The 72,089-nt window shown below is 40.0% G+C and overlaps 2 protein-coding genes and 3 long non-coding RNA genes across 5 annotated transcripts; 3 read left to right on the top strand and 2 right to left on the bottom strand.

Annotated features, from left to right (window-relative positions):
- Positions 1–295: 295 nt before the first annotated feature.
- LOC109157079 lies at positions 296–5,341 on the bottom strand. Its single transcript, XR_002050168.1, has 3 exons — positions 5,309–5,341; positions 859–888; positions 296–338 (listed from the first exon to the last, which is right to left on the bottom strand). It is a non-coding gene; the product is annotated as an uncharacterized LOC109157079 (long non-coding RNA).
- A 5,183-nt stretch (positions 5,342–10,524) lies between these two features.
- Positions 10,525–11,601, bottom strand: LOC109157067. Its single transcript, XR_002050157.1, has 3 exons — positions 11,516–11,601; positions 10,877–10,948; positions 10,525–10,581 (listed from the first exon to the last, which is right to left on the bottom strand). It is a non-coding gene; the product is annotated as an uncharacterized LOC109157067 (long non-coding RNA).
- Positions 11,602–34,069: 22,468 nt separating this feature from the next.
- On the top strand, positions 34,070–35,215 carry LOC109157300. Its single transcript, XM_019305201.1, has one exon. The coding sequence runs from the start codon at positions 34,070–34,072 to the stop codon at positions 35,213–35,215; it is 1,146 nt and encodes a 381-aa protein (XP_019160746.1).
- A 1,028-nt stretch (positions 35,216–36,243) lies between these two features.
- On the top strand, positions 36,244–39,093 carry LOC109157290. The gene has a single exon (XM_019305192.1). The coding sequence runs from the start codon at positions 36,244–36,246 to the stop codon at positions 39,091–39,093; it is 2,850 nt and encodes a 949-aa protein (XP_019160737.1).
- A 1,492-nt stretch (positions 39,094–40,585) lies between these two features.
- Positions 40,586–45,422, top strand: LOC109157073. The gene is made up of 3 exons (XR_002050163.1): positions 40,586–40,597; positions 41,003–41,005; positions 45,194–45,422. It is a non-coding gene; the product is annotated as an uncharacterized LOC109157073 (long non-coding RNA).
- The last annotated feature ends 26,667 nt before the right edge of the window (positions 45,423–72,089 follow it).

Here is a 72,089-nt window from a genome sequence, read left to right as displayed (position 1 = left end):
TTATTAAACACCAATCCACTTCGAATTAAAACTTTAAAACTGGTATTGTTTGGGCTTCAAGTAATAGAAAGTAGTAACAATAATCTCTATTAGATTTACAATGATACATTTGGATTGAAGACGTGAACAAAAGCAAAAAAGAGCTTAATTTTGATGTGAATGGAAATTAGTCTGAGTATAATACATGCACAAAGTATTTCTTATAAGCTATAATTAGACCTTACTCGGACATTTCATTATCTAACAACAACCGAACTTAATATTACTTGGTGGTAAATCTCACACACAGTGTCACCTTTCTCATTGCACCACCTTTGCACACATGCTCTATGTGCGTACTGAAACCGCCCAAAACAAATACAAGCTAATTAAGAATAATGTGTCGAATAATCAATATATATATATATATATATATATATATATATATATATATATATTGATTATTTTATGGCTACTTGAAAAACCAGATCCTTATGAAAGCTAATTAAGCACTTAGAGATAAATTAGTAGTCCAAATTCCAAATTCTTCTCCTATTTGAATACATTAAAACAGTAGACTATGATAAGTTGGTGTTAGGATCAAAAGCTATTTTTAATAGTGAATATAAAGCTTTATTTCTTTATACCGTCACACCTTTTCAAGATTCAGGGTGTTGGACTTAATCTTTTATCAGCCTACGTCCAATAATTCATGACTAGTCACATGGGGTTGGAGTTAGCCATTAGTCGCCTCAGCCCAACAGTTGGGGAAAATAAATTAAACACGTTCAAGAAAGGTTCATAGAGCACATGATATAGTCGGGTGAAATTGAAAATTTTAGATTTTATTAAAAAAAAAATGAAAAGAAGCTCACAAACCTTCAAGGTACCACGGCAAGAGCAAGGAGTCTCCATATTCTGCATTCTACCATCTTGCTTGAAGCCATATCTGCAGTTTTCGATTCCTTGGAGAAAGCAGAAAGACCAAAGAATGAAGCAAACCCAGGGGCCAAAGAATGATCTTTAGAATGAAAATTAAGTTATAAGTCCATATCAAACAAAGAATTAACTCAATGAAGAATGGAATTTATTAGAATATACACAGAAGAACTAGAAAGAAATTAAGACTTACAAAGACTCCCTTCTCTTCTTCAGAAAAATCGCTGTTTGGGAACGAATCAAAAGAATCCATCACTGCTATTATACCAGTACTCCAGATTTCATGTATAAAATACAGATTATATATATACACAGTTGGTTCATGTAGGTTACAGTTCGTTTCGGCAATTGACCACCCCCACCCCTTCAAATGTGTCCAAATTATTAAAATATACTCCGCAATAAATTCAATCCGTCACAAGTTACATGTAACATTATTTACTTCAATCTTAAGAAATTACATTTAAAGATTACAAAAAAAAAATATTTGAAAATTAAAAATGAGACTATCCCATAAAGCAAATTCTTTGATTACATGTAGTATTATACCTCTTTTAATTTCTCACAAGTGAATGAAGTGGTAGTTATAACTATGTGTATTTGAGGGAAATTTCAATTTTGGTCCTATGACTATAGGGGTGTCGTTAATTTCAGTCCCCGACTTTTAACAGTGTCAATTTAGTACCTTGACTATGCAATTTTTGTCAATTTTGGTCACTCTGGTTAAATTTTGCCGAAAAACTTTTGTAGTTAAAATAATGAGGGTATTTTGGTCTTTTTAAATCTATTTTATTTCTCCCCCATTTCGCCATCTTCTCCGACGAGAGCGGGGTGTGTGCTCTGTTGTCGACAGTTGACAAAGCACCAAACTCCAGACCATCGAAGAAATCGGAATCAACGGAAACGCTGTGGAAATGGGTCGCCGACTTATGGTCAAGTTGGCCGGCTGCATGGCAGTGTCGATGAGGGCATAGTGGTTGAAGTGTCCTACGACGTCGTCGAGCATGATATCATCGTCCAAGTCCGCAAATTCTGGAAGAAGGTCTCGGACTGGGTCCAACGGTGGCCTGGTCACGATTGGACCCTCTAGAAACCGACGTCGGTGAATGTTTTCTCCGCCGAAATTTACAGTAGATCCGGTGAAAAAATGGGGGTGAAAGAAATGAGAGGCAAAAAGACTAAAATACCCTCATTATTTTAACTATAAAAGTTTTCCGACAAAATTTGGCCGGCAATTTGGTCTGAGTGACCAAAATTGACAAAATTGCATAGTCAAGGTACTAAATTGACACTTTTGAAAGTCAGGGACTGAAATTAACAAGACCCCTATAGTCATAGGACCAAAATTGAAATTTCCTCATGTGTATTTATATATAGATACAATTTTCTCGATCGGAAATTATACTATAGTGTTTAATAATACCATAAAAAGTTTTTAAAATCGTAAAATTCTTATGAAATTGTGTTATGTGAGAGACGTAATATTTTTAAAAAAGATTTTATAAAATATTATATTATCACTAAAAAGTATTACCTGTTTAATCTAGATTCACAATTCAAAAACTAATATACATGTTTTTAAATTTTGTGTTTTAATAAATGTCACAAGATTTTATTTTATTTTATTTTTGATATCCAATTTGATTTTATTTTTATTATACTTATATTGAAGTTCAAGGATATTGTTTGATCACCATGTTCTTAATTAGGTGCACTGATGAAAAACAATAAACAATATCCAATATTTTGGGTCAAAGATTAACAAAATTTATATCAAAATTTGTAATCTTCTTTAATAAAAGATTGAAAAATCACACTTATTTTAAATTATTTTCAATTTTAAAATGTGCTAGTCCTTCGATTCTTATGGAAACAAATATGATTTGTTAAATTTTTGCTCAAGTTGTCAATTTGATTAAATTGTCAATTATTATAGCATGAATTATGGTTCATCTTGTAAGGTGAATCACTAATATACGGAATAATGTGTGTATATATATATATATATATATATATATATATATATATATATTCAAGAATTAGATGATGAATCATTCCCATTTTGCTGCTCTCTTATCCACGCGGTAAACGGAATTGGCCAATTATTCGAGTGTCTCCTTTGAACTATCGTACCTCCCCTCATAGATATAAACAACAAATTAAATTCATAAATACGAGTATACAATATATATGATATTAAAGAAGCTTGGCGTGTATATATATATATATATATATATATATATATATATATATATATATATATATATATATATATATATATATATACACACACTGAAGATGAGATGTTGATTGTAGTAAATTTGCAAACAAATAAATACCCTGAGTACGGGTAGTTGATCCACAGGAAATTGGGGTACTAAGAACTAGCTACTAGACTATTCACGTAAAGCTAGTCCTAACAAAACAGATGATTTTGGCAACTGTAAGCGAGAAAATAACTAACTAAGCAGATTGATGAAGACAGAAGAGCAAAATAGAATTTCTGGGATCTAAGTGTTTAATCCCCTAGTGTCAATCAAAGATGTAATATTTAATTCAGATTTAGACCTGTGTGAGAATGCAGATGTGAAATTGAATTACTCTCGTAATCTCAATCCCTGGTGATTATCCACTCCCGTGCGACAAACACTCAATAAGAACAAGAAACGACATTCGTTAATTCCTAATTACTACCATCTCTCGAACTAACAATAATTATTAATTAAATTCCCTAACAAAATTGCCCTTTCTCAAGGCGCAACAGTCAAGTGCAAATGAGTGTGCCCTAATTTATGCCTAACTCCCGTTCAGACATGAATATGGCTATGAAGCAAGCAATTTAGGCCTTCAATTACTAGCAACAACATTCAGATACGCGGTTGCCACACACGTATAGTAATAAAAACTGTCATAAATATATTAAAGAAATTAAGCTCTTGGCACATAGGTTCATAAACACATTCACCCAGAAATCCCCAAGGTGTTTTAGCAACTCATGGTCATAATAACATTCAAATCAAAATCAAGAATAAACAAAACAACGATTGAAGTAAAAGAAATAGGGAAAGAATTCTCCCGAATCTTCCTAGCGATTTCTCCACTCCAAGCCCTATTGTAGATCTTGATCTTGTTCCTCTTGAATTTGCTATGTTCTTGTCTCCAAAATCGCGGTCTGGTCTCTTGGGTTGATAGAAAGGTTATAGTAGAAGCTGAATTGGGGGCAATTTGGGAAGTCTTCGCGGCTTTGGAAAGATCTGGAATTCGCGACCTCGACGCGTCGAGCCTTCGATGCTTTCTTCAATGTGCGTACTGAAAATTATGAAATTTCCGACCACCTGAAAATGATCTTAAATCAAGTCGAAAGCCTTATTCTGATCACTTTTGGTATCCGGAAAAATCTTTGTTGCTATTTCCGACCACTTTTTGCTTTCGACTTGATTTAAGATTACTTTTAGGTGGTGGGAAATTTTATAATTTCCAGTAGTGAATTCTCGACGCGTCGAATCGCCGTTGACTTCCTTCCTACTTCATTTTGACTCCGCTTTTGCTTGGACAACCTTCCTTGCTTTTGCATTAGTCCTAAAATGACTTAAAAACACTACCAAACACCGTAAAACATTCAAAGCAAGTGTATAACCATATTTTAATGAGAAAACAAGGGAAAAGGCGTTGGACATGCCAATCCATTGAATTTAAGCTTCCAAAATGAACCAAATAACCAATAAAAATATGTGTAATTGAGATTACATCAGATGTAAAGTGGGAAACCTAATTGATCACCTTAAGAGGCTAGGAAGGCTCCCATAGCGACGAATGAGGGGGGGGGGGGGGGGGGGGGAGGTGCTGTATAATTAGGCTGGAAAGGCTACATTACAGTTAAAGAAAGTCAAGAAAAAAAATTAAAATAAATAAAAGAATGAGAAAATAAGATTTAAACATGAATCCACTCCAATCAGCTTAAAACCATAAACTCATATTGTTTGGGCTTCATGTAAGTAATAGAATGTGTTAACAATAATCTCCATTAGATTTACAATGATACATTTAGATTTAGAGTACAACCTATAATTAAGATCTACTTAGGACATTTCGTAGTCTAACAAATAAAAAAAATGCTTAATTACCTGGTGACAAATTTCACACACAGTGTCACCTTTCTGATTGCACCAGCTTTGGACACATCCCCTATGTGCGTACTGAAACCGTCCAAAACAAATTAATATGATTAAGCTCCAAATAAATTTGATTTGCACTTATGTAAGTAAAATTAAAAACAATAGATTATATATGAGAAGTTGGGCGAGGGAATTAAAATAAGCTAGCTAGCTTAGCAATTAGTTCCACGTACAAATCTACCTACCTTTAAGATACCCCGGCAAGAGCATGGAACCTCCCTATTTGAATCCAAATCTTCACCATGGCATATCCTGCACTGTACTCTCATCGTTGAAGAAGACATATCGATCTGCACTACTCTTCCTTAATTAGCTTGTCAAAGAATAATCTTATCCATCTTTAAAATCACTTATCCAAAAGCTATAGTTAGTCACACATTTTTTAGAGTCAGACTTGACCCTTACTGGCCTCCGCCCAACAAATTCCATAACAAACGAAAATTCAACAAAGAATGAGAATGTATGTATTAGAATATATATACACAGAAGAAAAGGAAACAACGACTAACAAGAACTCCGTGCTCTTCTTGAGAGAAATGGCTAGCTGCTGTTTGGGATTGAACGAAGCAAAAGGATGAAGATCACTTCTATTTATACTTACGAGCATATTTCATGAATAAATACAGATTATATATATATAATATATTATTGTTGGTTACGTTCCTGTACGTTAAAGTATATATTATTAGAGGAAGAGGGACAAAAGGGAATTTTGGCAAGCTCAAGATTCGTTGCAACTGATTGTAACTGAACTGCCATCCATGTATATAAGGTGGCAGTTTCCCTCTCTGTAAAAACAGATTTTATCATCCTTCTTTTTCTGATGAATGTTACGCAGTTCTCCTCCCTTTGTTTTCTACGCTTCTCGCAATATATATGTTAAGCAATTGACCACCACAGCCCCTTCAAATGTGTGCCCAAAATGATTACATTACAATAACTTAATATTCCATCTGTTACATTTGATATGTTGTAATATTTATTATTTACTGATCAAACCAACTGTTGAAGTATATAAATGAACAACAAATAGGTGGCAGTACACAATAGAAGCAAGGGCATTCCTAGCAAGGGCAGCCACCTATTTGTTGTTCATTTATATACTTCAACACCAACAATTTCATTTTACTTATTTTTGTTTAGTTTTTCTTTTTTTTTTGTGTGTGTTTAATAATACTTTTAATACCTTTCAAAAAAATAATACTTTTAATATTGTTTTTAAATATAAAAATTTTATATATTAATGATAACTTTAATATTATAAAAAATTAAATTATGAATAACTTTAGTCGTCTATACTGAACTAGATATAAACAATAGGGAAGTATAATAATGCTTAGTGCCTGATGCTCCATTTTTACAAAAAATATTGTATATATTTAAGCCATAAGCTATAAAATAAGCTTTACAAAGTAGAGCCTTAATGCATTTATTTAATCATACATTTCTCTTCTTTTTTTTTTCTCATAATAAATATTATGTAAATTGTTTTTTCATATTAAATGAAATAAATGAAAGAAAGACAATTTATTTTAGAACATATAGTTTTAATTTTTTGTTATGAGACTAATCGTTAAAGATCAATTATTGTTGTGTGGATCCGATCCACACAATAATTTATCGCAATAGAGCAAAACAATTATATAATCAACCCTCATGACTTTAAGAAGTTTGATCATGAATTCCTTAGATGTACTAATAAAAAAAAAATTAAACAATATCTAATATTTTGTGTCAAAGGTTAACAAAATTTATATCAAAATTATTAAACTTCTTTAATAAAAGATAGAAAAATCACACTTTGATTGTGTTAATTATTTTCATTTCGAATGTAGTTCCTCCGACTCTTAAGTAAACAAAATTCGTTTTATAATTTTCAGTGAAGTTGCCAATTTTGTCCATCAATTCTATTAGATTGAAGGGAAAAATTGACAACTTCAACAAATATTGAAGGATCACATTTGCTTACTTAAAAATTAAGAAATTACAGTTCAAGATACGAAATAATTTAACGATTAAAAATGTGATTATCTCATAAAGAAAATTTCTTTAATTACATTTATTATACTCTTTTATATTCTCACAAGTGATAGGTATAACTATGTGTATTTATATATTGCTGTCTGTATTTTACTCGAATAGGAAATTATGATATTTAATAATACCATAAAAACTGTCAAAAATCATAATGTTTTTTGTGAAACTGTATTATGTGAGGCTTTGAAAATCATAAAATACCATGAAAACTTTATAAAAGTCTAGGCTTAGGCCTTAAGTTTTTATAGCAGACTTATACCTACTTTTATAAAGTCCGGCTCGACTTGGCCAATTTTCATCAATTGGCTTAGATTTCAATTTGATGAATACCAAACATATTTTAATAGTTAGGTCCCAAAATTCTTTTATTTTTCTAGACTAAGGCATTTTTTAATTGTAAATCCGAAAGGTTCACTAAGATGATGGACTTTACTTATTTTTGTATAGTTTTTTTAATTTTTTTTTTTTGTGTGTGTCTAATAATACTTTTAATGTAGTTTTAAAATTTTATATATTAATGATAAACTTAATATTATAAAAAAATAATTTATGATTAACTTTAGTCGTCTAGACCGAACAAGATATATACAATAGGAAAGTACAATATAATGCTTAGTGCCTAATACTCCATCTTTACGATAATATGTATATTTAAGCTATAAGCTTGAAAATAAACTTTATCAAACATGGCCTTAAATGTAGTTATTTATTATTATTATTTTGGATGTTACTGGCCCTATTACATTGTAGTATGTGTTCATATACTTTCTCAACCTACTGAAACACAAAGAACCAATAACGCCTCCACTGAGGCTCGAACTCGTAATCTTCCAAATGGAAGTCCAACCTGGGTACCATTAGACCACATAGTCTTGGCGCTTTAAATGTATTTATTGTGTAATAAATAAATATTGTGTAAGTTTTTTTTTTTTTTAAATGAAATATATGAAAGAAGACAATTTGTTTTAGAACATATAGTTTTAATTTTTTTTTTCTTTCAAAATCAACAGTTAATATAAACTTGAATACTGTTATGAGACTAATCGTTAATAGAGCAATCATTACGGTCCACACAACTGTGTGAATTACAGTTCACATAATAATCTATATCTATACTATATATAAAAATAAAATTATTAGTTTTAACTTCCCGCCCAAAATATTCCTATACTATTGTAAAATAGTGTAATACAATTCCTAATAGAATATATTATTTTATACTTTTCTATTCGTATTACAATTCTACATTAAAATTCCTATTCTAACATTATAAAATAGTGTAATACAATTTTTAATAGAATATATTGTTTCATACTTTCCCATTCGTACTACAATTCTACATTAAAATTCCTATTCGTAATAGGATACAACAATATTAAAATTTATATTTCTATTCGACAATATTATATTATTCTTTTTCCCGTTAAAAATTATATATTCTTCATTATTAGTTTTATAATTCTCCGTTATTCTCTGTTAAATTAACTAAATTACAAACTCTCATTCAAATTCAACTGTATGGCTGAATTATTAAGATTTAAATAAAAAAATCCTTAACTCAATCTCTCAACTCCATATTTACTCAAACACTCCTAAATCACCTATAAAACAGCCCAAAACTCAGTATTCCATCACCAAGACTGAAATAGAAGATTGAGGAAGAGCAATTTGGAGCTTGGCTTTTCAATTTGGAGCATTTCATTCTATTAACATTAGTTTCTATAGGTGAAGTAAGGATTACAAGTTCATTTTTGGTGATTATGCAGTTTATGTTTTTTTAATGTTGCAGTATAAAATGTTATATTCATGTTTTAGTTTCCTTTTATATTTATTTATTAACTGTTTTCTATTATAATTGTTCTCTTGAATTTCCACATATTGCAGAAAGTATTACAGCTAGGCATTGGTGATCATCATTCTCAATTTTATTGGGTAATAACAAATTAACAGTTTCAATCTTTTTTAAAAATCTTATTTCTAACTAATTTCTTTTATTATTAGGTTGATGTTGAGGAATAGTGCTGGATTGAAGAATAAAGTGATGACTTATAAGGGCTCAAGTATTGTGTAGCTTTTTCCTCTTTTATATGTATCACATTTTACAATAGGTTTCAAGTATTATGTAATATGCAAATATGTTTTTTTTTAAGTGGATGTATTAAGATTGATTCTATTATTTTGAACAATAATAATATTTAGGGAATTGTGTTCTTCAATCTCCAGTACACTAAAAATTTTATTCTATCGGGCTCAAATAACTTAATAACTTAATGTATCACTAGATTGGCAATGGTGAAGTTGTGGGTGGTAGTTCAGTGGTAAAGAGACGCCTTCTGAATGAGTTCTCATCAACCCAAACATCAAAGAAGAAAGTGCCTCTTAGTGTTACGCTTGAAGGAAACTCATTGATTATAATTTGTGTGGTTGAAGTGTCTATTCTGTATGGACAAAGATGCATGTCCTTGTAATGAACCTCAACACCTAGGTTTGTCTCTACTATTTCGTAATTTCCGACGAAGATCGCAGCTTCTAAATCTCCACCAAAGATCACCACTTCTTAATCTCCGGCGAAGATCCCTAATTTATCATCCGGAATCGGAGGAGCTGATGTGTTGAGTCCGATCGCCTCCAGTATCTCATCTCTCGAGCTGGACATCCTAAACTCCATCTTAGCCATGATTCTCTCCACCAAATCTTTAGTAGCCTGGAATCGCTTATCAATTTTGACGCTTGCTTTAGTCATCTGAGCTTCTAATTTACTCAATTGAGCTTCCATGGTGAAGGGAGATAGGGCTCTGATACCAATAGTAATGAACCTTAGATCAAAGTAGGGGAGAAAGGGAAGAGCAGAACAGTATTACAAGAGGGAGAAGAAGAAAACATAATCTGGGGAAGGAAGAAGAAGAAATGCAGAGGGGCGACTGGGCGAGAGAGAGAATAAAGAGGGAATTGAGAGAAAAGAGAAAATAGTTGATAAATTCCAAGCATAATCCTCCAGTCAAATCTATCCCCTACTTATACAAGGGAAATATCTAGTAACAACTAACAAATCAACAACAACTAACAGCCCAAGGGGTAAAACGATGTCATCCTGGTGTGTGTTCCGGTTGGCTTTGCTTTTTCTTTCATTCTGATGTCTTGGGGTGTTACACAATACAACTTTGATTACTTTCTACATACATAATATCTGGTAATTTATTTACCGTCATTAATATTCAAGAATTAGATGAATCATTCCCATTCTGCTCTCTTAACCATGCTGCAAACGGACGAGATCTACTCACGTCTAACCTTGTAAGTACGCTACTTCTCCTGATATAATAAACACCAAATTAAATGTATATTAAAGAAGCTTGACATGCTAAAGATGTAAAGTATGAAACCTAATTGATCACCTTAAGCTCCCATAGCGACGAACACTGGGAGGTGCTGTATAATCAGGCTTGAATGGCTGCAGTGAAACAAATAAAAGCAAGTAAATAAATAAAAGAGAAAAATTTAAGCACCAATCCACTTCGAGTTAAAACTTTAAAACTGGTACTGTTTGGGTTTCAAGTAATAGAAAGTGTTAACAATAATCTCCCTTAGATTTATAATGATACATTCGGACGGAATACGCGAACAATTAATTGTAATGTGAATGGAAATTAATCTGAGTATAATACATGCTCAAAGTATTTTCTATAAGTTATAATTAGGCCTTAAGCGAAACATCTCATTATCTAACCAAAACAGAACTTAATTACCTGGTGGCAAATCTCACATACAGTGTCACCTTTCTCATTGCACCACCTTTGCACACATACCCTATGTGCGTACTGAAACCGGCAAAAACAAATACAAGCTAATTAAGAATGATCAAATTCAAAATTTTATATACACACACATACACACACACAATATATATATATATATATATATATATATATATATATATATATATATATATATAATATAAATTGATTATTTTATGGGTACTTGAAAAACCAGATCCTTATGAAAGCTAATTAAGCACTCAGAGATAAAGTAGTAGTCCAAAATCTACTCGATCCTATTTGAATACATTAAAACAGTAGACAGTGATAAGTTGGTGTTAGGATCAAAAGCTATTTTAATTTTTATAGGGAATGTACAACTTCATTTCTTTATATCACCACACATTTCCAAGAGTTAGGGTGTTCGATTTGATCTTTTATTAGCCTCAGTCCAATAATCCATGGCTAGTCACATGGTGTTGGAGTTGGCCCGTGGTGGCCTCAGTCCAACAGTTGGGGAAAATAAATTAAACACGCTCAAGAAAGGTTCATAGAGTACATGATATAGTCGGGTGAAATTGAAAATTTTGAATTTTATTTTAAAAAAAAAATGAAAAGAAGCCCACAAACCTTCAAGGTACCACGGCAAGAGCAAGGAGTCTCCATACTTGAATCCAAATCTTCATCATGGCATATCCTGCACTCTACCATCTTGCTTGAAGCCATATCTGCAGTTTTCAATTCCTTGGAGAAAGCAGAAAGAGCAGGGTAAAATTAAAGGAAATGAAGCAAACCCAGCCAGGGGCCAAAGAATGATCATTAGAATCAATTCAATGAAGAATAGGAATTTATTAATTAGAATATACACAGAAGAACTGGAAACTTATTAAGACTTACAAGGACTCCCTTCTCTTCTTCAGAGAAATCTCTGTTGTGGAACCAGTAAAAAGAATCCATCAGGTATATATATACACCGTTCGTGTAGGTTACAGTTTAATTTGTTCCAGCAATTGACCACCCCAGCCTCTTCAAATGTGTCCAAATTATTAAAATATACTCCGTAATAAATTCAATCAATCACCTGTTACATGTAACATTATTTACTTAAAACTTAAGAAATTACATTTAAAGATAAAAAATAAAAGATTTGAAAATTAAAAATGAGACTATCTCATAAAGGAAATTCTTTGATTACATGTATTATTATACCTCTTTTAATTTCTCACAAGTGAATGAAGTGGTAGCTATAACTATGTGTATTTATATATAGTTTCAATTTTCTCGAACGAAAATTATATTATAATGTTAAATAATACCATAAAAAGTTTTTAAAATCATAAAATTCTTATGAAATTGTGTTATGTGAGAGACGTAATATATTTCTTAGTAAAAATGTAATACTTTTTTAAAAAGATTTCATAAAATATGATATTATCACTAAAAAATATTACGTGCTTAATCAAGACTCACAATTCAAAAGCTAATATACATGTTTTTTAATTTTTTGTTTTAGTAAATGTCACAAGATTTTATTTTATTTTATTTTTGATATCCAATTCGTTTTTATTTTTATTATACTTATATTGAAGTTCAAGGATTGTTTGATCACCATGTCCTTAATTAGGTGTACTGATGAAAAACAATAAACAATATCCATTATTTTGGGTCAAAGATTAACAAAATTTATATCAAAATTTGTAATCTTCTTTAATTAAAGAAGGAAAAATCACACTTATTTAGTTATATTAAATTACTTTCAATTTTAAAATCTGCTAGTCCTTCGATTCTTATGGAAACAAATATGATTTGTTAAATTTTTGCTCAAATTGTCAATTTGATTACATTGTCAATTATTATAGAATGGGTTATGGTACATCTTGTAAGATGAATCACTAATATAAGGAACATTTTTATTATACTGAAAGTATATTTTTAATACACTAAAATTTTATTCTTTTAAATGTACATTATTTGTGACAGAATAGTGGTGCTGGCACCCGACCCGGATCATATGCAGCATCTGACCCGACACCACATGGAAACCCAACGGGCAAAACTCCTACGGGCAGAATTCCAACGGCTGTCACCTTTACTGCCATTGAAGCCACCATTGATGCCACCATTGATGAGTGAGAATTAAAGGCTTAGCTCCCCATTTATGCTTCATGTTGTTACCGTTAGCAGCTTTTCTATAAGTAGGGGCTCCCCTCAGCTTGGAGGGCGACGTTCAATACTCTGGACACACGGTACTTTCGATACTAAGACAAAAGGCAATACAACTATTGTTACTTTCTTATTCGTTACTCTTATATTATATTTCCGGTAACATATTTACCGTCATTGGTGCTTTCATTGAGAGCCTGAGTCCAATACTCAAGCAGGCTACGACACACACAACTCATTCCTCTTTAAACAGAAAGTTTGAAAGAATGGTGTCCCGCAGCTCCCATGGTTCCCACAACGTGAACAATGGCAATGCCTTAGGTGCCTCCGGGACCAACTCACCAACAATCGCGGAGGGGACCTCCGAGAACAGCTCAACAACGGGAGGCCCGGGGACCTTCGAGACCAACTCAACAATGGAGGAGACCTCCGAGACCAACTCCACAATGGAGGGGCGAACCAAGTATTGAACCTCCAGGCGGTCATTCAACAAGCAGTGACGGCGGCACTAAACCAAGTGGCGGTGGGACTACAAGGCCAAGTGGCCCCGCCGCGGCCTCAGGAAATAGAGGTAGAATCCCCACGGAGGGTGGATGCCCAGGATGCGACCCGTGCCGCGAGGGACGCAGGGCGTCGCACTAGGACCGGGGGTCCGGGAGAGGGCACCCAAAGAAGCGGACCGGCCGGACGGCAGCCCAGGCCCTCCCGCTCTGCCTTAGAACGGTTGGGACACGGGGCGCCCACTCGGCAAAGAACGGAGTCGCGTGTCGAGGGGTCCTCCGCTAGAGGCCCTCGCCGACACAAGGAAAGAGAAGCGGAGAGATCGCCCACAGAAAGGATGGGCGAGTCTCGTGGGCCGGCCCCGTGCCGGCACGGTGACGAGTCGGCCCTGCGTCGACACTCGGAAGAGCGACGCTTCGATGAACCGGCCCCGCGTCGGCACTCGGCGGAGCGACGCGTCGATGAGCCGGCTCCGCGTCGGCACTCAGCGGGCGAACGACACGTTGGTGAGCGGGTTCCACATCGACACTTGGATGGACGAAACGTCGAGGAACCAGCTCCGCGTCGACACTCAGATGGACGACACGTCGATGAACTAGCCCCACACATGGAGGAGCGGCAGCCGGCCCCGCGCCGGCACCCTGACAAATCAGCCCTGGTCGAAAGGCTGCAGAGAAGGATCGAGGAGTTAGCAAGAAGGGTGGAGGCACGGGAGCAGTCGCCGGAACCCGAGGTACGAATGGCAGCACCGTTCTCCCCAAGCATCATGGACGTACCTCTGCCGAGGGACTTCAGGTTACCCGCCATCAAGGTATACACGGGAGCCACTGACCCACGTGTCCACATGACTAGGTACAAGGCTGCTATGGTGATGATTGGGGCAGGGGACACCATCATGTGCCGAGCGTTCTTGTCCACCCTGGATGGAACGACCCAAGATTGGTTCAACACCATCCCGGACGGGTCGATCCAAAATTTTGGAGAGTTGTCCAAAAGCTTCCTGACATACTTCTCTGGTAGCATACAGCGTAAGAAACCGTTCTCTCACCTCTGTGTAGTAAAGCAAGATAGAGGCGAGAGCCTCAAAGACTTCCTGATCAAGTGGAAAAAGGAAGTCAATAATGTCTACGACTTCGACTCCAAGGCAGCGATCCCGATATTCATCCACGCCTTGAGATCGGGGTATTTTCACAAGCAGCTGAACGCCCACCACCCCCGTTCTTACAAAAATTTGATGAGGACGGCTAGCCGCTATGCCGAAGCAGAGGACGTCGACAGGAAAAAGAAAGATGAGGAGGACGGCAGGAAAAACGGGAAACCTGGGAAAGCTGGTCCGTCCAGCCAGGCACCACGTTCGAACCACCTGGCCGCAGGGAAGGGCCGGGACCATGAACGGCCTCGCCTGGTTCCCCTGCGTAACCTAACTCCTCTTACCCATCCCGTCAGCGTCATCCTAAAACAGGATGAGGAGATGGGAATAGTCGAGTTCCCACCAAAGTGCATGAAGGTCTCCCCAAAAGGAGACAGAGCAAAGTACTGCAGGTTTCATAGGCAAACCAGCCACGATACGGATGAGTGTCACGTTTTGAAGAGACAAATAGAAGAACTCATCCAGCAGGGCTACTTCCGACATTTCGTCAAGCAATCCAAGCAGCAGCAACAGCCGCAACACAATCCACCAAAAAATGTCTGGAGGAATGAGGATGGCACCGAGCCGTCCACCTCGAACGCCAAAAAAAGAGAACACGACCAAATATCTGAGCAGAATGATAGCGAGAAAGAAATCGAGGTGGCGCCCAGACGACAAAAGAAGCACACCATACACTTTATCTATGGTGGATCCGCAGGGGGTGACACTCCTGCGGAAAGAAAGAAGTGGCGCCGGCAGCTATACGTGGGAGAAGTGGTGAGTCTTCCTAGAGAAGAGAAACAGAGACAGGAGGCCATCACCTTCTCTAATGACGACCCCCAGAGGGCCCGTTACCCCATCATGACGCCCTGGTGATTGAGATGGACGTCAACAATCTCATTGTCAGCCGCATCATAGTCGACACGGGAAGCTCAGTCAATGTGATGTATTACGATGCCTTCACCAAGTTAGGGATACCTAGGAACCAGCTCAAAGAAGTACGTACCCCACTCTCTGGATTTACGGGTGATTCAGTGGAGACGGAGGGGTTAGTGGTCTTACCAGTGGAGATAGGCACGAGCCCTAACATTCGCAAACTTGACGTGGAATTCATCGTTGTAAGACTCACTTGTGTGCACAACATCATTTTGGGGAGACCGGCACTGGAGGACCTCAAGGCCATAGTGTCGGCGGAACACTTGTGTATGAAGTTCCCTACTCCGAGTGGGATAGGAGTCGTCAGAGGAGACCAGCGAGCAGCACGCAGTTGTTACGTAAAAGCATGCAAAAAGATTGACGGAAATGACCTACAAGTCCACACCATCTGCAAGGATGATCGATCGGGTATGGAACTCAGAACATTTAATTAGATATTATAAGAAATATTTTGTAGTCGTGGTCCGCCCAGATCTGTAAACAATATTTTGTAATCATGGTCTGCCCAGGTTACTTTGCTCAAATAAAAGGTTCTCAGCACCACCTTCGATCAACCAAAAGCCGGCCGACGCCGCATTCTAGAAAAAACAAAAACAAAAAAAAAAAAAACAAAAAAAAAAAACAAAAAAACAAAAACCAAGCGCCTCGGCCCAAGGCACGACTGAGGCGGCGCCTCAAGCCGAGCCGCAAAAAGGCCTGAGGCGCGCGCCTCGGTCACTGGCTGAGGCACGCGTCTCGGCCAACGCCCACGGCTGAGGCGATGCCTCGGCCAAACCCGGCTAAGGCGACGCCTCAGCCAAAAAAAAAAACGAAAAAAACAAAAACCAAGGCCGAGGCGCACGCCTCGCCCCAGTGCGGGCTGAGGTGACGCCTCGGCCCAAGGCACGTCTAAGGCAGCGCCTCAAGCCGAGCCGCAAAAAGGCCTGAGGCGCGCACCTCGGTCATTGGCCGAGGCACGCGTCTCGGCCAGCGCCCACGGCTGAGGCGACGCCTCGGCCAAACCCGGCTAAGGCGACGCCTCAGCCTGAAAAAAAAAAAAAAAAAAAAAAAAAAAAAAAAAAAAAAAAAAAAAAAAAAAAGGTCGCCAGGCGCACGCCTCGGCCAGGCCGAGGCACACGTCTCGGCCATTGGCTGAGGCGCACGCCTCTGCCACCGGCTGAGGCAGCGCCTCGGCCAGGCCGAGGCACGCGTCTCGGCCATTGGCCGAGGAGGCGCCTCAGCCTGTCCGTAAAAAAAAAAAAAAAAAAAAAAAAAAAAGGGTCGGAGCTCGCCTCGGCCACGATCTGTCGCGGCGACGCCTCGGCCTCGACCACTGTCGATCGAGGCGACGCCTCAACCACGATCGGACAAGGCGATGCCTTGGCTACGATCGACCGAAGCGCAAGCCTCGGCCACGAGCGGTCGAGACGACGCCTCGGCCACGAACGATCGGCCGGGGTGCACGCCTCGGCCACGGTCGGTCGAGGCGACGCCTCGACCTCGGTCGGAGGCACGCACCTCGGCCAGCTTAAGCCGCAGCCCATCTCGGCCAGCATAAAAAAAAAAAATTCATGTGTGATTTGGAAAATAAAATCACATACTCGGGATCAACCGGGATTCTGCACGATGTCAAGCAAATTCAGTCTTACTCACTAGTCAACTCAAACACATCCGTAGACTCAGGAGTCGGGGGGACTGGTGACAGGATAGTGGTGCTGGCACCCGACCCGGATCATATGCAGCATCTGACCCGACACCACATGGAAACCCAACGGGCAAAACTCCTACGGGCAGAATTCCAACGGCTGTCACCTTTACTGCCATTGAAGCCACCATTGATGTCACCATTGATGAGTGAGAATTAAAGGCTTAGCTCCCCATTTATGCTTCATGTTGTTACCGTTAGCAGCTTTTCTATAAGTAGGGGCTCCCCTCAGCTTGGAGGGCGACGTTCAATACTCTGGACACACGGTACTTTCGATACTAAGACAAAAGGCAATACAACTATTGTTACTTTCTTATTCGTTACTCTTATATTATATTTCCGGTAACATATTTACCGTCAATTTGTTATACTACAAAATAATGAACCTTAAGTATACAAATTATTTATATTTAATATATTAAAAATGTACATTTATTCATGATCCACAAATGTGATAATCGTTATATTGTGCACCAGGGTGCATAATGCATTGTGCGCCTTGGCCAAAAACGACGTTGTTTTTATAAGTTGTGTTGGGAGTTGACGTGATGGACACCGTTCCATCCGTCCAATCCTATTATAGTTTTTTTTTTTTTTTTAACAATTGTGTTTATGTGTATAACTAGGGGTGTCAAAGTGGGTCAAAACCCGCGGGTTGGCCGGCACCCACCCCGCGATGGGGCGGGTTAGGGTTGTAGGAAAATTGGTCCGCGAAAATGCGGGCCTAACGGGCCTGGCCCGCGGAGGGCCGCAGCCCGCACGGGCAAACCCGCGTGGGTTGCGGGCCAACCCGCGGGCCTGACCCTATTTTAATTTTTTTTTAAAGTGCAGAGCAACTCATCATCCGGTGTAGAAGAAGAAGTATATGGTTTTCGTTGGTACGGAAATGGTGTTTCACAGTGGATGAGAAAATTAAGGTTTTCTTTGGTTGCTAGAATGTGTGGCCTTCTGGAACATACAGAGTATATCCTTTTCCACCTAAAATGATGAATATATAGATACAAATACTTCTTACACTTTCTTTCTTGAAAGCTGCGGCTTTGCTTTGAAATATATGCATAACAGCTTTCTTTAATTTCTCTTTTCTATTTCTTTATTTATTAGGTAGATCAAAGGGTGTGTGGGTGGGTGCAGGAGGTTGTGAGGGCGTTGGAGATGGATGGTGGAGGCGGGGCGGTGGATTGTGATGTGAGGTTTTTTTTTTTTTTTTTTTTTAAGGTGCACGATTGAAGAGATTGACAGTGGAGGCGGCTGGCTGTTTTTATTCGTAATTTTTAATTAAATTTTATTATTGGCCCGCGGGTCAGCCCGCATGGGGTGGGCTTGGGTTGTGTATTTCCTAGCCCGCGGGCCGGCCCGCAAAAGTCCGCCAAAACTGGAGTCCGCGAGTGGCGGGCCTAATGAGGCGGGCCGGCCCATACGACTCCATTTCGTGCCAGTAGCATCTTTTGGGGTCCCCATGCCAGTACCACGTATCATCATAATCCGGGGAGATCGGTATTTTCAAGATTCTAGGCACATCATTTGGTTGAAAAATATCAGCGAGCAAATGATGGTCCCATGTACCTTTAGTCTGATCAATTAAACCTATGGCCAACTAGGGCGGCATCTTTGTCTCAATCATAGGGTCTTCGTCTTCCTGGAGCCAAGGGTGTCCCCATATTAAGGTAGAATTTTCATTCCCAATACATAGTCTTATTCCATTACAAATTAAGCCCTTAGCTGCCATAATACTCCACCAACAGTAACTAGGATTGTTTTCGAGACATGCATCAGAAAAGGAGTCTTTAGGGTAGTACCTAGCTTTGTACACACGAGACACCAATGAGTCAGTGTTAGTGAGTAGTCTCCACGCCTGCTTAACCAACAGTGCCACATTAAATGCTCTAAGATCTTTAAAACCTAGGTCACCATACTTTTTAGGGATGCATAACTTATCCCATGCTTTCCAGTGAATTCCACGGTCAGTTCCTGAACCCCACCAATAACGATTCGTGAGTCGCTCAACGGCAGTGCACACAGATATAGGTAGTAAAAACACACTCATCGAGAAAGTAGGCATAGCTTGAGCCACACTTTTCAACAAGATCTCTTTACCTGCATGTGATAGCAATTTTTTATTCCAAGACCCAATTCTCTGTCTGATCTTATCTTCAATATAGGCAAAAACTGTTTTTAATTTTTTTATTTCTTCCAATAAAGTAGGGTAAACCAAGGTATTTTCCAAAATTAGGTGACTGGGTTATCCCCAAAATTTGCGCCACATCTCCCCTTTCTACCTCCCTTGTATTTTTGCTGTAGCATATACTGGATTTATGATAATTAACCACTTGCCCAGATAAATTCTCATATATTGATAAGCAATTCTTAATTTCAGTGGCTTCCTGCACAGTAGCTCTAAAAAATAATAGACTATCATCAGCAAAGAATAAATGGAAAATATAGGGGGAGCACCTCTAGCAACTCTGCATCCATATATTGATCCCCTATTTTGTGCTTGCTGCAGCAACAGAGAAAGGCCTTCGGCACAAATAATAAAGAGATAGGGAGATAATAGGTCTCCCTGTGTTAATCCACGGGTGTGCGTGATTGAGTCAATACGGGAACCATTAATCAGAAAAGTATACGATACTATAGACACACAAAGCTTAATAAGTTCAATCCATCTGTCCTCAAATCCTAAAGCCACAAGCATACCACGTAGAAAAGACCACTCTATACGGTCATAGGCCTTAGCCATATCCAATTTGAGAGCACTCCAGCCTACAACCCCACATTGTTTCATGTTCAAATAATGTCTTACCTCAGAGGCTATTAGGATATTATCAGTAATCAGTCTACCGGGTATAAAAGCACTCTGCGAATTAGATATAATATTATCCATAACGGCTTCATTATGTGCGTAATCATTTTAGCCATAACCCTATAAATCACATTGCTCAGGGCTATAGGTCTAAGATCAGAGACTAACTCTGGGGTATTCTTCTTCAGGATCAACACCACATCAGTATCATTCAGACCGGAGGGGAAGGAGCGCGAATTTAGGCAATCCACAATAAAATTTGAAATATCCCAACCCACAATATCCCAAATATGTTGGTAAAAACCCGGATTCATACCATCTAGGTCAGGTGCTTTATCAGGAAACATTGTAAAGAGGGCATCTTTGACGTCATCTATTTCAAAGGGTCGTAAAAGTGATTCATTCTATGTCTGGGTTACTCGTGGGATAACATTATCAAATAAAGGCTCACCATTCATAGGATTACTAGAGCAGAAGATTTCCTTAAAATAATCCAGAATAACATCCTTCATATCCTCCCCTTCCACCCACTCCCCACATTCATTCATAAGTCTAGACAAAGTATTCTTACTTTTTCGGTGAGAGGCATACCTGTGATAGAACTTTGTGTTTGCATCAGCATCTTTGAGCCAATGTTATTTGGCTCTTTGTCTCCAGTACACATCCTCCTAGGTCTCCATACGGCACAGGGCTTCCTCCAAATGCTGGAATTCCGCTAGGGAGGCTGAATCAGTGCACCCTCTCATATGCTGCTGTTCCCTACGGAGTTGCATGATTTTTTCACCAAACTTGTGATAGCGGTCACCTCTCCATTGGGCCAGACTCCCACAGTGTTCAATACAATTTTGTGTGCCTTCATTCCTCCCTTCACCCCATGACTTAGCCACCACAGTCTTGCACCCTGCATCATATAGCCATGCCATTTCAAAATGAAATCTTTTCCTTCCCCCACCTCCCCTTGGTCCATAATCGCGAATTGCCAGGAAGATGGCAGAATGATCAGATCTTCTTGTTAGTAAATTGGAAACCATAGCCCCAGTAACAATATCGCACCAATCATTAGTAGCAAGCACCTTACCAACAATTAAACTTAAATGGGAGGGAAAAATCGACATTTCATGTTTACTCCAATTTGGGAAAGCAATCGTCGTCTTCCTTCACACACACTTGACACTGCACTTAGCCAAATTCCAGCACAGATATAATTGATCACCATTCCAATTAAACAACAAAAAATCATCTTATTAACCTCCGTAGCTGCAATTAAGGAACAACACTGTAATCCATTCATCATAATTACAAACATTAACCATCTCTAATCAGTGCTCAAGCGTTTCAATCAAATTCAGACTCACAAAATCAAACCAAGAACATAAAAGCTAAACATATTATAGTAATGAAGAATGGAAATGGTACCTTAGACTATTTGCAGAGGCACTGCTTGTAAAGATTTGAAGGGCAGATAAATAAGGCACAAAATACTGAACTATGGTTTCCCCTGTGTCCAATCTTATTGGAACTCCAGCGCCATAAACACTCCATTCATCATAACAGCTCCAAAGATCACCCAATGCATGTAAAGTTTAATTGTTGGTGTGTGTTCCATGATTATCATGTCTTTTTCCGGCGACGGAACCAGAACAACCAGCGGGAGGTGTGTGACTTTGGTCAAGGATAGCTTTCCCAAATTGAAGTGAACATGAAATGTTGATTTTGCCCTCCCATTTAAGTTTAATTGTTGACTTAAAATTTTCCGGTCACATTTGACCGGCGTGACCAAAATTGATAAAAATTGCATAGTTAAGGCACTAAATTAGCATTTTTGATAGTCAAGTGTTGCAATTAACACAGGTGCAATAGTCAGTGGACTAAAACTGAAATTTAGTCTATGTTATTAGTGTATTTAGTATGGCAAATAAAACCCCTTATTTCTTTTTATATAAGTCTCATTTTTAAAAGGCTATACAATCAAAAAGTCAAGAACAATTTTAGAGAAGAAACTTTGGAGAAAATACAGTGAAATTACTTGGAGCATGGTGTGTGTACATGAGTTGTAGTTGTAAGAACTTAATTTGAAGCAGCCGATTGGAGCAACAGGTGAGATTGGAACTATCAAGATTACGGAAGAAGCTAGGGTTGAACGTGTAAAGGAACAACCAAGATTGAGAAATTAAAGCAACTAAGGATGGAGAAAAAATTATAAAGAGAAAGAGGCGAGATTGAAGCAAATTAAGAAGCAGTTGAAGTTGCAATCTACTATATATCTACTATACTAATAAGAGCCCAAGAGAATTATCTACTATCTACTATATATACTAATAAGAGCCCAAGAGAGTTAGACCTATAATGGGTAGAAAAAATGGCGGCCAAATTTTTTAATCAAATGAATGGCCTAGATTGATCAGATTTTAATTTTTCCTTGAGATTTCCTAATTTATCCTTAATTAATATGATTATCCGTTAACTTTTCCGTTTAATATTATCTTTTCTGTTAGTTTCTGTTAGTTCACTGTTAACTTACTCATTGATTTTAATAAGAAAGGTCTCAGGTTCGAACCCCATCCCAAACAAATTAAAGTTGGCATAATTAGTACTCTATTTTACTCTTATTAAATTAATTAATAATTTAATAGCTACAACAACAAATAATACATATGCATTTCTTTAATTTAGAATTATGTGTGTACAATGTCTTTATTCAAAAAAAAAATTATTCATTATCAATAAATAAATTAAATAAGAGAAATAATTTCATTAGTTATATTGTCTTTATTTTTCTCCAATGTAAAAATTCTTTACATTCAAATTAATCAATTAATTACAGTTTTGGTCCTTGTGTATAAAAGGCTTTATGCCTCTTTGAGCCATAGGTCACTTTTGGGCCTATGGCGTACCCTGTAAAAAAAAAAAAATAATATGGAAAAACAATGCTTAAAAAAAAAATTTAATTATATTCACTACATTGTCTATTATCGTTTTTGTGCACTATTTTTTAATTAAATATCAAAATTATAATACAAAATAATGTTATATATTTATTTACCAAGTATTTTATTAATACCATGAAAAAATTAAAAATTAAAAAAACATAATTAATAAAGCCAGTCATATTAACTACTTGAGGGATTTGTTGACAAAGAGAGTATACAAATCACACAACAAATTGGAGTGAGAACTACATCGCAATGTCCTTGTTTGATAATCAGCAGTTAGCGAATTTGACCAGCGAATTATATCAACGGTTGGTAAAAAGATATTTGAAAAAATTAGCCGTTCACATTAACATGTAAAATGACCTAAGGGTATACATATAATAATAATAATAATAATAATAATAATAATAATAATAATAATAATTATTATTATTATTATTATTATTATTATTTTATTATTATTATTATAAAATAAAAAGTATAATTAAGCCAATCATATTAACTATTTGGAGGATTTATTGACAAAAAGAATATTCAAATCACACAACAAATTGAATTGGGTAACTATCTCGCAATGTCCTTGTTTGGCAATCAGCAGTTAACTCTTCAATATTAGGATATATTTAATATTATATGCCCTAATTTTTATTTGTTCTCCCTTATTTCCCGTATTCAGTGGCGGATCCAGAAAATAATGTGAGTGGGGGCGTATTTAACTCCAGATCTCACTTCTAAGAAAAATTGCATCTTTTACAATTCTGTCTGAATATTTCGCCACAAATTTAGAATTGTCAATGATAAAATATCAAACATCTATAATATGGTCCAAATACATTATAAATTATAATACAATATTTATGATAGACTACAAGATAGTCAATGACCTAGCCAAAACTATATTTGTTGACTACATTAAGTAAATGATAAATGATTCACAAAAAAAGTAGACTTAAAAAATATTTAATTTATTGAATGGTAAGAAGAGCTAAAATAAAGAAAAGAAGCTAAAATATACATGCAAAAAAATTAGAATTAAAAAGAATACATTTAATTTATTGAAGCGTGGAAAGAGTTAGAATAAAGATACGAAGCTAAAAGCCTAAAACATATAAAACTGCTATTGGTAAGTTTTGAACCTAAGACACTTCATATTGCATTCAAGGTTCAATCCACTGATCTATTGAGCACCTTTGTGATTTATACATATACTTACATATTAGAACTAAGAGTTGAGGGGGGGCAGTGGCCCCCACTGCCCCCATTGTGGCTCCGCCACTGCTCGTATTTGGTTTCAACAATACCCACACAATTATTTTATTGACAATTATAATCAATCTTGACTATATTATCTTGCATTTGTAAACTTAGAATTACCTATTTAAATACGCAAATTCAACATTCAATTATCTATGCATGAACAATTCCAATATATATAATCTTGCATTGATATATTTTATATTACTTATTTAAAAAAAAAAAGAAGAAAATATTGGGCATTATCTCAATTGCGCAATCCGTGTAAAAAAACTAGTAAATTAATAAAAGGCATGAGAGATTGCACAATTAAATGTGCAGCTAAAGTTGCATGCATAAAATAAGGAAGCAAATGAATTTTTACCCGTGTTCTTATAAGCAGATTAAATTAGAAAGAGCTAAGGTTTAATTAAGAACCAACTTATTATGGAAAGGGCTAAGGTTGTCAATTGTTTAATTTATGGAAGGAGCTAAGGTTTGAGAGCTAATTTATTATGGAAAGAGCTAAGGATTGGTTCTACATACAACTCAAATATACATCAGCTTAAATGGAGAGCTAAGGATGTATAAAATAATTAAGGAGATGAAGTTCACAACGGCAAATTATGTCATGCACCGCGCGTCAGACACTACAGTGTGTCTAAACCGACATTGTCAAAACGACGTCGTTTTATTTAATGAAAAGAAACAAAATCTTCGCAAAAAATAACTTTGCTCTTCAGTTTCATTTTGTATACACTGCAGTTTCAGTTCAACACAACTACAGTTTCATTTCGATATAACTACGGTTTCATTCAATTTTTTATACACTCAAATATGTGAAAATGTTATTTAATTTTATTTTATATACACTATAATTTCATTAAAACACAACTAATGATCATTTCAATATAATTACAGCTTCATTGTACAATATACACTCAAATATGTGAAATGTTATTCAGTTTCATTTTATATATACTGTAGTTTCATTTCACCACAACTACAGTATCATTCTAATAATATAAAAATAACACGTGAGACCGTGTCAGTTTAGACATATTGTAGTGTCTGACGCGCGGTGCATGATTGATCATGCACCAATGTGCACGATATAACGACCCGTTCACAACATGAGTTTTGAAATAAAACACTCCTAATTGGGCCAACCTGAAAAAATGAATCTGACTAGCACTTTGTCCCTTAATTGGGTCGACCCGATGCGAATAGAGATTAGTCTGTGTATGCTTCGGCTTAAAGATGTCTCCTACAGTTAAGCCTACTCAGAACACCTCATGGTTTGACCAAAAATAAAATAAAACACTCCTACTAGAAGATTAATTTTTAAACAAAATCAGAGGGAGAAAAAGTCTATAAAGTTTTTGTAAAGACTAATCAAAAGATGGAAAAACTACAGGATCTGACAAAGTTTAAAATTTGAGATTGTTTTTTTTTCCAATGGACAAATTTTCAAACAACTATATGAGGATAAAGATTTGAAGAAGCCAAATGACAACAAGTGCAATACACTCTAGATCAAGCAAGTGAAATTCAAAGAGCATACAAAGATCTTCATCTTGAAAAGAGACTTAGCTACCCATTATAGATATTCATTCAAAAGTATCAAAATTGGAAGAAAGAAAGATCTTGTTTTTAAACAAGTGGTTTCTCTACCGATGGTAGATATATATATATATATATATATATATATATATATATATATATATTGGTTCAGTGAGAACATGTCCCGTGCGGTCAGTGCCGCATACACAATTAGATACGCATAAATGCACCATACATTGTTCGAGAATATAGCAAAATGAAATGTCAAAAAATGCATACGCATAAATGCACCATACAGTGTTCGAGAATACACCAAAATGAAATGTCAAAAAATGCACCACAAAAAAAAAATACACCACACATAATGGTGTATTTTCGACATGGTTGCAGTAGGCGCTAGGCGCTAGTCGGGCGGCCGGGCAGCGCCTAGCGCCTAGGCGGATTCTAGGCGGCGCTAGGCGGGCACCAAAAAAATTTTAAAAAATAGTGACAGACTTGTAGTTCGACAATTTTAATGAGGTTGTTTTCAACGTTCACTCAAATAACACATATAAATAAATGAAATAATGATAATTTATAAGTCATAATGTCATAATAATATTAAAATCAATAATTAATGAAAGACGACATCGGTCAAAATTGAACAAAATTGGTCAAAATCAGACAAAATCGGTCAAAATCGGTCAAAAACGGTCAAAATTGGTCGACTCGGCCGAGTTTGGCCGCCTAGGCGGCCGGCCGAGTTTTAGCCGCCTTTAGGCCAAAACTCTAAGGCTCGGGGCCGCCTAGCGCCTAGGCGGGCGCCTAGGCGGCTAGGCGGCGGAGTTTTGCAACCTTGATTTTCGAACACTGTGTGGTGCATTTATGCATATCTAATGGTGTATGCCGCACGGGAAGACCTGTTCTCATAGGAACCTGACCCTATATATATATATATATATATATATATATATATATATATATATATATATATATATATAGAGAGAGAGAGAGAGAAAGAGAGAGAGAGAGAGATTTAGGTTCTCGTGCGGGTGAGGGCTTCAGGTGCGGTTGTGCGGTTTAATCAGAGCCATTCATCTCGCTTTAATCAATGTCCAGGATTATCAAAGATAAAAAAAAAACGCGGTGGCAATTTTGTAATTTTTGCATTTAGGTCAAAATTAAGGTGAGCGGATCTGTGATTAATGTGCGTGAGTTTTGTGCTTAATGTGCGTGTGTTTTGTGCTTAATGTGCGTGAGCTTTGTGCTTAATGTGCGTGGGGATATGCTTATCGTGAATAGTTGTTAAAACTTAAAGTCAGTGAGTGAATATTTAAAGTGCGTGAGTTTTGTGCTTAATGTGCTTGGTGTTTGTACTTAATGTGCTTGGGTTTTGTACTTAATGTGCGTGAGTTTTGTACTTAATGTCAGTAGTTGTTGAAACTTAAAGTCTGTGAGTTAATATTTAAAGTGCGTGGGTTTTGTGCTTAATGTGCGTGAGGTTGTGCTTAATGTGTGTGGGTTTTGTACTTGAAGTGCGTGAGTTTGTGATTTAGATCTAACACTTAAGGTGCACCTTAGCTTATACTTCTTTGTTCTAGGCACGCATTTTTTTTTTTTTTAATTTTCATTGATTTGAGCCGTTGATCTAAATTTGATCAACTGCTCAGATTTAACCGCACGGGAAGCTATACCCGCACCTGAACCCTTCCATATATATATATATATATATATATATATATATATATATATATATATATATATATATATATATATATATATATATATATATATACAGAGAGAGAGAGAGAGAGAGAGAGAGAGTTAGGATCATATGAGAACATGTGCTTAGGAGAGAACGTGAGAACACATCATGTGCATCCATCTAATAATTTTTAATGGTCTAGATTAGATTGAGTGTGTGCGAACACGCATTAAATGTGTGCAAACACACTGAATCGCATTTGCACACATTTAATGCGCATTCGCACACACTTAATCTAATCTAGACCATTAAAAAAATATTAGATGGATGCACATGATGTGTTCTCACATTCTCACCTAATGACATGTTCTCACTGGAACTCTACCATATATATATATATATATATATATATATATATATATATATGTATATATATATATATATATATATATATATATATATATATATATATAGGTTCAGGTTCAGGTGCATTTAAGTGTTTCCCGTGCGGTTGTGCGGGTGATTAATGTGCACGAGTTTTGTACTTAATGTGCGTGAGTGTTGTGCTTAATGTGCGTGATATTTGTGCTTAGTGTGCGTGAGTGTGTAATGTTTAATGTGCGTGAGTTTTGTACTTAATGTGCGTGAGTCTTGTGCGTAATGTGTGTGAGTTTTGTGCTTAATGTGCGTGAGTGTGTACTTAATGTGAGTTGCTGTTGAAACTTTAAAGTGCGTGAGTTTTGTGCTTAATGTGCGTGAGTTTTGTACTTAATGTGTGTGAGTGTGTACTTAATGTGAGTTGTTTTTAAAACTTAAGGTGCATGTGGTTTTGTGATTAACATGCGTGAGGCTTGTGTTTAACATGCGTGAGACTTGTACTTAACATGCGTGAGGCTTGTGCTTAACATGCATGAAGTTGTGTCCTGAAGGTGTTTTGTTTGTGTGCTTAATGTGCGTGTGTTGTGTACTTTGAGAGCGTCAGATTAATGCTTAACGTGCGTCCACCCGCACAACCGCACGGGAAGCCTCAAATGCACCTGATCCCTTCCATATATATATATATATATATATATATATATATATATATATATATATATATATATATATATATATATATATATATATATATATATATATATATATATATATATATATATATATATATATATATATATATATATATATATATATATATATATACCTAATAAGAGCCAATAAAGGTATGTTTCTAATGGGAACTAAAAAATGTTCGTGTAATTATTAGTTTTTTTTTTTTTTTTTTTTTTTTTTTTGGAAAGAAAGAGAGGCTAAGCCTCAAGTATCTAATCCTGCGGTTGAGAGCGCCTCCCGCATCACGAGCAAGAAATGCTGTCAAACCTTCCATTGCATTTGGAAAAACCCAAGTGCCCCAATCTTTAGTTTAAGCTAGATTAGCAAGAAAATCCGCGCAGCAGTTCCCTTCCCTAAAGATGTGTTTGAAGGCAATCCCCGCAAAATATTGACACCATACCGAGGCAATCCTCCAAAAGAGGAGTTATCAGAAACTGTTTCACCATGAATGGGTGTTGTCACGCCGCGCTTCTAGGACATGACCCGACCGTATCGCTACACGAAAGCCTGTAATAATACGAAGCCTAGCCATACATACCTTTCGGAACCTTCATAACAACACTTTAATACATAATAATTCCTCACTTTTATGGCCAATATAAACAACTAGTTCTTCCCAAAAACTCACCAAATCAGCACTATTAAATATGGGAAAATTATAAAAAATACCCCTCTATAATATGCCAATTATCAATGTCACCCCTGAATTATGAGTGGTATAAATGTTGCCCCTCAATTATCAAAACGGTGCACATATAGCCCCTCCCGTAATGGACATGTGGTTCCGCGTTAGTGTATGTCACTGTTAAGTCGAAGTAAATATGTAATTTAGTTGTTTTTTCCCTCTCTCGATTCGAAGTACCAGCGATGGACAGCGGTGGGGAACCACAGGTCCGTTACGGGAGGGGCTATATGTGCACCATTTTGATAATTGAGGGGCAACATTTACACCACTTATAATTCAGGGATGACATTGATAATTGGCATATTATAGAGGGTCATTTTTTTACAATTTTCCCATTAAATATTTACAATCAAGACTAGCATGACAAAATGCATTACAAGCACCAAAACCAAGCACAATGGTTTACCAAAATACAAAGGGTCAACGGGAATATCCAAAAGAAACAAAAAATCTGTGATAAGCTCCAATAGTAGGACTAAGTCTCATAGTTTCCAAAAGTCACCTTCGACACCCCACCACTTGTGCTCGGGTTATTCACATGTCCTTAACTACTCTGAAACATGAGGAAAAACAAATACAAATAATGAGCTAATGCCCAGTAAGTGGTACTCCTCTCAACCCCGGATCAAGTAACCCCAATATAATACAAAAAGCTTTAGAATAATAACTAGATGCAAAACTTGATCTTTAAACCATATCAAAGTCATAATATACTCCATCATACAATACATAAGCTCACAAAACAAGAAACTTTAGCTACATGGCCTGGGCATCAACAATATTTCCTAAAACAATACTTTCAAAAGCACAACACATTCCTTAACATATGACCCATTGGCAACCTACAACCACCATTATATTTTGTGGCACATGCCATTATCGGTATAATGGTCCAAAAAGACTCGACGATTCAGAATGAGTCAGTCTCGACGATTCAGAATGAGCCGGATGGAACGTTCCAACAAATAATTCAAAAGACTCGACGATTCGGAATGAGTCAAGCTCGATGATTCGGAATGAGCATTTAGGAACGTTCCAAGCCAAACAAAACAAACAACAAAATGTAGGTTGCCTCATGAGTTTGATCAAACAATCAAAATAGTTCTCATAATCAAATAGCCCGATGTAGCAAAAATCCTTTCCTTAAAATCACATAACAATGTACATATTTCCAAAATAGATAATAAGTTTATCAAACTAAGAAATATGCAAGTTATAAACCATTCTCAAAATAATAATTTTCTTAGTACATAACTCTTTAAAAATCACTGAATAGTTTATTAAACCAAAATATTTTCAAAGTGATTGAAATGACTTAGTTGGAAGAACTTAAGTTAATATAAGCATGAGGTTAAGAGTTCTAGTCTCAATTTAAGCAAACAACCCATTTTATAAACATATAGCATACAAGTAAAACAGCACACAAAATGTTAGCAGGGGGAGTTGAACACGCAACATGCAATATCTCACCAAGGCACCAACACAGCAGCAACAAACCACTCCAACGCCTCTACACATAGTGCCAACTTTCAGTCCAGAATATATAAGTCAAGTCCTGAAACAGTTTCAGTCCAGAATACTCAACATTTCCAGGGCAAAAAAACAGAGTTTTGAAACACAGTTCTGGTAGACATTTCCAGTCCAAAAACGCAGCTCAAAACATCCATATACAACTTAAAACACAAGTTTAATTTATGGTATAGGGTAAAAATAGTTTGAGAGAAATAAACACTTACTTAAAACATCAAAATCTTAGCTATTTAGCTCGCCCAAATACTCCTTGTCAAAATCCCTAATATTTTCAATTATCAATCTTAGGGCTCCAAAGATAACCCCAACTCATAAAGAGTAAAAGATAGAGGTTAAACTCACCTAGAATACCCAACATCTTAGAGATCTAAGCTTGAAGAAGATGGAGATCCAAGCTTCAAGGTTTTCCTTTCCCCTGTCTCTCTCTAATTAGCTCTCCTTGTCTTCTTTCAAATGAGATGCTTATCCAAGACTAAAGTGGTTCCTTAACCTTTAAGGGTAAAGAAGGGTAATTTGGTAATTTTATCCAATATCAAAATAAGAAGCTTTGACTTGTTAACTTCACTTAATAAAACTTAAGCATAATTGCATTTATAAGAAAGTGGGTATTACAGGTCTAATTATTAGTTGAAATGAATGGTTCATATTATTTTGATTTTAGTATTATTATTACTATTATTATTATTATTATTATTATTATTATTATTATTATTTTTCCTACTTTACAATCTATTATATCATTTACTTTTTCCTAAAAACTCTGCATTTTGTTAGTGTAAACTTTAGTAACCGAATATTCTGTTAACTATATTATTATTCTTAACTTACTTATTAATTTTAATAGGAAATGTCTTAGGTTCGAACTCCATCCCAATCAGTATTAACATTTTGCATATTTCTCGATCACTATTGTCACTATTTTTTTCTGAGGCATGAGTATTAGATCTTTTAAAAATAATTAACAATCATTATACCTTGCACTACGGCGCAGACATCACTGTGCGTCCTGCGCCTTCCAAAACGATGTCGATTTGTTAAGTTGTGTAGGAAGTTGACGCGATTATGTACATTATGGTATACAATTATGTACATTTGTTTATATAATTATGTACATTTTTTATACAATTATGTACATTTTTTTTATACAATTATGTACATCTGAAACAATGAATTTATGTGTATTATGTTAAGAGTTTATGTGTATTATGTTAAAAGTTTATGTGTATTGTGTATTATGTTATATTATGTGTATTTTCTTATACAATTATGTGCATTTTAGTATACAATTATGTGTATTTTAGTGTACAATTATGTACATTTTTGAAACATGAGATTTTTTTTAAAAGAAAATTAACAATCGACACAGGAAAGCGGAATTCAAAATAAAATAAAAAAAATTCCAAAACGATGTCGTTTTGCACCAGGGCGCACAATGCAATGCGCGCCCTAGTGCACGATATAAATAGGCAAAAATTAATGACCTACTATACATATTAAATAGGCTTTTAAACAGACTTCATATTATGCTTGGCCAATTGTAGGCTCAGGGTTGAGCCTAAAAAAGACTACATACAGGCCCAGACTCAAGCCTTAGATTTCTATAGTAGGTCCGGGTCAAATTTTCTGGGTCGTTATATCGTGCACCGTGGTGCATAATTGATTATGCACCGCGCGTCAGACACTATAGTGTCTCTAAACCGACACTGTCAAATTGCCTAATTTTCTAGACCTCGACTCGGTTTAACCTATTTTTATCTCTACATTTAGGTATATCATTATATGATAGAAAAGGCATGGGCTACTTAATGTTGCAGTATTTAAATCATTAATTATACTCCAATGGTGGTAATGCTAATTATGTGCTAAAAAGAAAGCTCTAAAACTAGAAAAAGAGTTAATATATAGGTGGGAACAATTTAGGTTTAATAGAATTCAATTCTTTATTAATAAAAAAAATTACAAACAAGTAATAACTCATTGATGGATATATTGAGTATGGGCTCGGGGCGAACCGACCCGGGAAGGCCGGCGCGAAGGCCTGCGGCGACCCCGGATGGGGCCGACCAAGGCCTCGGCCTACGACCTCGGGCGAGGCCTACGTGGGCCTGGAGGCACAAGATGGCCCCGGGCACTCGCATGGACCCGGTCAACACGTGATCCAACTGCCCCGCGAGAATAGGGGGGCGGTTGGGAGTCTTGGCTAGTATAAAAGGATTAGTTAGTGTCTTGCCTAAGGACATCTACTTCTATTATTATCACCACATTTGTCCTGTAACCCCTTTACGAATATTATCAATACAGAGTTGTCCCCGTGACACACATTTTTCCTATCCATTACTTATCGGGTTTAGTAATTCGGGTCTACCCCGGGTTAATTAAATCCATCATTGGTGCTCTTGTTGAGAGTTGACGTACAAGCTCGAGCGTGCTCCATATCCCATGATGGCAAGGTCGAGGTCCAACTCTCGCGGCTCCCGTAACACCCGTGCCTCCCCTCCTAGGGGTGGCCCCAACGGGACCACTAGTCAGCCACAAGTCCCTTCTTTGAGGTCGGCGGTTGACCTCAGAGATCGCCTCAACAACCACTGCAACGGTGCGGTGGCCGCCCGCCCTCCCCCGGATGCTGCCCTCTTTCGGGAAGGTGCGGCCGCCCTCCAACAAGCTTCAGCGACATTGAACCGCCTCGCACGGGGGCTCCAGGAAGGTATTTCGGTCAGCTTGGAGGCCGCCCGAAGAGCCCCGACTCCGCCTCCGGCCCCCACGAGGGGGCGTAGCGGCCCGAGCCGGCCACCCCGCGCCCATGCCGCCCAGACGGAGGGGGAGGTTAACTCGCCCCGGCCCTCGGACAGGCGGGGGGGGGGGGGGGGCGGGGGGGGGGGGGCGGCAACATCCGCCTGGATCAACATCAAGATGGTGAGAGAGTCCGAGGGAGGTCGGCCCAAGCCAGGCCCGCCCTGGAGAGGTTGGGCGTTCGCGTGTCTGCCCGGGACAGGTTGGGCCCGAGGCCCGCCGCCGACGGACTGCCCGCCGCTGGGTCATGTTCGCGAAACTCGCCCAACAGGAGGCCCCGAGCCCCGCCGCAGCAGGAGTCACAGGCGAGACGATCGCCAAGCCAGGGGCCCCGTGCCCCGGCGCGGCAAGAGCAACACTCCCGGGTCGAGCGATCGGGAGAGTCGAATGGTCGAGCTCCGAGCTCCCATCGCGGGGAGGTCGAACAACTCCGCAGGCGGATGGACGAAATGCAAAAGCAAATCAATGACAGGAACGGGGCCCCGGAGCCTCTGGACGTCTTGACTCCCCCCTTCACACGGGACATCATGGAGGAGCCCCTCCCCGCGAACTTCCGTTTCCCCACCATTCAAGCGTACTCCGGGACGACTGACCCGCGTGAACACCTGAACAGGTACCGAGCTGCCATGCTAATGACTAGGGCCAGCAACGCTATCATGTGCCGAGGCTTCCTCTTGACTCTAGACGGCCACGCACAGGACTGGTGCAGGTCCCTGCCGGAAGGATCCATCTCGACCTTCGCCACCCTCACGAGACGTTTCCTGTCTTACTTCGCTGGCCATATGCGGAAAAAGAAGCAGTTCGCTGACTTATGTTTTTTGAAACAAAGGAGTTCGGAGTCCCTGGCCGACTTCCTCAGCAAGTGGAAGAAGGAGTCGATAGGGGTCTCCAATTTTGACGACAAAGCAGCCATACCCATCTTCAGAAGCAACCTTAGATCTGGCGCCTTCCACCAGGACCTCATCCGGTACCCCCCCAAGACCTACACTGAGTTGATGGACCGTGCCTCTAGGTTTGCTGACGCGGAGGTAGCCGAGAAGAGGAAGAAGGAGGAGGAGGAGGGGAAGGACCGTAAAGGCAAGGAACCCCGGGAGGAGCGCCAAGCACTGCGGCCGCCCCGGCGCGAGGCCCCCCAAGAAGACCGCCGGGCACCCAGGCCTCCCCGCCGCGAGTACGCTGAGGGGCCCAGGTTGACCCCCACTCGATTTCTCACCCCGCTGACGCAGCCCATCAGCACAATCCTGGAGCATGCGGAAGGCCAGGGGATCGTGGAGTACCCGGGGGAGTGCATGAAGATATCCCTGAAGGTCAACCACAACAAATACTGCAAATTCCACCGACAATCAGGGCATGACACGGACGAATGCATCCTCCTCAAACGCCAGATCGAGGAGCTCATCCAGAGAGGCTACTTGGGTCAGTTCGTGCAATGGCCTGGGCAGGGCCAAGGTCAGCATCAGGGCCGCGTGTGGAGGAAGGGAGGCAGCTCCGAGCCCTCCGCCTCCGCGCCACGCAAAAGGGAGCTCGGCCAGCTCACTGATGAGGAGGAAAGAGAACCAGACAACCCCCACCCCCAGAAGAAATAGGCCATCCATGTGATCTTCGGGGGACCCGAGGGGGGAGACACGCCCGCAGAAAGGAAGAAATGGGCACGGAGCCACTACGTGGGCGAGGTCGTGCGACCACCGCACGAGAAGAGGCCCAGGAGGGAGCCCATCACCTTCACCGACGACGACCTCCCAGACGGCCCCCTCCCTCACCAGGACGCCTTAGTGGTCAAGATGGAGATCAACGAGGTGGTCGTACACAGAGTATTGGTGGACACAGGCAGCTCGGTGAACGTGATGTACCATGACACATTCACCCAGTTGGGGCTATCGAGGAAACAGCTGGGACAAGTGAGAACCCCTTTGTCCGGGTTCACAGGGGATTCCATAGAGACAGAAGGGTCAATCAACCTCGAGGTCGAGATAGGCGCCCCGCCACACACCAAGAGGTTAGAATCAGTTGCGCTCACAATGTAATCCTAGGCTTACCCGCCCTGGAGGACCTTAGGTGTATAATTTCTATGGAACACCTATGCCTCAAGTTCCCCACGCTAACCGGGGTCGGGGTCGCCCAAGGAGACCAAAGGATCAGCCGGAGTTGCTACCTTCGGGCATGCCGATAAATAGGCAAGCGGGACCTCCAGGTGCACACCATAGCAGAGAAGGCGCTGAAAGAGGAGGAGGGCCACCCACGAGCCGAGCCCGTAGTGGAGACTGAGGAGGTCGTCCTCGACCTCAGCCGCCCCGATCGCGTGGTGAAGGTGTGAACCGGGCTCGCCCCTGAGCTCCAGGCCCGCATCATTGACGTTATCAGGGCTTACAAAGGGGTCTTCGCGTGGGGACCCGAGGACATGCCGAGCCTCAGTAGGGACGTCATCACCCATAAGCTCGCCGTCGACCCCACAGCCAAGCCGGTGCAGCAGCGCAAGAGGTACCTCTCCGCAGAGAGGCGGGAGTTGGTGAGGACGGAGGCCAATACCCTCCTCGAGATAGGGCACGCCTGGGAGGTCCTATACCCCAAATGGCTGGCCAACGTAGTCCTCGCCCCCAAACCCCCCACCTAGAGGATGTGCGTGGACTACACCGACCTCAACAAAGCCTGCCCCATGGACCCCTTCCCGATACCAAATATCGATCAGCTGGTGGACGAAACGGCAGGCTGCGCCCTCATGAGCTTCCTGGACGCCTTCCGGGGGTACCACCAGATCTTCATGCATGAGGACGACGAGGAGAAGACGACTTTCACAACCCCGGAAGGGGTCTTCTGCTATAGAGTCATGGCCTTTGGGATCAAAAACTCCGGGGCCACCTACACCAGGATGGTCGCCAAGGTCTTCAAGCAGGTCCTCGGCCGCAACATGGAGGCCTACGTGGAAGACATGATAGTCAAAAGCGCAGAGGCCGATACCCATGTCAACGACTTAGACGAGGTATTTTCCATTATGCAGCGTTATGATTTAAGGTTGAACCCCAAGAAATGCACTTTCGGGGTGCACGGGGGCAAATTTCTGGGCTACATGGTCTCCAAGAGGGGCATTGAGCCCAACCCCGACAAGGTGAGGGCTATCCGGGACATGGAGCCTCCGTGGTCCCTCTGGGAGGTCCAACGCCTGAACGGCAGGCTAGCGGCCCTCGGCCGGTTCCTCTCGAGGTCGGCCGAGAAGTCCTTGCCCTTCTTCGCGGTCCTCAAGAAGAGTTCGGGGTTCGAGTGGTCCCCTGAGTGCCAGAAGGCCTTCGACGACCTCAAGGCCTACATGATGTCGTTACCCCCGCTCGCCAAGCCCGTGAGGTGGGAGACCTTGTACCTGTACTTGGGTATATCACAAGCCGCGATCAGCTCCGTGCTGGTCCGGGACGACGCGGGTGTGCAACGCCCCATCTACTATACGAGTCGTGCCCTCCGGGGAGCCGAGCTCAGGTACTCTCCCACCGAGAAAGCCATATTCGCAGTAGACGTAATCGCAAAGAAACTCAATCACTATTTCCAGGCGCACCCCATGCAGGTCTTAACAAACCAGCCCCTAGAGTCGGTGTTAAGGGCCTCGGGGTCGGCCAGCAGGTTGGTAAGGTGGTCCATGCGCTTAAGCCAGTACAACATCCAGTTCAAGCCAAGACCTGCTATAAAAGGACAAGCACTTGCCGATTTCATAGTCGAGTGCACCGCCCGGGAGGCCACCGAACAGGCCCGAAGCGAGGAGGAAGAGTGGTGGACCCTATCAATAGACGGATCCTCGAGTGCCAAGGGGTGCAGAGGCGGGGTCGTCCTCGTAACCCCCGAGGGTTTCAGAGCCTACTACGCGCTCCGTTTCCACTTCAAATTGTCAAACAACGAGGCCGAGTACGAGGCCCTCCTCGGGGGTCTCCGGCTCGCGCTGAGCATGAGGGCCGAGAAGCTGAAGATAAGATGTGATTCCAGGCTCGTGGTGGGGCAGGTTACGGGGGAGTTCGAGGCCAACGAGGACAGGATGAGGAGGTACCGTGACGTAGTGCTACAACTCTTGGGACAGCTAGCGCACCACGAAGTCCTGCAGGTGCCAAGGGAACAGAACATAGACGCGGACATGCTCTCCAAACTCGGACAAGGCACCCCCGAACATGTCTCCAAGATCGCCCGGGTGGAAGACCTTGCGAGGTCCAGCCTCGAGGCCTATCCGGTCCTTCCCGTGCAAGTTCGTTCTGCCTGCTGGCTGGACCACCTCAAAGTGTACAAGGAGTCGGGCGCCCTGCCACCCGACGAAGCAGACGCCAAGCTCGTTCAGCGGAGGGCCCCAACCTACCAACTCATCGGGGACACACTCTACAAACGATCCTACAACGGCACCTTGTTGTGCTGCCTGTACCCCGAGGAAGCAAGGGTAGTCATGGAGGAAATCCACGAGGGGACCTGCTCCGCCCACCAGGGGGCCTACACCATAGCCCGGAAGGCCATCTTACAGGGCTACTTTTGGCCTCGGATGGCCAAGGAGTGCGCGGACTATGCGAGGAGCTGCCCAACCTGTCAGCAATTCCAGGTGGGCCCAGGTCGCCCAGCCACTAACTACACCCCGATCAGTTCAGTCATCCCGTTCTCCCGGTGGGGGGTCGACCTGGTCGGGGCCCTCCCGATGGGATCGGGCAAGAGGAAGTACCTGATTGTAGCAGTGGACTACTTCACTAAGTGGGTAGAAGCCGAAACCCTAGCCAGCATCACAAGTGCCCGGTGCAAACAGTTCATCTACAAGAACATCCTGTGCCGCTTTGGGGTCCCAATGCAGATCATCACGGGCAACGGGCGCCAGTTCGAGAGCAAGGAGTTCAGTGAGTTTTGTGCCCAATGGCGCATAACGCATACCCGTGTAGCCGTCTCCTATCCCCATGCCAACGGCCAAGTCGAAAATGTCAACCGCACTATCGTGGATGGACTCCAGAAGAATCTAGAATCTGCCAAAGGCGCATGGGTGGAGGAGTTGGATGTCGTCCTCTGGACCTACCGCACCACCCCGAGGAGGGCCACCGGGGAGACCCCATTGTCATTATCTTATGGCTTTGAAGCCCGGGCCCCCGCGGAGGTCGCCATACCCCCCTATCGGGCCCAAGTGTATGACCCCGACATGAACGAGGACAACCACAAGATCGAGCTCCACCCTATCAACGAGAAGAGGGAGACTGCGACCACCCGGGCAGAAAATTACCAACGCCAGGCCAAAGCCTACCATGACAAGCGAGTCCGACCCCGTTACTTCCAGGTCGGCGACTACGTTCTGAGGAGGCACGAAGCAAGTCAGCCCCTCGAGGGAGGCAAGTTCGCTAAGAGGTGGGAAGGCCCGTACATAGTCACAGCCGTGGTCCGTCCCGGCAGCTACAAACTCAAAACCCCGAAAGGCAAGACGATAGATAGGGTGTGGAACTCTGAGCACCTGCTCAAATACTTTCAGTGATGATTTCCGTTTTATTTCTTTTGCTGTAAGGTGATCCACCCCTTTCTGATTTCAATAAAACGTAATAGTACTTCGCCAAGGACTCATCCCACTCATCGGGGGGTGGCTACACCCGTATGACCCCTCTGACTAACCCTAAGGAGGCACGAGGCCTGACCTCGTGCACCAACTCCGACGGAAGAACTTAGCCGCCCAAGTCCGGCGACTTGGGGCCTGCGGCTGCCCTAAGGAGGCACGAGGTCCGGCCTCGCGTACCAACTCCGACGGAAGAGCATTGCGGCCCAAGTCTGGTGACTTGGGGCCGACGGCTGCCCTAAGGAGGCACGAGGCTCGACCTCGCGTACCAACTCCGACGGAAGAGCCTAGCGGCCCAAGTCCGGTGACTTGGGGCCGACGGCTGCCCTAAGGAGGCACGAGGCCCGGCCTCACGTACCAACTCCGACGGAAGAGCTTAGCGGCCCAAGTCCGATGACTTGGGGCCGGCGGCTACCCTAAGGAGGCACGAGGCCCAACCTCGCGTACCAACTCCGACGGAAGAGCTTAGCGGCCCAAGTCCGGTGACTTGGGGCCGACGGCTGCCCTAAGGAGGCACGAGGCCCGACCTCGCGTACCAACTCCGACGGAAGAGCCTAGTGACCCAAGTCCGGTGACTTGGGGCCGACGGCTGCCCTGAGGAGGCACGAGGCCTCGCCTCGCTAACCTCCGGCCTGGGAGCGTAAAAAAAAAAATAAAAAAAATACTAATAATAAGAAATATGAGCGAACGCGGAAAGGTATCCGAAGCAAGGCAAGTTATAAACCAACAGTTCCGTACATAAAGTCTAGAAATCCAAAATACATAGAAAAATAAAGAGTTAAGGGCCTGCATCTACGACTCCCTAAGGGGCGCCCTCCTGGCGACCGGCGGCTGGATGTTCCGCTTCCAAAGCTTCAGAGGCGACCCCGTCGCGGGAAGAACCAGCCACCAAAGAGGATGTCTGTGTATGAGAGGCGTCCAGGTTGACGTCGATCTCTGCCCGCGTCTCCTCCAGAGGGTCCGGGCCCAGCTCCTCGGCCTCGGGGTCTGCCAACTCAGCGGGTAGCCCCCAAGTCTCGTGGGTAAAGCTCTCATCTCGCTGACGGAGAAGGGCATAGATATCACGCTGCGTCGAGTAGCATCCCAAGTTGTAGGAGAACGCACCCTCCTCTACTAGTCTCTCCTGGCCCGGGGCCGTAGCCAACCAAGCGGTCACCAGGGCCTCCGAATGCTCGTCGGCATAGGCCTTCACGTCACGACGAAAACCATCAGATCTCTTGTAGCTGCGAACGGCGCGGATGATCTCCTCCGAGTATCTCTTCTTGGCAGCCTCGAAGTCCTGGGCTATCTTGCGGCACTCTGCCTGCTTGGCCTCTAAAGCCTTCCTCAAGTCATCGGCCTGTTGATTGGCCTCCTGCGCCTGCGCCTTCGCGAACTCGACCTCCTCAAGCGCTACGGAGCTGCGGAGAAACACCTGAAAAGGGAGGGGGTAAGAGATGTGCAAACATTCAAAGTAAATGCATAAAAGTCAAGAAACGGGGAGTACCGAGAGACTATCATGAAGTATGGGGGGCAACCCATCTGCCCGAAAGGACTCCGTCGCTCCAGGCCCAAGCATGCCTAAGACTGTGTCCCGAAGGCGGGCCGCCTCGCCAAGAGAGATAGAAGCCAGCCCGCTGGGAGGGGCAGAAGCGGGAGGCGCGGAAGTAACCACGACGCCGGGAGGAACGGAAACTCAAGTCCTAGCTCGTGTGTCGGCAGGCGGCACCCGAGGGGCACGGCTGGTCCCCTCGGGGACGACTCTCTGTCTCTTGGATGCAGGACCCCGGGCAGCGGCAGCACGGCGTATCAGTTCCCCGCGAGAAACCATCGTGGAGGACCCACCTGCAAGTAGAAAGTGTTTATCAGATACGACAGTTTGTGATAAAAAGAAAAGCAAGAGACATACAGCTGAATGTATATAAGGACGAGAAAGAGGGGACGAGAGCGACCTCCTGGCACGGCAGGGCGGAGCTCGACGCCAACCTCGACCTCGGGCAGGACAACCTCGACCTCGGACGGGGCGACCTCAATCTCGGACTCGGTGGCGGAGAAGACGGACTCATGGTCCTCCGGCCCCTCGACCAAGGCTTCGCCCGAGGGACCCCATAGTGACCCTCGGCCTCAACCTCGTCCGAGGAGGCCTCAGTATGCCCCGAAGGGGCGGCCTCGTGCCCAGGTTGGCCCCGGGAAGCCGATAACGCCCAGGACGGCGGAGCCCCACCTATGAAGCCCAAGGCGGCCAACCTCTCCGGGGTCATCAAGGCCTCCATCCTAAGCTCCTCCTTGTCTCCTAAGAATTTTTTGGCGCTAGCAGCTAAGGAAGGGGTGCCCGGAGGGGTGGAATATTTAAGGAAATGGGTGTTCCACACGGGGGCATGGAAGGGGAGCTCAGGGCCTACGGAGAGATAAGCGAACTTGGATTCCCATTCAACAGTTTTGGGGTCTTTGAAAATTTTCATACCGGCACGGGCCGCGAAAGCCATGAAACCTTTGCTTTTAACCCCCGAGGAATTTCCGGCTTTAAAAATATAGTGGAAAAGATCGAGGGAGGGCGCGACCCCGACGTCCCCACAACGGAGAAGGAATGCTATTGGTATGGAGTGAGAGTGGGGGACTAGTTGTCCCGGAGGGACCCCATGGAGGTTCAACAACTCGACCACGAAGGGGTGGAGAGGGAACCGTAGGCCCGAGGCTAGAGAAAGAACGTGGACGCCAAAGAATCGGCCCTCCGGGGGCTCGGTGACATTCTCGTGCGGGAGGGGGGCGAGGACTTCCACGCCGGGTCCCACGTACAACCGCACGAGGTCCAAGTCTTCCTCGGTAATATAAGGACGCACGGAACGGGGAATAGTGGGGTTAAGTTCGGAACGAGTTAACTTACGAGTGGAGGTGGCGGTGGCCCCGGGCACGGCTTGAAGGGGGCGAGCCTCGACCGGGGTGTCGTTGGGTAGGCCGGTGCGGGCCTCGGTTGCCGTAGGGGGGGGGGGCGAAAAGGTCCTCCTCAGGGTCCATGGAGGGATCGGTATCGCCTAAAGACACGAAGAGATCGCTAAAATCGATGGCGTCAAACTCGGCGGCCTCGAACTCAGCAGACATACGGGGAGGAAGTCGGAGCTAAAGGGGGGAGAGTGGGGAGGCCGGAGAGCCTTGGGGCGGTCGCTGGTGTAGCACGGTAAGGGGGCGAGGCCGGCGGGTAGAGAGAGAGTGGAGTGGGCGGTGAGAGAGGGAGAGATTCTAAGTAGGGGTGAGAGGGGGAAAGAGTGGAGTGGGTGTTTGGAGAAGTTGGGAAGATTGGGGAAGTCGGAGGGCCGCGATGAGGAGGTTGGCGTGGCACGAGGACGGCGGCGTGGCGAGGGGGCGGTGTGAGAAGGGCCGACGGGGGAGAGGGTGTGTGGGAGTGGCGAGTGAGGAGTGTGAGAGATGGAGGGGAAGAAGGTTTAAGTAAGGAAAGTGGAGAGAGGATGGGAGTAGATTTTGGGTAGTTGGAAAGTTTGAATTTTGAAAATGGGATAAGAAGATAAGAAGAGAAAAGGTCAAACTTTGGGAAATGGGAAAGTTGAGGGGAGTTGATGGGTGTGACATGTGGGTTTCCCTAGGCATTGGTGGAAGGGGGGAATCCAAGACTCATGGGTGTCCCGGGGAGGAGGAAGTCCCGAGTGCAACGCGGGTGCCCGGGGGCGCGGCATGGACAATACTTTGCAGGCTTGGGCTCAACCTTCGACTCAGGCTACTCTCCTTCGTTGACGATGACTTGCAACTCGGAGAGTGGGGGACTGATGATGGATATATTGAGTATGGGCTCGAGGCGAACCGACTCGGGAAGGCCGGCGCGAAGGCCTACGGCGAGGCCGACCAAGACCTCGGCCTACGACCTCGGGCGAGGCCTATGTGGGCCTGGAGGCACAAGATGGCCCCGGGCACTCGCATGGACCCGGTCAACCCGTGATCCAACTGCCCCGCGAGAATAGGGGGGCTGTTGGGATTCTTGGCTAGTATAAAAGGATTAGTTAGTGTCTTGCCTAAGGACATCTACTTCTATTATTATCACCACAATTGTCCTGTAACCCCTTTACGAATATTATCAATACAGAGTTGTCCCCGTGACACACATTTTTCCTATCCATTACTTATCGGGTTTAGTAATTCGGGTCTACCCCGGGTTAATTAAATCCATCACTCATAAATCAAATAAGAAATCCTTTAAGAAAAATTACAAAAATTGTATAAAATCTCAAATTCACCAGGCCCAAATATTATAAAAAGAGATGTAAAAGCAAGGGTATAAGAAACACATAAGAAATAACTTGCATCTATAGTTTTTTTATTTTTCATTTTTTTAAAAGGACACTTAGCCAGTGAGTGTCTTGCTAAAAATAAAGTTCAAGAAATTTGCAGCGAACTAGGAATACAAGGAATTCATCAAATTTTAAACAAAATTAACCAAATTAATTTGTCTTAAGATTGAAATACGGAAAACAATGATGATTATATTATATTTGACGGTGTAATTATATTAGGTAGGCACCTGACCCAGAATCACCTGACGGAGACATTTACTCCACCGACCTATTCAAGAGGGAGCAATTATGGTGAAGACCATACCCAATGTAGGTTCGTCTCTTCATTGCTATGAAACCGTTATTTGAGCATAAAGATGTTGCAGACATTAGTATAAATAGGAAACCTTTCAATAGGCAAGGACGGGTTCTAATTCTTGTACCATACTCAACACTCTAAGCAATACAACTTTGATTACTTTCTACATACATAGTATCTGTCATTTTATTTACCGTTATTAATATTCAAGAATTAGATGAATCATTCCCATTCTGCTCTCTTAACCATGCTGCAAATGGACGAGATCTACTCACGTCTAACCTTGTAATTACCCTACTTCTCCTGATATAATAAATACCAAATTAAATGCATAATAAATATAATATAGTACTACGTATATTAAAGAAGCTTGGCATGCTAAAGATGTAAAGTGTGAGACCTAATTGATTACCTTAAGCTCCCAGAGTGACGAACACGTACGGGGAGGTGCTGTATAATCAGGCTTGAAAGGCTGCATTGAAACAAATAAAAGCAAGTAAATAAATAAAAGAGAAATATTTATTAAACACCCATCCACTTCGAATTAAAACTTTAAAACTGGTATTGTTTGGGCTTCAAGTAATAGAAAGTGTAAACAATAATCTCTATTAGATTTACAATGATACATTTGGACTGAAGACATGAACAAAAGCAAAAAAGAGTTTAATTTTGATGTGAATGGAAATTAGTCTGAGTATAATACATGCTCAAAGTATTTCTTATAAGCTATAATTAGACCTTACTCGAGACATCTCATTATCTAATAAAAACAGAACTTAATTACCTGGTGGCAAATCTCACACACATGACAGTGTCACCTTTCTCATTGCACCACCTTTGCACACATGCCCTATGTGCGTACTGAAACCGCCCAAAACAAATACAAGCTAATTAAGAATAATGTGTCGAATTCAGAATTATCTATATATATTGATTATTTTATGGCTACTTGAAAAACCAGATCCTTATGAAAACTAATTAAGCACTCAGAGATAAAGTAGTAGTCCAAAATCTTCTCCTATTTGAATACATTAAAACAGTAGACTATGATAAGTTGGTGTTAGGATCAAAAACTATTTTTAATAGTGAATATACAGCTTTATTCCTTTATATCGTCACACATTTTCAATAATTCATGACTAGTCACATGGTGTTGGAGTTAGCCATTAGTCGTCTCAGCCTAACATTTGGGGAAAATAAATTAAACACGCTCAAGAAAGGTTCACAGAGTACACGTTATAGTAGGGTGAAATTGAAAATTTTAGATTTTATTATTAAAAGAAAATGAAAAAAAGCTCACAAACCTTCAAGGTACCATGGCAAGAGCAAGGAGTCTCCATACTTGAATACAAATCTTCATCATGGCATATATATTCTGCACTCTACCATCTTGCTTGAAGCCATATCTGCAGTTTTCGATTCCTTGGAGAAAGCAGAAAGACCAAAGAATGAAGCAAACCCAGGGGCCAAAGAATGATCTTTAGAATGAAAATTAAGTTATAAGTCCATAACAAACAAAGAATTAACTCAATGAAGAATGGAATTTATTAGAATATACACAGAAGAACTGGAAAGAAATTAAGACTTACAAAGACTCCCTTCTCTTCTTCAGAGAAATCGCTGTTTGGGAACGAATCAAAAGAATCCATCACTAGTATTATACCAGTACTCCAGATTTCATGTATAAAATACAGATTATATATATACACAGTTGGTTCGTGTAAGTTACAATTTGTTTCGGCAATTGACCATCCCGACCCCTTCAAATGTGTCCAAATTATTAAAATATACTCCGCAATAAATTCAATCCGTCACAAGTTACATGTAACATTATTTACTTCAAACTTAAGAAATTACATTTAAAGATTAAAAAAAAGATTTGAAAATTAAAAAATGTGACTATCCCATAAAGGAAATTCTTTGATTACATGTATTATTATACCTCATTTAATTTCTCACAAGTAAATGAAGTGGTAGCTATAACTATGTGTATTTGAGGGAAATTTCAATTTTGATCCTATGACTATAGGGGTGTTGTTAATTTCAGTCCCTGACTTTTAAAAGTATCAATTTAGTACCTTGACTATGCAATTTTTGTCAATTTTGGTCACTCCGGCCAAATTTCGCCGAAAAACTTTTATAGTTAAAATAATGAGGGTATTTTAGTTTTTTTACATCGATTTTATTTCTCCCCCATTTCGCCATCTTCTCCGACGAGAGCGGGGTGTGTGCTCTGTTGTCGACAGTAGACAAAGCACCAAACTCCAGACCATCGAAGAAGTCGGAATCAACGGAAACGCTGTGGAAATGGGTCGCCGACTTATGGTCAAGTTGGCCGGCTGCATGGCAGTGTCGGTGAGGGCGTAGTGGTTGAAGTGTCCTACGACGTCGTCGAGCATGATATCATCGTCCAAGTCCGCAAACTGGAAGAAGGTCTCGGACTGGGTCCGACGGTGGCCACGTCGCGATTGGACCCTCTAGAAACCGACGTCGGTGAGTGTCTTCTCCGCCGAAATTTGCAGTAGATCCGGTGAAAAAATGGGGGAGAAAGAAATGAGAGGCAAAAAGACTAAAATACCCTCACTATTTTAACTATAAAATTTTTCCGACGAAATTTGGCCGGCAATTTGGTCGGAGTGACCAAAATTGCATAGTCAAGGTACTAAATTGACACTTTTAAAAGTCAGGGACTGAAATTAACAAGACCCCTATTGTCATAGGACCAAAATTGAAATTTCCTCATGTGTATTTATATATAGTTGGAATTTTCTCGAACGGAAATTATATTATAATGTTAAATAATACCATAAAAAGTTTTTAAAATCGTAAAATTCTTATGAAATTGTGTTATGTGAGAGACGTAATATTTTTCTTAGTAAAAATGTAATACTTTTTAAAAAAGATTTTATAAAATATTATATTATCACTAAAAAGTATAACGTGTTTAATCAAGATTCACAATTCAAAAACTAATATACATGTTTTTTAATTTTGTGTTTTAATAAATGTGACAAGATTATATTTTATTTTATTTTTGATATCCAATTAGATTTTATTTTTATTATACTTATATTGAAGTTCAAGGATATTGTTTGATCACCATGTCCTTAATTAGGTGTACTGATGAAAAACAATAAACAATATCCAATATTTTGGGTCAAAGATTAACAAAATTTATATCAAAATTTGTAATCTTCTTTAATAAAAGAATGAAAAATCACACTTATTTTAAATTATTTTCAATTTTAAAATGTGGTAGTCCTTCGATTCTTATGGAAACAAATATGATTTGTTAAATTTTTGCTCAAGTTGTCAATTTGATTACATTGTAAATTATTATAGCATGGATTATGGTTCATCTTGTAAGGTGAATCACTAATATAAGGAACATTTTTATTATACTGAAAGTATATTTTTAATACACTAGTAGTTTATTTTATTTTAAATGTACATTATTTGTTATATTACAAAATAATGAACCTTCAGTATACAAATAATTTATATTTAATATATTAAAAATGTACTTTCTCAAAAAAAATATATATTAAAAATGTACTTTTATTCATGATCCACAAATGTGACAATCGTTATATCGTGCACCGTTCCGATGCGATGCATTGTGCGCCCTGGTCCAAAACGACGTCGTTTTTATAAGTTGTGTGGGGAGTTGATGCGATGGACACCGTTCCGTCCGTCCAATCTCGTTACAGTTTTTTTTTTTTTTTTTTTTTTTTTTTTTTTTTTTTTTTAACAATTGTGTTTATGTGTATTATGTTAAGAGTTTATGTGTATTATGTATTATGTTAGATTATGTGTATTATGTTAGGAGTTTATGTGTATTCTACTATACAATTCTGTAATCCGAAAAAAAGATTTTTTTTTTTTAATTTTTAGTTGTTAGTGGCAGAAACGAGAAACGACGTCGTTTTGGCCAGGGTGTACAATGAATTATGCATCCCTGTGCCTGATATAATTCAATCGTTATGCCATGGAACCGTGTTCACCATCCATAGTGAACACGGTCCCAACGGTGTTAGTGCACCATTATCTTTTTTTTTTTTCTTAATTAATCGCGTGACTTTTCTTCTTCATTTTCACATTTCGCGGTTTCACTTTAATTTGATGTGAGGATTTCGGACATTCATAAATTATGAATCCATGCCTGCACATTCACTTTGGACCCGTGCCTACACATTCCCGTCCGAAACCATGACTGCTGCCTGCACATTCACTTTGGACCCGTGCCTACACATTCCCGTCTGAAACCATGACTGCTCCTCTATAGTGCAAGCTTCTTCAACATTCATAAATTATGAATTTTCTGTTATGAATATTATGAATTTTCTGTTATGGGATTATGAATTTTCTGTTATGAGATTATGAATTTTCTGTTTTGAGATTATGAATTTTCTATTATGAGATTATGAATTTTTTGTTATGAGATTATGAATTTACAGTACATTCATAATCTCATAATAGAAAATTCATAATCTGACCAAACGCGTGCCGTTAACACCACATCGGTGAATTTTAATTTTTTTTTTTTTTTTACGTAAAAACGACGCTGTTTGGACCCGTGTTCACCATTCATGGTGAACACGTTTCGAGGGCATAATTTGCGCGGATATAATTTTCCCAAATATAAACGATAATCCACAATATAATTCGCCTTAGATTGTGAGATGGGCATATGGGCCAATTGAAAAAGAAGGACCCATTTAAAAAAATAAAAAAGGAATTACAATTCAAGATGACTAAAAATGTAATCATTTATTATTACACCTCTTTAATTTTATCGCAAGTGGTATGTATGATTATGCAATCAATGTAAGAAGAACCTAATATAGGTTTTTTTTTTTTTTTTTTTTTTTTTTTTTTTTTTTTTTAGTATACTATATGTTTATTTTTAGTTTAGAGAAAATTACACTTTTGGTCCTATGACTATAGTGGAGGTGGTAATTTCAGTTCGTGACTTTTAAAACTAACAGATTTAGTCCTTTTAGTAAGCTTTTTTTTACACATTAAGTCCTTCCGGCCAAATCACCGGTGGATTTTGGCCGGAAAAACACAATCCCTTAATTTATTAAATATTTGGGGGGTAAAATGGTCAATTCAGATTGTTCTTTCTTCTTCCTTCCAAAGACCAGTGTCGGTCAACCACCGGAGCTCCGGTGCCACCCACACATGCCGGCAGCTGGAGAAGGTCCGGCGACATATATTTCACCGGTAAATCAGGGTGAGATAATAGACAATCCCGAGAGAAACACTTGCAAGGGACAGGACAGTAGCTCCGGCAAAAACTCCAGGTTTAACTACGTAGCAGTTAGCAGAAGCAGAAATGCTATGACAAACGTGAACCTGCACAAGGAGCAATAATCGGCATCCAAATTTTTGCTGGAAAATGATACTCGAGTACCAATAGTGAATCCAGAAGTTCATGACCAAATTACCAGGAAACAACAAAACAAACGAGCGCCAATGTCCAGTTAGAGTTCGACTGATGTGGACCTTTTCTGCAACAAATACATCCAGTTGAAGCTTTCTAAGAGCCACCATTGATTTGATTGCCCAATTGTTCAGGGTTCTCAAGTTGAATTCACTTCACCTTCGGAATGTGTATACCCCAGGAGTCCTGCACTAGGCCTTGGATTGACTACAGCTGTAGCTCTCATGGTTGCTCAAATTGTCGTGAATGTTGCAACTGGATGTATTTGTTGCAGAGGGCTGGGATCCCCCATCCCCCATACTGTCACGCCGGAGAATGCCTCACGAAACCAGTAGCACATACAGAGCATCCTCTCGTCTCCGGACGGCCAAAAACAGAAAGCCGTGAACATAATTTTTTGGGAAGTCGTTTTTCCCCCTTTTCTATGATGGGTTGGTGCGGTTTCTTGGTGCGGTTTCTGTCGGCCGGACAGGTACATGCATGCCCTTCTTTTAGTGTTTTTTGTTTTCTTTTTGAGGATCCATCCATGGCATTGTAGATAAAACGATCGGCGGGGGACGGGGAACCCAAACCAGACTGGGGATTATATTATTGTTGCCGCTGCAACTCTCTACAAGAAGGAAGAAGAAGAACGAAGTAGGAAGGAGAAGGAAGAAGAAGGAAGAAGAAAGAACAATCTGAATTGACCATTTTACCCTCTAAATATTTAATAAATTAAGGGATTGTGTTTTTCCGGCCAAAATCCACCGGTGATTTGGCCGGAAGGACTTAATGTGTAAAAAAAAGCTTACTAAAAGGACTAAATCTGTTAGTTTTAAAAGTCACGAACTGAAATTACCACCTCCTCTATAGTCATAGGACCAAAAGTGTAATTTTCTCAATTTCTTTTAGTTTATTATATGTTTATTTTTAATTAAGAAACTTAATAATCAAAGTATTGGGTCATTTGTGAAAGTTAGGTACATTTTAATTTCTAGAAATGATATGTATAATATAATTATGTGCATCTTTTTTTATTTTTGAATGCTAACGACTCTATTACACATTGTAGTATCTCTCACATATGAAAAATGTCACTACATCTCATCTGAGCACAAGTTGCTTGGCTAATTATGTGCGCATCTATATATAGGATGATAATGTATTCGGGGTGGGTTTGGGATGACTACATACACCACCCAACTCACCTTTATACTTCCTCCACTTATCCCTACTCTTGACCGAGTCGATATTTTTAAAATCCACTTAATGAATCTCAATACCTACGCCTTATTATCTTATTAAAAATTCAGAAATTAATAGTAAAATTTAAATTATTTATCCATAATAAAATAACAAATTTTGTTGAGAGACGGTGAAAAGTTACATGTTGATATACTTTGGCTAATTAAGTCTAGAGAAACCTTGGATTACACAAAAGAGAAGAGAAGCTCGATGGCATTATAGTCTCTAAGGCATGGATCGATATGTTTAGGGAGGACAAAGCAACATTGAATAATGCTACACGCAAAAAAAAAATAAAAAAATTAAAAAATTAAAAAAAAATTAAAAAAAAAAAAATATATATATATATATATATATATATATATATATATATATATATATATATATATATATATATATATATATATATATATATATATATTTTTTTTTTGTTCCTGTGAGAACATGTCTTCCCGTGCAGCCAGTGCAGCATACACCATTAGGTATGCATAAATGCACCATACATTGTTCGAGAATACACCAGAACGAAATGTCAAAAAATGCAACAAAAAAAAAAAAAAAAAAGAAATACACCACACATAATGGTGTATTTTCAAATACTGTGTGGTGCATTTATACATACTTAATGCTTATGCCGCACTGACCGCACGGGAATACCTGTTCTCACAGGAACCTTACCCTATATATATATATATATATATATATATATATATATATATATATATATATATATATATATATGCATATCTCACTCTGGTCCTTTAATTTGGACTTTCGCATTCTCTGATCTTTTAAGAAATTAAAGGATGGGATGGGATGGGAGCTTCAAACCATGCATAAACAAGTTAGGATGGCATGCATGCTCTTTTAAGAAACTTAAATTCAAGAAATTTGTATCCAAGTAGCTAGGAATACAAGGAATTGATCAAATTTAAAACAAAATTGACAAAATTAAGTCTTCTTAAGATTGAAATATAGAAAACAATATATAATGATTATATATATATATATATATATATATATATATATATATATATATATATTCAAGAATTAGATGATGAATTATTCCCATTTTTCTGCTCTCTTATCCGCGCGGTAAACGGATTTAGCCAATTACTCGAGTGTCTACTTGAAACTATCGTACCTCCCCTGATAGATATAAACAACAAATTAAATTCATAAATATGAGTATATAATATATATGATGTTAAAGAAGCTTGGCGTATATATATGCTGTAGATGAGATGTTGATTGTAGTAAATTTGCAAACAAATAAATATCCGGAGTACGGGTAGTCGATCCACAGGGAAGTGGGGTACTAAGCACTAACTACTAGACTATTCACGTGAAGTTAGTCCTAACAAAATAGATATTTTGGCAATTGTAAGTGAGAAAATAACTAACTAAGCAGATTGATGAAGACAGAAGAGCAAAATAGGATTTCTGGGATCTAAGTGTTTAATCCACTAGTGCCAATCAAAGATGTAATATTTAATTCAGATTTAGACCTTTGTGAGTATGTAGATGTGGAATTGAATTGCTCTCGTAATCTCAATCCTTGGTGATTATCCACTCCCGTGCGACAAACACTCAATAAGAACAAGAAACAAGATTCGTTAATTCCTAATTACTACCATCTCTCAAACTGGCAATAATTATTAATTAAATTCCCTAACAAAATTGCCCTTTCTCAAGGCGCAACAGTCAAGTGCAAACGAGTGTGCCCTAATTTATGCCTAACTCCCGTTCAGACATGAATATGGTTATGAAGCAAGCAATTTAGGCCTTTAATTACTAGCAACAACATTCAGATACGCGATTGCCACACAAGTAATAAAAACTGTCATAAATATATTAAAGAAATTAAGCTCTTGGCACACAGGTTCATAAACACATTCACCCAGAAATCCCTAAGGTGATTTAGTCACTCATGGTCATAATTACATTCAAATCAAAATCAAGAATAAACAAAACTACGATTGAAGTAAAAGAAATAGGGAAAGAATTCTCCCGAATCTTCCTAGCGATTTCTCCACTCCAAGGCCGATTGTAGATCTTGATCTTGTTCCTCTTGACTTTGCTCTGTTCTTGTCTCCAAAATCGCGGTCTGGTATCTAGGGTTGATAGAAAGGGGTCTTTATATAGTAGAAGCTGAATTGGGGGCAATTTGTGAAGTCTTCGCGCCTTTGGAAAGATCTGGAATTCGCGACCTCGACGCGTCGAGCCTTCGATGCTTTCTTCAATGTGCGTACTGGAAATTCTCCACGCGTCGAGCCTTCGATTTCAGCCCAGACATCGCTACTGGAATTTCTCGACGCGTCGAATCGCCGTTGACTTCCTTCTTACTTCACTTTTACTCCGCTTTTGCTTGGACAGCCTTCCTTGCTTTTGCATTAGTCCTGAAATGACTTAAAAACACTACCAAACACCGTAAAACATTCAAAGCAAGTGTAAAACCATATTTTAATGAGAAATCAAGGAAAAAGGCGTTGGACATGCCAATCCATTGAATTTAAGCTTCCAAAATGAACCAAATAACCAATAAAAATATGTGTAATTGAGATTATATCATCCCCCCACACTTGAACCTTTGCTCGTCCTCAAGCAAAATACCTTGGTGAATCACAAGTCAAGCACTAAAATCGCCTCCACTCTCTCATGCACAACCTAACATACCACAAACCAGCTTACTACAAAACAACATGCTTCAAGAATTATCTCTGTTTGGCACACAAGTTCCATTCTCAGGCCAATATCCAAACACCTAGATTATTAATGTGAGAAATCTAGTGTGCACATATACTCAATTAAGTTTATGCGAAACACGACATCAGAAAAACGTTCTATAGGCTTACCCTTCATACTCCTCCTGGTATAGAATTAAGATTGCATGAAAAGATCAAGTAGGTCTTTATTTAGCTTGTAATGGGGCTAGGGGTCAAAGGTAATAGAAAAAAGGGATATGGAATATTATCAAATAGGGAGAGAATGACACAATTATCTATCATCTTTGAATCCAAGAAGAGATGAATTAATTGATCAAGGGAGAAAAAAGCAACTCATCAATACTGTAAAAATTCTAATCGAATTGGGGGTCTAACATAAAACTTCTGATCAAGCTAAATTGCAAACTAGCCTTTTTTTTTTTTTTTTTGTTCTTCTTCTTTTTATCATTTTTTTTGCACATTTCATAACAAACTGAATAAGGGATGAAACTTCATACACACAAACAAGACCCCCATACTTAAACTTTCCTGAACAAGAATTGCTTTTATGAATGAGCTCCAAAGTGATCTCTTCTATAGGATTTTTAAAAATAAAAGTTACATTCTCTCAAGGGTGGAAGGATATAAATTTGGCTAAGGGCTATGGGATTAATAATGTGGGTTTAAACCAAGAAAGAATCACAAAAATTGGGATTAAGTTCTTAGCACTTATTTAATAATGAAAAAGACTCAAAGGGGACACGAGGGATAAATACTCTTATGAGTTGGGTAGGTTTAAAGGCCATATGTTACCAAAAATGTCCTAAATCACTTCTAAGCATGCAAAAATCAGACTAGACCAGAGGAGTATTGGGACAAGTTCTAGTAAGCCAACCAATGCCGGAATTCCACATAATCTTTCACTAGCAATGCACTAAATACTAGATTAAGAATTTAGTCCAATTATTAGTGGTTGACAAAGATATTAGCAAGGGAATAGCTCAATCATGTGTTACACTTTGATTTCATCCATGGCACATTGAGATGCAGCAAGTTCCACCAAAACAGACCACTAACCGACATGAGAGAGCAATTGCAATTTAGTGCTATGACAAGCACTTCATTAACCAAAATAGGCAAGAATCATTCAAGCAAAATGTGCAAGTAAATAACTGGCAACCAAAAGAGCACAAGTTAGAAAATTAAGCACAATTACTGTTTAAACGGGCAGATTGTCAAATAACAGACCTAAAAACTAAACAAAAGAAACTAGAAAATAATGCTAAATAACAAAACAATAAAGAAAAACAATAGAGAAAATACCTTCAGTTCCCCCCCCCCCCCCCCCCGCACACACACACACTTAGAAGAGTACATTGTCCCCAATGTAACAAAATAAAGAAAGGAAAAAAGAAATTGAAGGATTACTCTAAAAATGGCTACTGCGGATCAGCATCTGGGGGCGGCGGTGGTGGGTAGTAGCCCCGGTTGAAGTCTGGAATGTATTATGGATCCTGAAGCCAAGGTGGTGGTGGTGGGAACTGGGGTGTGAAACCAGGAGTGCTTGGTTTTGCTGGTGTACGGATGTGCCCATAAACCAGTTGACTTCGTCACTCTGTCTCCTAAAGTCCTGCTGCCGTTGGACTTCTTCCTGGTACTGCCTCATGAATTCTTGCGTGTCGTAGGGCTGGGCAGGAGCTGGAGCAGGAAGCTGAGGGGCATTCTCCTCACCCCTCGCATCATAATCCTCTTCGTCATCGTCCCCCTGGGGAACGCCCTATCCTGGTCTATAGCGGGTGGCAATGTAGTGTTGTGAGATGAAAGCCATTGGTACCACCCGGACCTCCTGGGTTTCATCAATAGGTACCCCTGCCAACTGACAAAGGTGAGTAATAAGATAAGAATGGCCAAGAAATACTGGTCCTTTTGCCTCCGCTGTTTCACGGATGTTTCCGTTGATAATTCGGCCAATATCGATGGTATTGTGCTCCTTGATGCAATAGGTTAGGAGCACTTGATCTTTTCTAACATTCCCCTTATGAGAGTTGGGGACGAGTTTGGGCTTGATGAAGTCTAGGATTGCTCGGTCAACCGGCTGGAAGTACTTGTAATCCATGTGGGAGGCTACACCCCCCCTAATGTTCCAATCAGCGGTTGGGTTGAAATACTTGGCAATTCTATTCAACTAACCAGGCTCCATGCCGCCACTGCTCATGTCCCCGTGAAAATAATGGTACCGTAGTACGCATTAATGGCCTCTTCAGAGAAGTCTACCTGAAGGCCTTGGACAGTGCATATGTTGTCCCGGAGGCCGTCTTTGACATTGGCATAGAACTCAAGGACTAAAGCCCCAAAAGCATCTCCAGGTTAAGCTAGAAACCGTGGTTCCCAATTCCAAGCCATGGGAACCGCAATTTCTGCCCCTCTTTCCCTCTGGATTGGCCTTGTAGACATCAATCGTTGGTATCTGTCCACAGCTTCGGGTGTAACAAAACGTTCAAATGCCGGGATTTGTGGTTGTGCTCGGGCTTGGGACGATTTGGCTCTTGTTCTTTTGGACGATGCTCGTGCCTGGGGTTCCATATGGAAAGTCTACAATACACAAGGTTAAAGCAATAATCTCAAGTATTATGACACAGCAAAAATAACCAAGATATCACAAATGTGGCAACGGTTCCCAAACTCTTCAATATTAGGCATAAGATTCATTTAGGTATTTTATCAAACACCTTGTGGGCATGAAATTTGACTACAAGACTTAGATAAATTTAAATCCCAAATTCATCCCATTGACTCACCCCAAACAATCATATCCAAGATACATTCTACCAACATCATGTGCCAAAGAAAGCTAAGTTAAACAATGTATAAAAATCACTCTACTAAGCAAATATATTCTAAAAACAAATAAATGGAAAACTAAATTGCATGAATCAAAATGTGAGTGCATAGCATCATCAATATGTAAGAACGACACTCAAAACACTAATCAATCAAGAACAATAATCAACCTAAAACAACCTAGCCCTCAAAATTTCAAAAATTTGGGGAAATTCATGGGTTAGGGTTCTTACCCATAAACTAAGCAATTTGCACTACCAAATCAAGAATTGGATAGAAAAATTAAGTAGGGATGTTACTTGTAGCCTTAGGAGATTGATTGAAGTGAAGAGGCTTGAAGATTTTGAGCTTGGGAGTGTTGGAGAGAAGGTTTGCGAGAAGGGGTTTGAGAAATTTGGGGAAGAAATCTGATTTTAAAAGACTTAAATCGCTAAAACCCGTCGTCTCGACGCGTCGAGAAATTTCAGAATGGAATATTTTCGACTGTTCAGCAGCTCGACGTGTCAAAAATTTTCAGAAAGTTCTTTTTTCGAGACTGCTTGGGCTCGACGTGTCGAAAATTTCCAGTGTGTTTTCTCATTTCTGGCTTGGGCGACTCGACGCGTCGAAAAATTCCAGTGTGGAATTTTTTTTCGCCTAGGACAAATTCAACCCGATTCCTTAGCCAAAAACCACTCCTAAATCACCAATTAACACCCTAAACCAAAAACCACTCAAGTCTAGCAAAAAAAAAAAAACAAACAAACAAAAACCAAAGACGAAATAACAAGCAAAAATAAAAAAGCGAGAGATTAAAGGATAGCATGGGGTGCCTCCCATGAAGCGCTAAGTTTTACGTCACTAACTCGACGCAGCCATGTTTGTTGAATATCACTGGTAGGTTGGCGGATCGAGGCTATGCACCGCTCTTACTTCAGTCTGATCACCGGAATGATAGTGCTTCAATCTTTGCCCATTAACGGTGAATTCTTTGTTAGTGCCTTGAAGCACCACAGCACCCGATGGGTGCACTTTAAGCACTTTGTAAGGTCCCGACCATCTAGACTTCAATTTTCCGGGAAATAACTTTAGCCTTGAATTGAACAAAAGAACATCTTCACCCGGGACGAATTCTCTCCTAAGAATATGCTTTTTATGCCACCGTTTGGTCTTTTCCTTATAAATTTTCGAATTGTCATAAGCTTCAAGCCTAAATTCTTCTAGTTCATTAAGCTGATGAAGCCTCTTCTCGCCCGCAGGTTGCAAATCCATGTTGAGAGATGTGACTGCCCAACGAGCTTTGTGCTCTAACTCCACTGGTTGATGGCATGGTTTACCATAAACAAGTCTGAAAGGTGAAGTGCCAATGGGATTCTTATAAGCAGTTCTGTACGCCCATAGTGCATCATCGAGTTTAGCAGACCAATCCTTTCGAGACGGGTTGACAACTTTCTCAAGTATGGATTTGATTTCCCTGTTTGAAAGCTCCACTTGTCTACTGGTTTGAGGATGGTACGGAGTTGAGAGTCGGTGGTGAACTCCATACTTTCCAAGAACCTTCTCTAAAGCTTTATTGCAAAAATGCGTTCCATTGTCAGTAATCACAGCCCTCAGTACTCCAAATCTTGCAAAAATATTCTTCTTTAAGAACTTGATAACCACCTTGGAGTCATTGGAAGGACAAGCAATGGCTTCAACCCATTTAGAAACGTAGTCCACTGCCACAAGGATGTATTCGTTGCCAAAACACTTGGGGAACAGACCCATAAAATCCAACCCCCAAACATCAAATAATTCCACCTCTAGGATGCCCTGCTGAGGCATCTCGTTCCTTCGTCCTACATTGCCCACTCTTTGACATTTATCACAGCGAACCACAAAAGAGTGTGCATCTTTAAGTAGACTCGGCCAGTAAAATCCTGATTGTAGAACTTTACCCGCAGTTCTTGAAGCTCCAAAATGTCCCCCATAAGGTGAGGAATGGCAATGGGTGAGTACGCTTTCAATCTCATCTTCAGGAAAACATCTCCTTAGTATTCCATCGGCCCCTCTTTTGTACAGAAACGGTTCATCGCAAAAGTAGAATTCCGCATCGTGCTGGATTTTTTTCTTGAGTGAACTGGAGGCATGTGATGGAATTTTTTGACAAACCACATAGTTCACCAAATTTGAATACCATGGAATAAAAACTCGGAGTGCCATGAGTTGTTCTCCAACAAAATAATCATCAATGGGGAGCTTCTCCTCTCCTTCTTTCTCCCTATGATTCTCTAACCGTGATAGGTGATCGGCAACAAGATATTCAATTTCTTTCTTATCTTTGATCTCCAGATCAAACTCTTGAAGTAGAAGAGTCCACCTCATTAACCTCGGCTTGGCCTCTTTTTTGCTGATAAGATATTTGAGTGCCGAATGATCTGTATGGATAATCACTCTATTTCCCGCTAAGTAAGACCGGAACTTATCAACGACAAAGATCACGACAAGCATCTCCTTCTCCGTAGTTGCATAGTTAACCTGGGCATCATCAAAAGTGCAGCTGGCATAGTAGATCGGGTATAGACACTTGTCCTTCTTTTGACAGAGAACAGCCCCCACAGCAAAATCACTAGCATCGCACATGATCTCAAACGGTAGGCCCCAATCTGGTGGTGACATTTTTGTCAAGGCCTTCTTTAACCTGGAAAAAGCTTCAAGACAAAAATCATAAAAAACAAAGTTAGCATCTTTGGCAAGCAGTTGTGTTAGGGGCTTAGAGATCTTGGAAAAATCTCTAATGAACCTCCTATAAACTTCCGCATGCCCGAGAAAACTCCTTATTCCCTTCATTGAGGTTGGTGGTGGTAATTTTTCAATTACTTCCACCTTAGCCGGACCTACCTGTATACCTGCTTCTGAAATTTTGTGGCCAAGAACAATCCCCTGTGACACCATAAAATAACACTTCTCCCAATTCAAAACAAGATTGGCTTTTTGGCACTTTTCCAATGCCTCATCCAGGTTAGACAGGCAATCATCAAAATACAAACCATAAACAGAAAAATCATCCATAAAAACTTCCATGATTTTCTCAATCAAATTAGAAAATATGGCTACTATGCACCTTTGAAATGTGGCTGGTGCATTACATAGCCTGAATGGCATCCTTCGATAAGAAAAGGTACCATAAGGGCATGTAAAGGTAGTCATCTCCTGGTCATCAGGATGAATGGAATCTGAAAGAATCCCGAAAAACCATAAAGAAAGCAAAAATATGAATGCATAGCCATTCTCTCAATTAATTGGTCAAAAAAGGGAAGGGGAAAATGATCTTTCCTAGTAGCTTTGTTCAATTTCCTATAATCAGTGCACATTCTCCACCCCGTGACCAACCTAGTAGGGATAAGTTCATTCTTTTCATTACGCACTACTGTTGTCCCCCCTTTCTTAATAACTACATGGATGAGAATGACCCATTTACTATCAGAAATAGGATAAATAACACCTGATTTTAACAATTTAAGACTCACTTTTTTCACCACCTCCTGCATACTAGGATTCAACCTACGTTGATGCTCAATGCTAGGTTTATGTCCTTCTCTAAATTAATTCTATGCCTGCAATAAGAGGCACTGATCCCTACAATATCATCAATTGTATATCATATAATTCGCTTGTGTTTTCTTAACACATGCAGTAATTTTTCAGTCTCATCATCATTCAAATGCGCACTAACAATTACTAGATATGTAGAATTAGGACCAAGATAAGCATACCTTAAATTTGTTGGTAAAGGTTTTAATTCTACATGTGGAGGATCTTTTTCTTTTTTAGGTGAATTATCATCGAGTCCACATACAACGGACACCTGTGGGGTTTCCAGAGATTCATAAACCTCTAGTGGCTCATTCCCCCCACACTTGCCTTCTTCCAAGTGTCCGTCCTCAATTGTATCACCCTTGCCAATTTGCAAAGGATCATCGACAATCAGATCACTTCTCTGCAACTCTTCAACATACGCATCGACTTCATCTATATAAAAGCAAGCATCAAAACAAGAAGATTTGTTAGCCAGTTCAAAAACATTAGCATCCTCCTCCATCTCAAGAACAACAAAATATCCTGGGATATAAAATTTATCAATCTTCACTGGAACATCCTCAACGACTCCAACTGGATGCTTCACTGATCTATCCGCTAACTGGATAGTCATAGATATAGGTTTCGGTTGTCCAAGTTGCAACTTTTTGCACAAAGAGTATGGCATCAAACTCACACTTGCCCCCAAATCACACAAGGCTCTCTGGACCAGAGATCCTCTAATAACACAAGGAATTGAGAAACTCCCAGGATCACTAAGCTTAGGAGGTAGCTTGTTCTGGATCAAAGCACTACATTCTTGGTTGACCGCCACAGCTTCACGATCCTCAAATTTCCTTTTATTTGACAAGATCTCCTTCAAAAATTTAGCATACGAAGGGATTTCGGTGATAGCATCAAGCAGTGGAATAGTGATGTCGAATTGCTTGATCACACTAAAGAACTTTGCTCTTAGTTCCTCTACCTTCGATTTCTTGAACTTCTGTGGGAAAGGAAGAGGTGGTGTATGCTTCAATATGGGCTCAATCTCTTGAACCAAATCCTCCTTGTCTTGGGCAATAACCTCTTCATTTCCTTTCTCAGCTTCAACTTCCTGGTTCCTCTTGCAGATTTGTTCACTGGCGGGATAGGGTGGATCCTGTAACTGCTTTCCACTCCTAGTTGTAATGGCATTCAAGTGTTCTCTTGGATTTTCTGGGCAAGCAGGCAACTTCCCCGTGACACTAGTTCTGGAAGTTGAAGCTTGATTTGCTATCTGATTCTCCAACATCTTGTTGTGGGCGCTCAACTGATCAATTCTCTCTGTAAGATGCTTGAACTTCTTCTCACTTTTCTCATGAGACTTAAGTAACTTTTCCACCAAAACTTCTAAATTTGACGAGGTCGGTGCTTCCGGTCTAGGCATGATTTGCCTAGGCTGAGTAACTGGAGCCTGATATCCTTGATTTAGCCTAAATTGTTGTTGATTTCCTCCTCTATAGTTTTGTTGTCCCTGGAACCCTAGAGGTGGAGCTCTATTACCAAAATTTTGGGGATTACCATGAGAAACCAGGATGGTTCCTTGGTGCATTCGGATTGTATACTCCTTGTTGTAGATGTGACTGTTGTTGCTTAACCTATCCTACCAGATCAACCTGCTCCATTGTACCCTGTGTTTCAATACTGTAACACTCTCCGATGTTGTGTTCTCCTCCACACAGCTCACACATCATAACTGGTTTAGGGGTAATAGTAAAAGTATAAATATTACCCGCGCTTTGATTCTTTAGTGTAATTTGAGCTAATTGTTGCACTAAGGTGGCTACATTATCAACCTTAGTTGTCAAGGCTGACATTTGCCCACAAGTCTCTGGGGAGTTCTCTCGGTGTACCACGCAGTCCCATTCATTGCGGTATTCTCCAAAAGATCCTCAGCGTGAGTCGGCTCTAGAACTGTAAATGATCCACCCGAAGAAGCATCAACTATGATCTTTGAATTATCCTGTAATCTTTCGTAGAATGCCATCATCAAGTCCCAACTCTAAATACCATGGTGTGGGCATTGTCTTCGTAATTCATTGAATCTCTCCCATGACTCAGCTAAAGACTCACCAACTATCTGTTTGAAATTCTTAACCGCACGCCTCATTTTCTAAGTCTTGGAAATGCGATAAAATCTCTTCAAAAACGCTCTGTGCAACTGGTCCCATGTCTCGAAGTAATTTTCTGGATAAGAGATAAGCTAGCTATTAGCCTTATCCCTCACTGAGAATGGAAATAATCGAAGCTTGATTCCATCATCAGTGGCTCCGTTAATCTTGAAGGTGCTCCAGATCCTCAGAAATTTAGCAATATGAGCATTGGGATCTTCTGTTGGTGCTCCTCTGAACCTGTCTAAAGCAACCATCTGCACAATCGCCGGTTTGATCTCGAAGTTATTGGCTTCAACCCCAGGCACATTGATGTTTCCATATTCCACCACAGTCGGAGCGATGTAGTCAGACATGGACCTCCCAACGGGTGGTGGTTAATCAACTTCTTCAGTGGGATTCATGTTGTTCCAAATTTCTTCCTGCGCCTCCCTTCTCTGTTTCCTAAGGAGCCTGGCCTGCTTCTCAATCTCAGGGTTAAAAGGTTCTAATCCTTCGTTTCCCGAAGACCGAGTTCGCATAAAACCAAGTCCTCATATCACAAATCAAAGCTCAACACAAGAAACTCGTTATCGATTAGTAATAATAATAATAGTAAATAAATAAAATTAAATAAAAATAGACTAGTCTCCTAGAATAAAACTTTCGCTAATGTTAATACTTAACGCCACTTCCCCGGCAACGGCACCAATTTGATTGTAGTAAATTTGCAAATAAATAAATACCCAAAATACGGGTAGTCGATCCACTGGGAAGTGGGGTACTAAGCACTAGCTACTAGACTATTCACGTGAAGCTAGTCCTAACAAAACAGATGATTTTGGCAATTGTAAGCGAGAAAATAACTTACTAAGCAGAATGATGAAGACAGAACAAACAAATTAATTAACATACGACGTCAGCTTTTAGGGTAAAGCCGACGTCGTATAGTATTTATTTATTTTTTTAAAAAATATAATTAACATACGACGTCGGCTTTTAGGGTAAAGCCGACGTCGTATAGTATTTATTTATTTTTTAAATAATTAACATACGACGTCGGCTTTTAGGTAAAAGCCGACGTCGTATAGTATTTATTTTTATTTTTTTAAATAATTAACATACGACGTCAGGTTTTACCTAAAACCCGACGTCGTATGTTAATAATTAAATTTTTAAAAACTATACGACGTCGGCTTTACCCTAAAAGCTGACGTCGTATGTTATTTTTCTTTTATATATTATATTTGTTTTATGGTTTCTACCCCAACCTGTATCAATTTTCAGATCCTACGTAGCTAGCAATTTAACATTCAACATCAACTAATTCATTAAACTAATTCAAACTATTAAACATGAAACTAATATAAAGAACATAATTCATTAAACTAATTCAAGCTACTAAACATAAAACTAATATAAGTAACACAATTCAACAAAACTACTAAACATTAAGCCAATAAACATAAACTAATTTTAAACGTAAAGTATCAACTAAGAAGCGTTTTATTAACCGATTCATCAATAAGAAACTTAGACCATTTGTCTCTAACTTCATCAATCTCTAACTTCCATGTCTCTTGTTCAATGAAGTCATATTTTTTACATGGGTTCATACCTGCAAAACTACCGTATATAAACTTGCTCACCAATTTCGCTTTAAAATCTTTCCACCGATCACCCACATATTTTATCCATTCTTTCCTCATATCAGTTGTGTCGGGAATATCATAAGTATTCTGCAAAACAAATTTATTTATTAGTTAGAAATGTAATTATAGAAACTTTATGAATAAATCAAAATCTTAAAAAATTAAAAGTTACCAGGATTTGTTTCCAAATAGTACTCTTAATAGTTTCTGGGACATTCGACCATTCATCTATTGTGATAGGAGTATGGATTCGTCCAACTAATGCAACACAACTTTTAAATGCACTGCCTTTTGGCCCGTAGACAGGCTCCAATCCATCAAGCTCAATGTGGTGTTTCCCCAAAGTAGAACGCTGCAGAATGAGTTTTTGCATACGAGTGGCACCCCTCGTCTTAGAATTAGTATTACTACTTTGAGTAGTATGAGTATCTTGTGTAGTACCATCCTGTGTAGTACCATCACCATTTGCTGAACCCATACGCCTGTTTAGAAACAAAAATTATTATAATATATATAAGTACTACAATAAGAAAACTAAAAAACAAAATAAATAGTGGGCATTACATGTAATAATCAATTCTCCCATATCCCTTCATGATGATCATCTCGTGATGCATGTACTTCATCTATCTCATTATCAATAATAGTGGCAATAAACTTGAAGAAAAGGGTGGTATTTCCTCAATATCAAAACTAACATCTTCATTCTCATCTCTAGTAATTTGTCTCTTTCCATGAAGAACAATTGACCATTTTTTGTCACAAGGATCACTAATATAAAAGACTTGTTTTGCTTGGGATGTCATTATGAACTGCTCATTTTTGTGCCCTTCACGATTAAAACCTACAAGTGTAAATCCTAACTCATCAACTTTTACACCATGTTTATTACCTACCCATCTACATCGGAACACCGGCACCCTAAAGAAAACATAATCAACTTCCCATATTTCTTCAATCACACCATAATATGACAACTCTGCAAACACATGATTTGTATCTTTCGAACTACTGAAATGCATTGAATTTGCAACCAAAGTAACTCCACTATTTTGCATAGTGTTCTTTTCATCTTGAGCTTTTGTATAAAAAGAAAACCCATTAATGTCATATCCATTATACCATATGACATCCAAACCAGGACCATGTGCTAACCATGCAACCGTTTCAGAAACATTATTCTCTTCAATAACTTTATTTTTGAACCAACGAATAAAAGTTCGATTATGTTCGCCCACAATCCACATGTCTGTCATTCTGGGATTTTGCTCTCTAATCAATGCCTTGTGTTCATCTAAATACGGTTTGACTTCACTTGTATTATGCAAGATGTACAAGTGTGCCCCCTCAACATCTTCACGAGGCATAGTCTTCACTTTGACTCCTCAAGTACCCTTCCCAGCAATTCTTCCTTCATGTCGATTATTAGAAACACCAATAGCCTCTACCCCTGCCAAATATTCTGTACAAAACTCAGTAACCTCCTCTGCAACATAGCTTTCAACTATAGATGCTACCAGCCTATATCGGTTCCTAACATAACCTTTTAATACTTTCATGTACCATTCAAATGGGTACATCCACCTCAAATAAGTTGGACCACAATGTTTGATCTCTCTCACCAAATGCACAAGCAAATGAACCATGATATCAAAAAATGAAGGTGGAAAGTGCATCTCTAGCTGACACAGTGTAACAATAATGTCATTTTGCAATTCATCTAATTTGTCTAGATCAACAACTTTCCCACATATTGCATTGAAAAAGAAACAAAGTCTTATGATGGTATATCTCAATTTAGGCAATATGCCTCTAACAACCACTGGCAATAGTTGTTGCATTAAGACATGACAATCATGAGACTTCAAACCCACCAACTTTAAATCTTGCATATTAACAAGTCTACTGATATTTGATGAATACCATTGTGGTAACTTTACTCCACGTAAACACTCACAAAAAACTTATTTTCTCCTTTCTTGATAAAGTATGAGCAGCCGGAGGCAAATATGTTCTCTTATCCCCGCAACGTGGAGCTAATGTAGGTCGTATACACATTTCAACCAAATCCAATCTAGCATTGAGTCCATCTTTAGTCTTACCTTTTATGTCTAAAAGAGTTCCAACAAGACTATCACATACATTTTTCTCCACATGCATCACATCAATACTATGTCTCACATCTAGTGTCTTCCAATATGGAAGATCAAAGAATATAGATTTCTTTTTCCACGGACTCTTCTCATTTGTAGGTATCTCAACATTATATTTTGACCTCTTACCTCTTTGAGATTGAAGCTTTTGAGTCTTACCAAAAGTAACATTGATGCATTCAACTCGTTCATAAACTTGATACCCAGTCAATGGTTGTGGAGCATCTGTATAGTCTTGTGCCCCATTGAATGCCTTTTTTAATTTTCGATAAGGGTGAAATTTATCAAGAAATCTCTGATACCCCATGTATACAGTCTTTCTACCATGAACAAGTTTATGATAACAGGTATTATCTTCACATATGGGGCATGCCTTATGACCTTTGACACTATATCCAGACAAGTTTCCATAAGCTGGAAAGTCATTGATTGTGCAAAAAAGCATTGCAAGCAACTTAAAAGTCTCCTCTAGTATGCGTCAAACACTAACACACCTTCATCCCATAATTGCTTCAAGTCAGCAATCAAAGGCGCCAAAAAAACATCTATATCATTACCTGGTTCTTTTGGCCCAGAAATCATCAAGCATAATAATATGTATTTGCATTTAATACACAACCACGGGGGTAGATTATAAATTATCAACATAACTGGCTACGAGCTATGCTTGCTACTTAGGTTCCCGTGGGGGTTAATACCATCAGTACAAAGTCCAAGTCTAAGATTTCTCGACTCGTGGCAAAATTTAGGAAATGCACTATCAAATGTTATCCATTGAGAAGAATCAGCCGGGTGTCGAAGCTTGCCATCGGAAATTCTTTCATCTGCATGCCATGTTAAGTTCTTCGCATCGCATGGATTTGCAAACATGTGCTTAAATCTTGGAAGAATTGGGAGATACCATAAAACTTTAGCTGGTGGACTTTTCAAACGTACTTTACCACTCTCTCTTGTTTTATAACGAGATGACCCACATATTGGACATGCATGCAAGTCTTTGTAATCATTCATAAACAATATGCAATCGTTAGGGCAAGCGTGTATCTTTTTGTATCCCACACCCATGGGACACAACATCTTTTTGGAATCATACGTACTCTTGGGAAGTTCATTACCATCTTGAAGCATATCAATTACTATTTTAAGTAACACAGTAAAGCTCTTGTCGCTCCACCCATTCCCAGCTTTCAAGTTGAATAATTTTAATATAGCAGATAATCGGGTATATTTACTACACCCTGGCCATAAAGGTTGTTTTGAATCATTCAATAATTCATCCAACTCATTTGACCAATTGGTAAACTCTTCTCCAACATCGCGAAACATTTCATCCAACCGATCTTCAGACTCATCATCTTCATTGTCAACATACATGTTAGATGTTGTAGCCACATCGCTTTCACCGTGCTAAATCCATTGTGTATAATATGGATTAATCCCATTAACGATTAGATCATCATATATGGCCTCTTCACCTAACCTTTTCTGATTACAACATTTCGTACAAGGACAAAAGAACCTCTTATTACTATTCGGAAGGTTATTCTTTGCAAACTGTAAAAAATTTCTAACTCCATCTTCATATTCCTGACTAAGTCGAATAGCTTTCATCCAACTTTTATCCATCACAAACCAATCTAAAATAATAATAACCCTAGTTAAACATTTGTTAACACTATTTTAACAAATTTCTATAATATATAATAACTACTACAACAACTACACTCATCTCATAATTATTTAGCTCAAATTAGGTAATACTAAAATTTATAAGTCATCTCATAAAAGAAATTGTCAAATTCTTTAGCTCAATTTTTCTTCACCTAAATAATTAAACTACTACAACAACTACACTAATTCTTAAAATTTAACACACACACACACACACACACACACACACACACACACACACACACACACATATATATATATATATATATATATATATATATATATATATATATATATATATATATATATATATATATATATATATATATATATATATATAGATTTAGGATCATATGAGAACATGTGCTTAGGTGAGAACGTGAAAAGACATCAAATATCAACACAATTCCATTTCTATTTCACAAAGGGCTTATCTTTTCGATTTTATTTAGTAATTAGGTTCTAAGGCAATTTATAAGCCATCTCATAATTATTTAGCTCAAATTAGGTAATACTAAAATTTATAAGTCATCTCATAAAAGAAATTGTCAAAATCTTTCTTCACCCAAATAATTAAACTACTGCTCTCTACATCTCATTTATAGATAACAATTTCTAAAAATTAAAACTATATAAACAATATTTTATAAAATTTAAAATATATAAAAAAAACTAATTAAATAATAAATATATATATATATATATATATATATATATATATATATTACGTACCAACGCAGCGGTGTCCGGCGGCGTCCGTCCGAGCTATGGCGGCGAGACACAAGCCGCGTCGGAGAGCAGGGCAGCGGCGTAGGAGAGCAGCGACAGAGAGCAGGGGAGTAGCGTCGACCGTCGTCCGAGCTGTGGCGGCGGCGTCGGAGACCAGGGGCGGTGGTGTTAGTAATATTTATATTTCTCATTTATATTGTATGATTTATTATTATTATTAGTTGTAGACTAGTCAATAGTTCTGTCCTGAATAACAGGAGAGTATTGTGTTAACTCTCCTATAGGACTCTCTGTATTCGCTTCTCAATAATCTGATCAATTATTTGAATTTGAACAAAACATCGTCTCATCTGGTATCAGTTGCGATAGGACTGCGATCCTCATTCCTATCTGATTTCCGCTTTCTCTCTCTCTCTTCACGATGGCTTCGAATTCAATCGATAACACCACGATCATCCCCGCCGCACCCACTGTGCCAGCGACGACAAATCCTCTTTCAGCCGCGCGTCACTTCGTATCTATGAAGCGCACCACGCGCAATTACCTGTTCTGGAGGACACAACTCCTTCCCTTTCTCCGTGGCCAAGGCCTACTGGGATACATTGATGGTAGTCTCCCATGCCCTCCGGAGACTATCTCCATCACCTTAGCTTCTGATGATGCTGCGACAACGACATCCACAACGGCGCCTAATCCCGCGCACACCGCCTGGGTCCAGCAAGACCAATCAATTTTGTCTTTGCTAATCTCGTCCTTCTCGGATGAGGTTATGCACCACGCTCTCAGAAGGCACACCGCCAAAGAAGTCTGGGATTCTGTCACGACAGCACTGGCGTCAACCACTCGCGCTCGTTGCCTGAGTCTTCTCGGCAGTTCCAGAATCTACGTCAGGGAAGCAGCTCGCTGGCAGATTATTTGGGCAAGGCGCAGACCATTGTTGAAGCCCTCGCTCTCGCAGGCCGCCCTCTCTCGCCGGACGAACAATTACGGTATGTGCTGCGTGGTCTCTGGCCTGGGTTCCGGGCAATGGCGAGCTCGCTCACCGTCTCCGGCAACCCCATCACGCTGTCGCAACTTGCTGATCATCTGCAAGCTGAGGAATTTATACAAGCAGATGACTTCACAGTGGACTCCGGCGATGGTGGCTCCCCGTCAGCCTTCTTCGCTGGTCGCGGCAGTGGCACTGGTGATCAGGGACGGCAGAATGGAGGTGGACGGCAGAGTGGTGGAGAGCGTGGACGGCAAGGCCGTGGAAGGGGCAACAATGGCCGTGGCCGCTGCGGCACACCCCGCTGCCAGATATGTAGATCACACGGCCATACGGCCGTGTACTGCTTCAAGGGATACGTTGATCGTCCGCAACCTCACGGTGGACAGGCTCACGTTGCTACGTCCAATGAACCTTAGGTTCCGGATGCATGTACCCGGACAGGGGCGCCTCATCTCATGCGACCCCGGATGATCAGATGATGCAACATTCCGAAGCATATAATGGTGGTGACGTGCTCAAAGTGGGCAACGGCGCAGGTTTGGATGTTTCCCGTGTGGGTCATGCGGTTATCCCATCCCGGTCTAAAACTTTACACATCTCAAATATTCTGCACGTTCCCAATTTAACGTTACCATTATTGTCTGTTTACCGTTTTACTAATGAGAACAATGTTTATTTCTAGTTTCATAAAAACTTGTTTCTTGTGAAGGATTCCAACACACAAACAGTTCTGCTTAAAGGGTCAACATCGGGCGGATTATACAAGTTCTTGGTCCCGCAAACTCATTTTGCGTTCGTGTCCGCCCGCGCGTCGTCACAGGTGTGGCATCAACGGTTGGGTCACCCACATCATGAAGTCCTCCAGCGTGTCTTAAAGAATTGTTTGGTTCTGCCCAATAAGGCTAGTTCGTCAAAAATGTGCACCGCATGCCAACTCGGAAAATCAGCACATTTTCCATTAGATAGAGTTTCAAACACTAGCCGTATCAATTATTTGAATTTGAACAAAACATCGTCTCATCGGTGGCGTTTACCGTCGCTGCTACCGTTCGACAAAACGGCGTCCGATCTGAGCGCGGCGGTAGCTGGTGACGATATGGTGGCGCGGCGTGGCGGTGTGGCGGTGTAGCGGTGAGGCAAACAGCGGTGAAGAGGTGTGGTGTGGTGAAGAAGAAGATGAAGATGGCGAACGACGCGGCGAATTTTTTTTTTTTTTGTTTGAATTGCGACGGTTCGATTCAGACCAGTTAGGGTAAATTAATTGAGCGAACATACGGCGTCGGCTTTTTAATTAGCCGACGTCGTAAATTAATTAATTTTTTTTATATTAAGTATACGGTGTCGGCTTTTTAATTAGCCGACGCCGTAAAATATTTTTTTTATATTAAGTATACGGCGTCAGCTAAGTAATTAGCCGACGCCGTATGTATTATAATACTTATTTATTTTTATTTAAATAGAATACGGCGTCGGCTAATTAACTAGCCGATGCCGTATCTTATTTTAATTCATATTTTTTTATTTAAATGGCATACGACGTCGCTAATTAATTAGCCGACGTCGTATGTTATTTAAATTTCATTTCTTTTAATTAGATTACGACGTCGGCCGACGTCGTAACTATTTTACTTTCTTTTTTTTTTTAAATTTCGATTATATATGACGTCGGTTATTTGTTATAACCGACGTCATATGTATTTTTAAAAAAATAAAAAATAATTTTAAATATTTAACGTCGGATTTTCTAAAATCCGACGTTAAAATGGTGATGTTAAAATCGTTTTCTGTAGTAGTGAGTCTGGAGGGACAGAGTCCCAGTACATAGCTGTAGAGTGTGCAAAAGCAGACGAAGCTAAGGTATGAGCTAAATAATTATCGAATCTAGGAATATAAACAACTGATCAGTAATTAAACGAGTTAATACAACTCTTGAGGCATCAATAGCGTAACCGAGATATGATCGGAGAGTAGTAGGTGCAGAGGTCAGGTATTACTGTAGTGTTAAGCAATCTGTGAATAGGTGTATAGATCGTTCCCCACGATCCCATAGCCATGACAGAACTTCCTTGCATGCAAGAGCTTCGGCCATAAGCGGGGAGGAGCAGCTTGGTAGCGGAGCACTGAACGCCGAGACGTAGCTTCCATCGTTGTTGAGGATTAACGCCCCAACAGTTGCTTTGTCTACATCGTGCCAATAACCAGCACCGAAATAGCACTTGTTCGGCCCTACAGGTGACGCCACGGTGGGGTCGGCAGCGGCAGATTGCGCCCGGTAGTAGCAGGCTGCTGCTGGCGGTTCCTTTCTTGGCCATGCGACGACGCGGCTACGGTGGGGCTCGGGGCAGCAGGCGGTGCAACCACAGTATGTCCGTTCCGTTCCGGGTGCACCTGAGAGACTTAATGCATTTATTTAATCATACATTTCTCTTTTTTTTTTTTTTCTCATAATAAATATTATGTAAATTGTTTTTTCATATTAAATGAAAGAAAGACAATTTATTTTAGAACATATAGTTTTAATTTTTTGTTATAAAACTAATCGTTAAAGAGCAATTATTGTTGTGTGGACCCGATCCACACAATAATTTATCGCAATAGAGCAAAACAATTATATAATCAACCCTCATGACTTTAAGAAGTTTGATCATGAATTCCTTAGATGTACTAATAAAAAAATGTAAACAATATCTAATATTTTGTGTCAAAGATTAACAAAATTTATATCAAAATTATTAAACTTCCTTAATAAAAGATAGAAAAATCACACTTTGATTGTGTTAATTATTTTCATTTGGAATGTAGTTCCTCCGACTCTTAAATAAACAAAATTCGTTTTGTAATTTTCAGTGAAGTTGCCAATTTTGTCCATCAATTCTATTATATTGAAGGATAAAATTGACAACTTCAACAAATATTGAAGGATCACATTTGCTTACTTAAAAATTAAGAAATTACAGTTCAAGATACGAAATAATTTAACGATTAAAAATGTGATTATCTCATAAAGAAAATTTCTTTAATTACATTTATTATACTCTTTTATTTTCTCACAAGTGATAGTATAACTATGTGTATTTATATATTGCTGTCTGTATTTTACTCGAATAGGAAATTATGATATTTAACAATACCATAAAAATTGTCAAAAATCGTAAAATATCATGAAAACTTTATAAAAGGCTAGGCTTAGGCCTTAAGTTTTCATAGCAGACTCAGACCTAATTTTATAAACTCGGCTTTGCCAATTTTCATCAATTGGCTTAGA

The sequence above is a fragment of the Ipomoea nil genome, unplaced genomic scaffold (genome assembly GCF_001879475.1).
Source record: "Ipomoea nil cultivar Tokyo-kokei standard unplaced genomic scaffold, Asagao_1.1 scaffold0298, whole genome shotgun sequence".
Classification (NCBI taxonomy): domain Eukaryota; kingdom Viridiplantae; phylum Streptophyta; class Magnoliopsida; order Solanales; family Convolvulaceae; genus Ipomoea; species Ipomoea nil.
The sequence above is the reverse complement of the archived record's forward strand: the minus strand, read 5'-3'. Positions and strand labels throughout refer to the sequence as shown.

Coding starts and splice junctions, on each gene's coding strand:
- LOC109157300 (XM_019305201.1), top strand. CDS start 34,070: ATGGACGAAATGCAAAAGCAAATCAATGACAGGAACGGGGCCCCGGAG.
- LOC109157290 (XM_019305192.1), top strand. CDS start 36,244: ATGTGCGTGGACTACACCGACCTCAACAAAGCCTGCCCCATGGACCCC.